This window comes from Lycium barbarum, chromosome 12 (assembly GCF_019175385.1).
Source record: "Lycium barbarum isolate Lr01 chromosome 12, ASM1917538v2, whole genome shotgun sequence".
Lineage (NCBI taxonomy): Eukaryota > Viridiplantae > Streptophyta > Magnoliopsida > Solanales > Solanaceae > Lycium > Lycium barbarum.
Genome location: NC_083348.1, coordinates 82405559 through 82474614, shown reverse-complemented (window position 1 = coordinate 82474614; position 69056 = coordinate 82405559). Strand labels below are relative to the sequence as shown.

General features: G+C 34.4%; 5 protein-coding genes across 8 annotated transcripts; 2 read left to right on the top strand and 3 right to left on the bottom strand.

Annotated features, from left to right (window-relative positions):
- Positions 1 to 16515: 16515 nt before the first annotated feature.
- On the bottom strand, positions 16516 to 17414 carry LOC132621891 (uncharacterized). The gene has a single exon (XM_060336362.1). The coding sequence runs from the start codon at positions 17297 to 17299 to the stop codon at positions 16817 to 16819; it is 483 nt and encodes a 160-aa protein (XP_060192345.1). The 5' UTR covers positions 17300 to 17414; the 3' UTR covers positions 16516 to 16816.
- A 4999-nt stretch (positions 17415 to 22413) lies between these two features.
- On the bottom strand, positions 22414 to 24303 carry LOC132623869 (zingipain-1-like). Its single transcript, XM_060338676.1, has 2 exons — positions 23797 to 24303; positions 22414 to 23197 (listed from the first exon to the last, which is right to left on the bottom strand). Exons 1-2 carry the CDS (start codon positions 24230 to 24232, stop codon positions 22611 to 22613), a joined length of 1023 nt encoding a protein of 340 aa, XP_060194659.1. The 5' UTR covers positions 24233 to 24303; the 3' UTR covers positions 22414 to 22610.
- Positions 24304 to 34570: 10267 nt separating this feature from the next.
- LOC132623292 (probable LRR receptor-like serine/threonine-protein kinase At3g47570) lies at positions 34571 to 44616 on the top strand. Of its 4 annotated transcripts, none has more exons than XR_009576188.1 (4): positions 34571 to 41687; positions 42052 to 42416; positions 42902 to 42971; positions 43946 to 44606. XR_009576188.1 is itself a non-coding variant. In XM_060338026.1 (4 exons), exons 2-3 carry the CDS (start codon positions 40475 to 40477, stop codon positions 42393 to 42395), a joined length of 1557 nt encoding a protein of 518 aa, XP_060194009.1. In that variant the 5' UTR covers positions 34571 to 36242; positions 36904 to 40474; the 3' UTR covers positions 42396 to 42416; positions 42902 to 44605. The 4 variants fall into 4 exon arrangements, 2 of the variants coding, with proteins under 2 accessions (XP_060194009.1, XP_060194010.1); XM_060338026.1 differs by having other exon boundaries at positions 34571 to 36242; positions 36904 to 41687; positions 42902 to 44605; XM_060338027.1 differs by having other exon boundaries at positions 34571 to 40880; positions 40984 to 41687; positions 42902 to 44594.
- A 314-nt stretch (positions 44617 to 44930) lies between these two features.
- On the bottom strand, positions 44931 to 47049 carry LOC132623293 (senescence-specific cysteine protease SAG12-like). Its single transcript, XM_060338028.1, has 2 exons — positions 46480 to 47049; positions 44931 to 45667 (listed from the first exon to the last, which is right to left on the bottom strand). The coding sequence occupies exons 1-2, from the start codon at positions 46916 to 46918 to the stop codon at positions 45081 to 45083; spliced, it is 1026 nt and encodes a 341-aa protein (XP_060194011.1). The 5' UTR covers positions 46919 to 47049; the 3' UTR covers positions 44931 to 45080.
- A 16012-nt stretch (positions 47050 to 63061) lies between these two features.
- LOC132624543 (uncharacterized) lies at positions 63062 to 64356 on the top strand. The gene is made up of 2 exons (XM_060339308.1): positions 63062 to 63453; positions 63759 to 64356. Exons 1-2 carry the CDS (start codon positions 63062 to 63064, stop codon positions 64354 to 64356), a joined length of 990 nt encoding a protein of 329 aa, XP_060195291.1.
- Positions 64357 to 69056: the final 4700 nt, after the last annotated feature.

Below are 69056 nucleotides of genomic sequence, written 5' to 3'. Positions count from 1 at the left end.
ACCGGTAGCTCTTCCCCTGCGCATCCTGCGAACAGCACCCTTAACCTCCTCCACCTTTATACTCCTACATACCAAAGTCGCGGCGCCTCTCAGAGTACTCCCAACACAATGTCTCTCTCACCTTCCTCGTTCAAGAGTTTATGAAAGTATGACTGCCATCTCCGTCTAATGAGAGCTTCCTCTACCAATACTCTGCCATCCTCGTCCTTGACGTACTTTACTCGATCCAAGTCCCGTGCCTTTCTCTCCCTCACCTTGGCTATCCTGAACAACTTCTTATCCCCGCCTTTTTCCTCTAGTTCTGCATATAGACGTTCGAAAGCTGCCGTTTTTGCCGTCGAAACTGCCAACTTTGCTTCCTTTCTCGCAATCTTATACGTTTCCCTATTCGTCCGCTTCTCCTCTTCATTTTTGCTATCTACCAACCTCGCGTACGCCACTTTTTTTGCTTCCACCTTTCCCTGGACTTCTCCATTCCACCACCAGTCCCCACGTCGCCTACCACGGCGACCTCTCGAGACTCCCAGGACATCTCTAGCTGTTTCCCTAATGCATCTCACCGTCCTATCCCACATACTGCTCGCGTCCCCCCTACTCTCCCAAGCCCTCATAGCCATCAACTTCTCCCCCATCTCCTGGGCACTCGACAAAGTCAGACTCCCCCACCTGATCCTTGGCAGGTCATCCGCGACCCTCTTCCTCTTCTTCCTCGTAATCCCCAAATCCATCACCAAAATCTTATGTTGGGTCGTAAGGTTCTCACCCGAAATGACCTTACAGTCTTTACAAAGACCTTTATCCTCTTTTCTAAGGAGCAAAAAGTCTATATGCGTCGCAGCCATCGAACTACGAAAGGTTACCAAGTGCTGCTCCCTCTTCGGGAAACGCGAGTTGGCTACTACCAATCCAAAGGCTTTAGCGAAATCCAGAAGTGAGACTCCTCCTCCATTCCTGACTCCGAGGCCGAAACCTCCATGCTCATCATCATAACCCCCCGAGGTTGAGCCGATGTATCTATTGAAATCTCCCCCTATGAATAACTTCTCGGTGGGCGGTATACCTCCCACCAATTCATCCAAATCCTCCCAGAAGCGCCTCTTCTCCTCCTCGTCCAAGCCCGCTTGTGGCGCGTAAGCACTAATAATGTTCAAGGTAAACCCTTCCACAACTAACTTAACCTCCATCATCCGGTCATTTACCCTCCTAACCTCTACGGTCTGGTCCCTTAGCTCACTATCTACTAAAATACCTACCCTATTCCTATACATTTACTTACCCGAGAACCATAACTTATACCCGTCCACATTCTTAGCTTTAGATCCTACCCATTTGGTCTCCTGGATGCAAGCTATATTAATCTTCCTCTCCTTAAGAATCTTAAATAGCTCTATAGGTTTCCCCATCAAAGTCTCAATGTTCCAGGACCCTACTCTCAACCTAGACGCTCCCTGACCCCACTTACCCCCTCTAACCCTAGCCCCCGTCCCCGACCGAGAACATGACCCTAGTCTTCCATCACTCACTATAGCCACTAAGGGGAATAAAAGCAAATCAAAGATCTATCTAAAACAAACAAGAATCAATACTAAAACACAGTTATGAAGAGACTATATGCAAGTCAGGTTACTATGACAAGAAAGATAGCACTATAAGCTAAAGGAATAAAGGCAAGAATTTAAAGTCAAGAGTCAAGAATGTGTAGCAGGCAAGATTTAACAAGGTTAAAAGACACATGAATTAATATGAGCCACCAGAGGTACCAACTCCAGGTGAAAACAATTTCAAAACAAAAAACCTGTTCCACGCCGGAGTATTGTTCACGCCGGAATATTGTTCACGCGGAGCACTGTTCACCGCCAGAAACCCACTGGCGGAGGTTTCCAAGTGCACAAACGAGAAGACAATAGGCAAAAAAACAAAGAAAAGAAAGGAAACGAGAAGAGAAGAGAAGAGAGAAGGAGAGAGAGAAAAAAGAAAGGGTACTGTTCACGTCGGAAAAGTATACCCGCCGGCGATGGTTCCCTGCCAGGAAGGAGGGGGTGGGGTGGGGTGGGGTGGGGTGTTGTTACCGTTGAAAGATGGAAGAAAAAATTCAACGCATCTAATCTATGGTTTGGACATGGACATCAATTTCTGAATGTGACACTATAAACAATAATAAAGACTAAGATAATATTTATAAATATAAATAGATATGCATAAAATATATAATATTTACGATAAACTGTACAACACTAATGTATATAAACTATCGTGGATGGATCCCACATGTGGTATACTTGAGACTATCCTTAGGCCTAAGGCTCATACCATCTCCACCGCCCTCGTCATCGTCTCCGTCGCTCTTTTTCCTCTTAATAACAGGGAGCTCCAAGTCATTATCATTGTGAGGACCCCTGGTGGGCCCTGTTACATGATCTGACATGTCACATACTGGGTATTTTCTATGCTTGGGTACAGCCGGTTCGCACAACTAGGTCATCTTCACGCTGCAGTGCTACGGGTATCGAACCCGGAACCTCAAGCTCCTTTACATTCCCCTGAGGGAATCGCCTCTAAATAATGAGTAACATATATATTTAAAATAAGTAATTTAAATGAATAAATAAGTATTTTAAATACTAACCGAGATTAAAAACTTATCGAAATCAAGAATCCTGGGTCCCTCTAAATTCCTCACAGGCCGCTCATCAGCTAATGAAGCGCGTAACGCCGCCCAATAGACGTTATCACGCTCCTCCATGTATGCATTCTGTCTCGGCTGTGATGAAGACCCAGGTATCTCAGCAAGTAGGAGCGCCGGCGTAAACATATGTGACTGTCCAGGTGAGTTGCCACTGGCCTGGAACGGCTGCGAATGGACTAGAACGAGAACGTCCTCTGGAATGGGAGCGGCCGCATCTGTCTCATCTACCAGATGGTGTCCTCCACCACCAGGTCCTCTAGCAGCAGCACCGCGTCCTACGTGTACCGCGTCCTCTGGCAGCACCAACTCCTTCTCCTGGCGCTGGCTGATACTCAGCCTCTGGAACAGGCTCCTCCATGCGCCTAAACTCTCCTACCTGCCGGATACCATCGTCGGATATCCGTACCATATCCGCCGCAACCCCGCAAGTCTGGGGTAAGGCATATGCTCTAACCCCAACATGTGTAATCGTTGTATGGCCACCAGCTGCATTTGTGTTCAACGGTAAAAAAAATAAAAAATTAAAACGTAACAATTAATACAATTAAATAAATCTAAATACGATAAACTTACCAATGCCTCGTACTGCCCCGCGAGTGCTGAGTATCTTACATCCCTTGCGGACGCAAAGCTAGGTTGCCGATCAATCGGCGTGTGATGTGATGATACCAACGCATGTAATCCTGAATGGGAGTCAAATGGTCGACCACCGCTAAAGTGGCCAACCTGTTCTCCCAACGGTGGAGCTAGACAACCATGAAAGCTAGAAATTCATCATCAACGGCGACCCGATCGTCCCACTTGTAGTGTCGGAGCTCATGAGGAACGTCAGGGGGTATACTCTGTGTATGCCCAAACTATCGTTAGACGCGCTCGGGCATGTGGTCCTCAACGATGTCCAGGTATATCAATTGACACCACGACCTCCAAACCCCCTGACCTGCCCTGCAAAGGGCCGGCAACCCATCTAATATAGCAGCGTACGGCGTCCACAAAAATAGCTGCATAACATATAAATACAAATTAGTGATCATCAAGTAGAAAAGACGTTTAATTAAATTAATAATGTAAAGTTGATTAGTTTTACCACATCGTCCGTCATGTGATCAAGCTGGTCCCGGAATGGAAGAATACTGTGGTGCATATCCACGTCCCGGTCAAAACCCACAATCCACCTCCTCGCATAAGGCATGTCCATATCGAGATGATGCCTAGGTACGGGCTGAAAAGGCAGCATCCTCTCCCACGCCCATAACTGTAAGCGATATTAGAAAATACGATTTTTTAGTCGTCGTTTCAAGAGGTTTGTTTACATTAAAGGAACGCACACTTAAAATATTACTTGGAGAAAAGCAAAAAATCCACACACATCGCTGACAGCACCAATAGACGCTAGGCATATGTATCTGTAAAGGTATGCCAAAACAGCACCGCCCCAGCTGTAGTCTCCCAAGCGGTCTAGATGCTCTAAGAAGACCAAATATCGTAAACTCAAAAAAGGCACCCGATAAGTTCGGGAACAAGATGCCCCCGAATATAATAAGGCACCCGATAAGTTCGGGAACAAGATGCCCCCGAATATAATAAGCAGGTACAAACGGGCATGACGATCAACAACGTCCTGCTGGGTGCCGTCCTCAACAAGATCCATATCCTCCAAATAAGTATAGAGTGCACTAATCTGAACCCGACATCTGGCCCTCGGCACCAGGCACGAAGTGGGTGAGCCTAGTCAACTCCGTCACCCATGTACTACCAGGAGGAGGCTCGTATCGAGTGTATAATGGCTCTCCATCTACCCGCAATCCAAAGAGGACCTTCACATCTTGAAGTGTAATCGTGGCCTCACCGGTGCAAAGATGGAGAGTATGTGTCTCCGACCTCCACCGCTTAACCATGGCCGTAATGAGCGCCCAATCATGTTGTACTCGACCAACGGGCATGCAACGATAGATGCCGCCCTGAAATAATATCTCTAAGACGCGGGGGGTGGGGGCGCTAGCGTAAAAGAGTCCATGCTCTCTGCAGCTTACGGGGACGGAGCCTAGTCGATTTCCCTATAGTACTAGCCATAATAACTCTGACCTATGATTGTCTTGCAAAGACATACTGATCTATCATCGGGCCCCGGGGGAACATTCGGATCCATGAAAGAGTCCGGTTTGTACAAACTAAATTAGTCATTATTCTTGAAATTAAAGAGAAATTATATTAATTAATTCATAATTTGTAGGGAATATGTGAATTATGTTGTATTATATCTTGTGAATAATTAACATGGGATAAACAATTTCACAAATAAATAAAATAACAATGGCATAAATAACACAATAGGAGATTACTATATTTTGGGGGTATGTAGTCTTTATGTACGTGTGTTGCACAAATATTTCTTGTCGATTTTTATAATATTATTTATATTCTATTGATGAGCAACTTGAAAAAATAATATCTACTTATTATCTTGAATACAATATTTATTTTGAATGTATAAAAATCAAATATTTACTTCCTCACACGATTCTGAATATTTGATTTGGTAATTTTGTTATCAATCTTTATTAGATAGTCTTTTCCAAAAATTATTTTCACTCTCCAACCAAATATTGGAAGAAAATAATTATTTTCAACCTAACTTTCGTCATATTAAATGTGCAGTAAATTCAATATGTGATAGTAAGGACACGGGAGTTTGAATTATGTGATGGCAAAGACTTTTAAGTTAACTAGTTTGGGAATCGAAATTTAACAGTAATATTTGTTTAGAACTCTATTTTGAATATGTGATATATTTTTAGTTGACCAAATAGCCAGCACAAATATGATAAAATTAGACTAAAAGAGTATATTCGTCGACCACATATTTTCCTACAAACTTTGCATTTTATCGTTAATGTATGTATTTATGAAATTCATAATAATTTTTATTTCCGTGAACATAAATATTAAAAGAAGAACTTTAACTATTCTTTTTTTAGATAATTTTTTTTTATTTAACATATATATATTCATGCTTTTAAAATAATATAGATTTAACAATTCATAATCAATTAACAAAATATCAATTCATAATCAATATTTAACAACTAATTAATTAATAATTGCATATTTTACAAATAATAGTACATTATTATATTAAACAATTCATAAACAATTAACAAATTAACAACTCATAAACATATAACAAATTAACAATTCATAAACATTTAATAAATTAACAATTCATAAACATTTAACAAACAATGAATTAGCCAAAAAAAATAAAAAATCGGAACAGTGGCAAAAGCCACTGCCCAGACCGATCAAAAAAAAAAAAATTGGAAATTAACGACGATTAAATGTTAAACATGCTTAGAATATAATTTATTTAACAAAAGTTTATAGTAGAAAACCTTAATCGAAGATTTTTGTAGGGTTGTGTTAATCGAGTTGTACGCCGCTTTTTTCCAAAATTCGAGCTTAGAATCTTGCTCCTTAACTTAAATATACCGAGAATCTAAACTTTCCAGACGAAAATTAATAGAAAACGACGTATTTTGATGTGGGAACCATCGTGAAATAGACTCCAATGACGTTTTTGATTTTTTTTTTTTTGCCACCGGAGGAACCAGTGGTGGAACCCGATCGGGTTTTATGTTGGAAGTCCTATAGCGAAGCATTTTGCTGCGCTATAGGGGAGAGAGAAATATTGTTTAGCGCAGTAAAATATTGCGCTAAAGCACTTAACGGCTCTGTCACAGTTAAGTGCTTTAGCGCAGTATTTTACTGCGCTAAAGATACTTTTGTACCAAAAAAAATTTTGGGATATTTTGGTTCACTTGAATTTTTATTGGGTCATTTTAGTTCCGGACTCGATAATAATGCACTATTGACAACCAGCAAAATCGTTGGCTACTTTTGAAAAATTAAAAAAGAAAGCAAGAGAATGAATAAAATCAAACTAAATGTCGACTTCATAATCCTTATAATTATAGAAAATTAGTTCATATATAGCTAAATCCTAGAACGACATCGAGAATCCTGAATAAACACGATTCTAGAAAGAATTAAGAGATGAGAAAATAAAACTTATGGTTAAATTTCTTTAATCCGGTTGTTAATGATCAAGATTCAAGAACAGAATACATGCAGTCAAATGCTAATGTATGAGTACGTAATACAGAAGTGAGAGGGCAGTGGATCAATTTTCTTAGCTACTTATTTATTGATTTATTTAAATATTAAAAGAAGAACATATTTTGATGTAACAAGTGCAATATAATTACTCCTAATTTAAGGTGTCCAGAAGGGAAGATAAAGCCAATATGTGAAAGAAAAGAAACTTGTGGAGACAAACCATGAGAGCACTTCCGTTAAATTCATGTCCAATACTATACTAAAAAATTGCAGTATGATTGGTGAAAGAAGCCAAGTCTACTATGTGCCGTGTACGGTAGATTTGGGGCACAGTTCACCTAGTCCTTGGGGGTGGGCCAATTACAACTGGGATTTGTTTTTATGTGATTGAATTTATGTGTCCAAAAGAGATAAAATGACAAAAATGGTCTCTTAAGCGTGGGAATAGGTTTAAAATGCTCTCTTATGTTTGTGAGTTGGCTCTTTAAATTTGCCAAAAGTTAATATTTTTGGTCTCTGTCAAAAATATTTAACAACTCTATCTGTTAGATTTGATGAAAACTGTGAATTTTTTTTTATCGAAAACACTAGGAATGTTCTATCAGATTCAAAAAATTACAACACAAAGAACTATACTAAACTCCAAAATAGCAGAAATTGCACATAGAAAACTATAGTTGATTCTTGAAAGAGAAAAAAAAAACAGAAATTGCACAAAAAAAAAGCACTTTTAAATGTGAGTTTCCGCTAATCTTTTTCTTTCTACAATTTTCTGTCAAGTCTAACAAACTTAAATATATTAAATATTTGATAGAGACCAAAATGGTTAACTTTTGACAAACTTAAAGGACCAACTCCCAAACATAAGGGACCATTTTGAACCTACTCCCAAACATAGAGGACCATTTTTGTCACTTTCTCTATCCTAAAGTTATAAAATTGTATTTTTCTGAAATCGAATTACATTTCGTGTTTCATTTGGATACATATTTTGTGTTATTACAATTATTTCAATTTTGTGAGGAAGTAATAAATTTAGTCAAGAACTTCGGAGCAAGTAAGATTGTTTTCGAATCTTTAGTTTGAAAATAAGTTTCGAATCTTTAGTTTGAAAATAAGGAAATTAGCAATTCGTGTTATAGATTTGAGATCTAATGGGAAAATATAAAATAAGAATATGTAGGAAGCACTTCAGAACCGAACATGAAGATAAAAAAAGGATAAGGTAGAAGGAACAGGTGGCATAATTATCTTATTAAGACTACTAGTTTGGAAGAATGAGACCATCAAGACTTGTAATTAATTTACTACGAATACTTCGTTCCAAGAGATTACACATGATCAACATTGATTTCTTTTTTATTGAACATCAGAAAGGGTATGTGGTAGATATATCTATAGTTTCACTAGTTTCAATTCAACACACCAGGGCATGGTTATGGTACGAAGAACATAAAAAGAAAGATTGTGTTAGAGTTATCTTTAACTTATAATTTTCTTTCAAATATTTTAGAAAAAGATTATGGAACCTAAGCCCCGTACGTGGAGGTTTACATCTCGCTAGATCTCTTTTAGAACATAGTTCAAACAAGTCAGGCAATTTTGTATTACTTTCCAACTACTTGTAATCTACTATTCGTATTCGTAGTATATACTTCACATTTCACATTGGTTTCATACAGTAGAGAGGAACTTTAGAAAGGTCAACGTGATAGTGAAAGTCAAGCACTCAAAATGGACTAAGGTGTAGGTGGGCTACATCAAGACAGTGGGCCCTAGGAGGTATAGTGAAAGTTGCTCCTTGCAATTGCAATTTGCACGCTGCCCAATTAGACCTCTAGCTTTCTCCTGTTGAACAAACATATGATTGAAAGTTTGAAACATCTAGGATTGTAAATTAAGGCAAGCAAATGCTTTATGGGACCCTATTTACAATTCATATTGACTAGAGAGGCCGAGTTATGATTTCAGCTTTATAGATTCTGAGTTTTAAAACAATAATTTGAAGTGTTAATAATTGTTTTAAATTTTATATGCATACATATTTAATGAATTTATTAACACAAATGCACTATCGAAGGAAAAGTAAATGAATTCGATCAAATCCGTATCTCAATTTCTTCATCTGCCCCTGATTGATTGTTTAATCCTTTCATCTTTGTATTTAAATCATTAGAGAAAACATATTTAAAAAACAAGCTATGCGCTCTGCTCCTTTTCGTTTTTTACCGGACCAATTACTTTACTTTTTTGTTGATGATAAAGAGATACTAAGATTTAAATTTAACGTCTTTGTATCATCTCATCTAAAAGTTTACATATTGGATAGAATACACTATTAGTTACTTTTGTAACTTGAAAAAACTGAATATGAAAAGCTAGTTGAAATTACAATTAGCCTCAAACAATTAAAAACAAACAAACTTGCTAACAATGATAATTGCTTTTGCTACGTAGGGTATAAACAAAGTGCTCACATATTTTAGACATCTACTAATAAGAAAATAAGAATAAAGATAAAACTAATTACTATAAGTGATCGTTGATTGAGAAACAATCATTTATCAATCATCTTTCTTATCGCCCAACTTGCAATCATCTTTCTTCTTGCCCAATTTGCAAGGAGAAGTTTCCACTTTGAATAATGTCAACCTGATCTGGCTTTGATGTCACGTTTATTTAATTTGACTAATCTAATGGGATAACTACCTGGGTTTCTTTTCTGCTTTGTCAATATACGTCCGAAAGTATGTGCATGGATGCGATCTGTCATTTTAAGATCGTTATTATAGCTATTATTGTCATTATCTTTATACGTTAAGTGGTTATACTTACTGGCGGCTTTTGTCTGAAATGAATAGTATTTATTTAGTATTATGAATGCTAAACAGAATAAAATTTAGTACTATATTAGTTTTTTAAAATATTAAACTATTATTAGATAAAATTTTGACAAAAAAGTTGTGAAGTAGGTCAATCTACTCAACCTTATAAAACGTAAAAATAGAGGAAACAAATATCCTCTTTAAATATACGTATTAACTATTAAGTAACTTTGAAGATATATATATATATATATATATATATATATATATATATATATATATATATATATATATATATATATATATATATTGTTCTCTTTATCTTCGTCTAGTCGAGTCCCAGTCTCCCAGAGGACATTTTTTGTTCAATTTATCTTCGTATAGTCAAGTCTAGAAGACATTATGCATTTATAGAAGAATTCAAATTAAGTTGATTGAGATTCGTTAATCCAATGTTATACTTGTTTTTATCGATCACTTGCACTATAGTTAGTCATGAAATGAGTCCGGAGCCTAAAGGTATAAAAATACACGGTATAAACCAAAAGGGGTAGCCTTTTATAGATATACCAAAACGGGTATAACTTGGACTCCTCCACGTTATACCCCAATGAAAAAAAAAATTAATGGTATAACGTGGATCAGTCCACGTTTTACAAATATATGTTGTAAAACGTGGACTGATCCACGTTATACAAAATTATTTGTATAACGTGGATCAGTCCACATTATACCTTTCATTAATTTTTTCTCCCCAACGTTTTACAAATAGTTTGTAAGACGTTGACTCTATTTAAATCATATTCGGCTGTGTTTTTAATAAAAAAAAATTATTGATTTTTTAAATTTTTAAAGCATATAGTTAATTTTAGTGATTAACTCAAATAAATATTTTAACACATGCAATAATTAAATATGTGTTATATATGCGAACAGAAATAAAAAGTAAAATATAAGTTAAATAAACGTCACACATTAACTGAGTAGTAAATGTTAAATTACATACTAACTATTAAATGGCACAAGACATGTTATATATTCTTGGAAGATTACATAAGGAAACAGCAATCGTACAACTTAAGAAAAAACATAAAAAAAAACTTACTATTAAAAAAAAATATTATTCCAATTTTAGCAGAACAAATATGCACTGGCTAGATAAAGCCAACTTCCATTCGCCTTATTTAGAAACCACTGATAGTGGACCACATTAATACCTATAAGGTATAGACAAAATAAATGTTCACCCACTTAGACTTAGGTCCCATATAATAAAGCATTATCATGAAATTTTAAGTATCTTTTTTTGGGCTACTGAGGCATCAATTAAGTTTCACTTTTCTGGCTATATAAATATCACATTAAAGGTGCAATGAAAAATAATTAGTTATTCATATCTTTTATATAACAATCCACAAAAATAACAGTAACATAACAACAAATTTCTTCAAAAGTGCTACTAAACAAATCAGACCTTTTATATAATAATGTTTCTAACAATCATATCTTAAGTTCAAATTAAAATAACACAAGTAAGACAAACATATATCTTATACGTATTAAAATAACACAAATAAAAAATAACAATTAAGATATATAAGACAAACAGATATCCTACATCTACTATAAATATACAATATTATATGAGTTAGAAACAATACCTTAATTTAGATAGCAACAAAAGATAAAGATGAAGAAGTTGCTCCAAAAATTAGACTGTAACGCAAGGTTTAAAAAGAAAATAAATGGAGGAGAAGGAAAAGGAGAAGGAGACGGAGGCGAAGATGAAATTCTGTAACTTCAAAAGGATGGAGGAAGAAGCGGAGGAGAATGGAGAAAAATTAGGGCAACAATGCACAATGAGTCGTGGACAGCACCACGTTATACAAATAATTTTGTATAACGTGGATCAGTCCACGTTATACTATTAAATATTTATTTTTTTTTGTTGTGATTCTGACATTGCAAAAAAAAAATTAAGATATAACGTGGAGGAGTCCACGTTATACCCGTTTTGGTATATATATAAAAGGCTACCCCTTTTGGTCCAAGTCGTTAAGTTGGTCATTCGTCTAATCCACTTTTGTTGAGTCTTTTGACGTTTTTCTTCAACATCAATTATAGAAGCAGTCTTTTAATAACAGTAATCTCCATTGTTCAGATACATATTCATATTCTACTTGTTCCAATAGACCTTTGTTTTTGAAAAATCAGAAGAAGAGTTAACACCCATCCAAACTTCAAATCATACACATGCAAAACGAGGTCGTGATTAGATAGCAGCTTGTGCATTTAGGGATAAATTAAACTAATATTAAAGCATGATCAACAGAAGCCATAATTGACTTTTATGCATGCATCTTGGCAGGGGCCGACCATACGGTTTGCGGGTTCGGTCGAACCCAGTAACTTTGGTTCAAACTCTGTATTTGTCTTGAAAAATTCGTTGAATATGTATAAATTGTGACTTTAGAACCCAGTACCTTAAACGAATTATAATCCCGAACCCACAAATTTCTTCAAAAGTGCTGGATTTGAACTGATGAAGTTGGGACCGCAAATTAAATCTTGCACCTAAGAGCCCGTTTGGATTGGCTTATAAGCTGTTTTCAGTTTTTTTGAGTGTTTGATTGGTCAGCTTATAAGTCATTTTGTGCTTAAAATAAGCCCAAAAAAATAATTGGGCCTGTTTGACTTAGCTTATCTAAAGCAGCTTATACGTTCAAAACAGCTTATAAGCCAAAAAAAAATAAGTTGGGCTACCCTAACCTTTTTTTTTTGTTGGCTTATAAGTTGTTTTCAGTTTATAAGCAGCTTTTTTTAAAGCCCATCCAAACAGGCTCTAAGTCTCATTTTGCATTTTTTTTTTTTGTGCGGATTTCCCTTCAAAAGCACTAGTCTTTAAGTTTTGCCCTTAAATTGGTGATCTTTAAGTTTTGCCCTTCTCTAGAAGCCCTTTGTTCCCGGGTTCGAACCCTCGCTCAGTCAAAAATTAAAAAGAATTCGCAAGGCATAAGTTGGGATTTTCAAGGCAGAGTTTTGCATGCCTCAGGGAGAATTTTGAATGCAAACTCTACATGCAAGCAGAGTTGTGCATGCAAAACTCTACGGCAGAGTTTCAGTTTGCAAAACTCTACCTGCAGGCATGCAAAACTCTACATGCAGGTAGAGTTTGAAACTCTGCCTGAGGTAGTGTTTTGACTGAGAAAAACTGACCGAGGCTTAAATTTGGCCCGAATTTGCCTAACTTGCTACAAACTCTGCCTTGCGTTTTTTTTTTTTTTTTGACTGAGCCGAGGTTCAAATCCCAAACCTCATGGTATTATGCGAAGGACAAATATTAAAGACCACCAATTTAATGGACAAAAATTAAAGACCACCCCAAAATAAGGGCATTCCCGCGAATTGCCCCTCATTTTGGCCTAATTAACGTAACCTTTTACATGGACAAATAGCTAACATACATGCTTGAAGAGGTTTAGTCTCGATCCAACTCATTTAGGACTGGCTTTTGGTTCAAATTTTTGGGGAAAAAAATGTTTGAATTTTTCCTAATCCTTGCAAAATTTATTTTTCAACCAAACATAAAATGAAGAATCCACTTTGATTACTGTTTCAGTGTTTGGTAAAAGCTTATAACTTTTCCTTCTTTTGGGAGAAAAAAAAAAGCTTTTCTTTCTTGATGTCTGGTTGAATTTCTTTTTATGAAAGGGTCATTTTTTTTTTTGCAAAAACCTATTCTTCAAAATTTCCAAGAAAACACCATTAAATCTGGAATCTTTTTTTTTTTTTTTTTTTGCGCGGATTGCCCTTCATTTGGGATGGTCTTTAATTTTTGCCCTTCAAATTGGTGGTCTTTAAATATTGCCCTTCGCCTAACACCCTGAAGTTGTGGGTTCGAACCCCAGCTCAGTTAAAAAACAAAAAAATCGCAAGCCAAAATTTCACGGAAATTCCGCCTGAGGCAGAATTTTTGCAAATCTGCCCATGCAAATTCTGCATTTGGGCCTTCAGGCAGAATTTGCATGGGCTGAAATTCTGCCTATGTCAATGCAAATTCTGTCTGAAGGGCAAATTTTAAAGACCACCATTTTTAAGGATAAAAATTAAAGACCACCTCCAGCTAAGGACAATCCTGCAAATTGCCCAACCTTTTTCCTTGGCCACCATGGGCTAGTATTTTTACAGGCCTCTGGCCTTCTCTAACATGTATTGGGCTCCACCTCATTCAACTAGCACTGCTGTTTTAAGATGTCTTCATCAGCTCAGCTGGAATGTCATATATACCAAGAAATCCAAGAAAAAAAGTTGCACAAATTTTATTTCTTTTTAGTAAATTGTGAAGCTTCTTTTGGTCAAAGGTTTTCTGTTCCTTTTACATTTGGGCTCCAATATTAGTCGTACATATTATATGCGGATTTCTATCAGTGATAGATACTTTGATTTTTTTTTTCTTTCCAAAATTTAAAGATTGGTGATAAGGCCTATATGTTTAGACCTTTGTCCAACTTTGTGATAAGATTTTTCTATGTGAGCATAAAAGTTATTTCATTGAAAACTATTTAAAAAGAACAACCAATAAAATTACCCCTTTGTCTGAAAAATAAACCTTTGGACACGTGTGGTTTCCATTTTGAAACATATTGAATACTGGAGTAATTTAACTTAATAAATCTTGACCATGGACGTGTAGAAAATTCTTAAATGAAGTAAACGATGAAAGCCCGTGCTAGCACGAGCCCAACACAAAAAATAGTATCACATTTTTTTTAGTGTGTCTAAAAAATAATAATATATTTTTATGTTTAGAAATTATTTAACTTGAAATTTCCCCTTCTACCTTTAATGAAATGATTTAAATCCACACAAATATCTATGACTTGTTTTAGACCACAAGTTTCAAAGATTTTTCCTTTCTTTTTTAAACTTCATGCCTAGTCAAACTATGTCACATAAATTAGGACAGAGAGAGTACCTTTTAGTAATATAATTATGAAATTTTTATTATAGAAAGTATTATAATTCAATTAATTGAAAATAACAATAAATTATTTTACTTAATCCGCTTCTCCCATATATGACTTTAGTTCTTCAATTTAAAGATTTGAAATACACCTTCTCCTATCGAGTTTCATGCCATCATATCTTTCTACTCAACAACACTGAAAAACGCTTTCATGTGTTAGCATCTGTTGTAGTCTTAAATTTTTAAGTATATGTGTATACGTTTTTTGACTGTTTATATTTCGTCTTCTTGATGTTATTCCTCATTATTTGTGTAAGACGTATGTGTCTAAAATTAATGCATTTTTATCCTTACCCAAAGGTATAAGTTTTAAATCTTTTGATTTTATGACTTCTTTAGCAGTTTTTGTGTTCAATTTAAATCGTTATTTCTTTTTTCTGAATTTCTCTTATTTAAATTTTCTTTAAGCATACCTTTACCATTTTCTGAATTTATTATCATTATTTAAATGTCTTTTTTTTTTTTTGCTATTGTCTCCTACTTCTTCACGAGTTCACGTGGACCCCACTTTTTTTTTTTTTTTTATATATAACTATTAACTATTATAGAAGAGTGGGTTGGCGACCAAACCCACTCTTCTATAATAGTAGAAAAATGTCAAACTTCTATCTCTTTTTTCAACTGTTCAATATCTAAAATTTACTTACCCGACTAATTTGAATTCATATCGAACAGGACTATTAAGAAATGGTAACGCTTCGTACCGAAAGATTCATCATTCTTTAGAATGTACACAAACTTTCTGGTTAAATACGATTCGACATCAGCCAAAAACATGGACCAGATGCCAAATCAGCCCAGTCAACTAGACTAATCATTCAGGCATGACTAAGATTTTGTGATCTTCTTCTTCAAGCTTAAGGGTCATTTGCAGTTTTGGCCCTATTTTGTGCTAGTCTTTAATTTTGCCCTTAAGACAAATAATTTTTTTGCAGAGTATAAGTTTATAATTTCGCATCATCATAGCTACATGGATACAATTTATGTACCACATCCTCAAACCAAGAATTTATGCCCCGGATAGACATAAATTCAGTTTAGAAGGACAAAACTTAAAGGCCAACCCATTTGAAGGGAAACCATGCAATTGGACATTTCGCACGATTGCCCCTATTTGGGCCAGTCTTTAATTTTGCCCTTCGCCTAAAAAACTGGCCGAAAATATCTCGAGGTTCTTGATTCGAACCCCAGCTCAGTCAAAAAAAAAAATTTGCAAGACAAAGGTTCGCAACAAGGCATAAGTTATGCCTTATTAGGCAGAAATTAGTTATGCCTTAGCTAAGTTTTGTCTTATAAATACTTATTACGAACTAAGAAGTAACGACATTCTACCTATAACAATATTGACATTCATAATAACGGTACACTTTTTGTAAAATTACCTCTCTACAACAGTCATACTTAAATATTGTGTAAACATATTTTGTAAGAAATATAATATTATGTATAAAAATAAAAAGCTATTGTTAGAGCCAATTGTTACTTGAGGTGAGGTAGAAGAGTCGATTGTTAAGCTCTCAGACAGTCTTCAAGGTAAAGCTATTGAATTCCCTTTTACTGAAAGTTTGGACAAAATTGTTCATCAATTCAAGCGTAATATTATCATTAAGAGACTGGAATTTACGAAATAACTTACAATTGTAAGATTGTTACGTCAAACTTGAAATATTTAAATTCTCAACTAATTTCAAATGCATATGTTCCTTAGATTTTAATTCTTTATCGGTATGGTACAACTAGTTATTGATTTATTAGTAATTTATTAGTCTTTTCATTTTTTTAATTAATGTGATATGAAAGTCAATGGGATTTTGAAATTAACAAATATATTGTTTTCGTTTATATGTAACATATAAAGTAAATAAAAATAATTGTTTGCATACTTTTATTTATAACACTAAAATGAAATCTAAACATCAAATGTCAGTATACATACATAACAACGCCTTCCTATAAGAGTCTGTCATTATAGAGAGGTTTGACTGTATAAACATTGTTACATGTAATCACTTTTTAAGTGACTTGATTGGTTTAAATTCCACACCATCAATACTTAAAACTTTTTTTTTTTTTTTTTTATTTTGGGTATAATGCTTGCAAGATAAGACTGTGTACTTTGGAACATCTTCTGGCGTTATTTTATTTCTCTCTTCAGAATTCACTTTATCTGGTAGAGATCACTCGGCTTTTATCAAGCTTCATATTCTTCAAAATCTTGTAAATCTCATCCAATTTCTCTCCTTCTTCTTTGAGGAGAACAAGTATCTGTTTCCGGTCTCTTAATGTTTGCATTAAGCCATGAACTTCAAAGAACTTCATTGAAGATTTTTCAAGATCCGCCAATTTCTTAGAATAGTACCACCTTTTACACACATTGTAACGTTTGATTTTCGCGCTTTCACGTACAATTTTCTCACCTTCTTGTAACCGCTTCTTGAATATCTCAACCTCTGATTCTCTTCCTTCCAATGCTTTGTTCAGTCTCTCTATATCCTCAAGCACAGGCTTGATTGACAGTAAAGTCGAATTTAATCGTTGAAAGTTGGAATCGTAAGAGATTTTAGTTTTGCTAACTTTTATCATTGATTCGGATAACATTCTGAATGCTTGTCCCAAAGCTGCACCACCGATGAGATTCCCTGCCATTACAACGTGTATATATATAGTCCGAAAAATGGCTAATTGAAGACGTTTTGTTTGACAGTATTATTGTAAAAGCGTGTTTGGTCGTCGAGGCGATGATGTTTCAATGTTGAAGCTGTTTCTCGGGTTGTTCGACGGTTTGTTTTGTTGAAAAACACCTGAGTTTCTGTGAAACAGAAGGGAACTCAGTTAGAAAGTTCTTTGTTTGTTGGATGGTTAACTTTCTTTTCTTAATTTTACGTGTTTGCCATTCATTAGTTACTAATATTTTTAGACATGCCTTTTATCTATTTTTTATTTAGGGGAAACAGCACAAAACACCCCTAGAACCTAAACTTATTACCTGTTTATGCTCCCACTTAACTAATTACTGCCAATACCTTTTTTGCATTAAATATTACCTGATCACCCCTTACCCGGACTGAGCCGTGAATTGCGGCGTGAAACCGGTCCTTGACTCCTTTCTCACCTCTGTTTTCTTTGTTTTGTTTTCTTTATTTTTTGTTTCTTTTTCTCTTAATTTCTTTTTGTCTTTTTTTGGTTACTTTCCTTTCTTCTTCTGCTTCTTCTTTTTTTTTTTGTCCTTTTCTTTTTATGTTTTTTAAGATAAAAATACTATACTTATTTTTAGACTAATAAAGGTGTAAAAAATTTAATAACTTAACTACAACAAGAAGTAATTAAGGAAAATACTAAAGTCACTAGCTTATTTATTAAATCTAAGTTAACAAACATATATTTTTTTTATTTTTTTTTTGCATATGCAAAGAAAATTTATAGCTAAAATATGCGTCTATTTTTCTATAATCTTTTCTCAAGTAAAATTTGTTAAAATAATATAAAAATTAAAATCAAAATGAACCAATCCTCTATGATATCTTGTGATAGATACCAGGTTGGTATCAAAAAAGGTTGAGCCTTTTTTTGAAGGAATGAACAGGTCATCTATGGTATATCAGGTTGGTATCATAGAGGGCGGAACTCGTTTTTGAAGGAATGAACAAGTCTTCTATGATACTTTGTCAGTATATGATATATACCATGTGAATATTATAGAGGATTTTTTTTCTTTTGTTTTTATTTTTTATTTTTGAGGAATGAATCAGTGTTTATGATACCCCATCAATATATCATATATACCATATAGTTATCATAGATGACTGAGCTCTTTTTTTAAAGGAATAAATCAGTCCTCTATGATTCTTGCGAGTATATGATATATCATGTGGTTCAGTCATCCATGATACCTTGTCAATATATGATATATGCCCTGTGGGTATCATAGATGATTGAGTTGTGTTTTTCTTGAAGGATTGAACAAGTCCTCTATGATACCTTGTCAGTATATAATATATGATATATACCATGTAGGTATCATAGAGGATTGATGAGTGTTTTTTTTTTTTTTTTAAATAAACTAGTTCTCTATGATACCCTATTCGTATATCATAGTGGACTAAGTAATATTGTGATGAATCTGTCATCTATGATACTCTATTAGTATATGATATATACCAGGATGATATCATAGAGGACTGAGTGTTTTCTTGAAGGAATGAATTGTCAGTTCTCTATGATACTCTGTCAGTATATGATATACCATGTGGGTATCATAGAGGACTGGGTAGTATTTTTTTGAAGGAATGAATCAATCTTCTATGATACCCTACAATATATGATATATACCATGAGGGTATCATAGAGAATTGAGTTGTTTTTTTCTTGAACAGGTGAATTAGTCATCTATGATACCATGTCAATATATGATATATATCAGATTGATATCATAAAGACTGAGAAGTGTTTTTTTGAAGAAACAAATCATTCCACCATGATGATACTCTGTCAAGATATGATATATACCATGTAGGCATCATAAATGACTAGTACTGTTGGAATGAATCTGCCATATATAATACCCTATCAGTATATGATATACATCAGGTTGGCATCATAGAGGATTGCTTTATGAACTACCAGTCCTGTATGATACCCTGTCAGTACATGATATACCATGTGGATATCATAGTGGATTGATTAGTATCTTTTGAAGGAATGAATCAATCTTCTATAATGCCCAATCAGTATATGATATACCATGTGGGTATCATAGTGGATTGAGTTGTCATTTTCTTGAAGGGAAAAATCAGTCATCTATGATACTCTGTCAGTATATGATATATACCATACTGAGAAATATTTTTTATATTTGATAAGGAATGAATTAGTCTATATGATACCCTATAAGTATATAATATATACCATACAAGTATCATAGAGGATTGAGTTGTGTTTTTCTTGAAGGAATGAATATATTACAGTGATACCCTATCAATATAAGATATATACTAGTGGGTATCATAGAGGATTGAGCTGTGTTTTTCTTGAACGAGTGAATCAATCTCTATGATACCCTATAAGTATATGATATATACCATATGAGTATCATAGATGATTAAGATCTTTTTTTTTTTTTAAGAATGAGTCGGTCCTCTATGATATCTTGTCAGTATATGACATATCATGTGAGTCATTCATCCATGATACCTTATGAGTATGTGATATATACCATGTGGGTATCATATAAGATGGAGTTGTGTTTTTCTTGAAGGAATGAATCAGTATATGATATATACCATCGGGATATCATAGTCATAGAGGACCGTGGGGTGTTTTTCTTAAAAAAGTGAACCTGTCCTCTATGATACCCTGTTAGTAGATGATATATCCCATAAGGGTATCATAAAAGACTTAGTAGTGTTTTTCTTGAAGAAATACACCATTCCTCTATGATACCCTGTTAGTATATGATATATATCATGTGGGCATCATGAAGGATTGAGTAGTGTTGAAATGAATCTGCCATCTATGATATCATATCAGTATATGATATATATTAGGTTGGTATCAAAAAGAGCTAAGTGTTTTTATTGAAGGAATGAACTGTCGGTCCTCTATGATACCTGTCAGTATATGATATACTATGTGTGTATCATAGAGCGCTGAGTAGTATTTTTTGAAGGAATGCATCAATCTTCTATGATACCGTCTTAGTATATGATATTGTGTTTTTATTGAAGGGATGTATTAGTCCTCTATGATACTATGTCACTATATGATATATATACCAAGTTGGTATCAAAGAAGACTGAGTGTTTTTCTTGAAAGAACCGTCAGTCCTGTATGATACCCTGATAGTATATGAAATATACTATATGAGTATCAAAGTATACTGCAACAATATACTTCAACTGCTACTGATTTGATATACTATATGCTAGAATAAATTATTTTTTGAGGTATGAAAAAAATAAAATACCAGTTATCCTTTTTATTGATATAATAAAGGAGCCAAAAGGTGTGTAGAGTTAGATTATGAAAAAAAGGAAATAAAGAAAAAAATAATTTTGAAAATTTGAAATTAGAAAAGGAGAAAAAAGTAGTAAATGAAAATCACCAGAAATTAAAAAAGAAGAATAAATAAAAATAGAAAAAAAGTGAATGAAATTAGATTATGGAGATAAAAAAGAAAAGAAATAAATGAAATTAAAAAGGAAAAAAAATAAAGAAATTTAAAAAATAGAAAAAAACGAAAAGAAAGAAGCTAGAATTAAATATGGAATCAGATTATGGTGAAAAAGAAAATAAAATATAGTTTGATTTGGGCAAAAAATAAATGAACAAAAAAGGAGAAAAAATAAAAGAAGAAAAGAAAATAAGAAGTAGAGAAATAAAAAATAAAAAAGAGATAATTGCCTACAAAAGCTACAATGGGTATTAAGGGTAAATCGTTTTGGGGGTATGAAAGTAAAGGGGGCATCGAAAGGTATTTATTTTGTGTGGTAGTGGATATTGGCGTTCTTTCTCCTTTCATTTATGGTTGCTGATATGAGGAAGAAAGGTTGGAAGAGTGGAAGCTGTAATAAATGTAAGGGGTCATTTGGTTTAGATATAGAAACAATTAATCTCAGCACAAAATCGCATATAAGATAAAATAATATTTTGTTGAGGTATGTAAATATGTTGTTAATTACACGAGATAATACAGTATTTGGTTGGCGCGAACTAAATAATATTCACATTAAAATATGTGATAATCTATGAATAATTTATGCGAGATAAAATGTGGAATAGAAGTACTTAATTATGTTGCTATTGTAGGGATTAGCTTATTAAAAGACAAAATACCCTTCTAGAGCAATTAATTCATATCTGAGATTCTTATGTAATGGAGTATTAATTACCGCATAAAAATGCATTCATTATTAATGACCATACCAGAATTTTTTAATTTTTAATTACCACATAAACAAACCTTATATTATTACTTTTTACACTATTATTTCCTACATAATAACTTACCTCTAAATCAAACGGTCTCTAATTGTATTGGCTATTTTATTGTTAGGGAGAAATTTATTAGTATGACTTATTGTATTCCAAGTTATGAGCCAATTTCACGTATAGTCATTGACAGTACCTTCTATATAAAAGTAAACTTACAAAATTATTATTTATCATATTAAAATAATAAAGCTATTTCCATGTGAGTTGTTCAAAAATTATAAATGACCAATAGGTCAAATTTCTGATGCGTAGTTATGACACATCATTCGGTATACATCAGCACTTTGCTTCTTTTTAAGTTCAACATTAGAAAATTACATAGAAGAAACATCATGTATATAATTCTCTCTTAACCGAACAACGTGGCCGTACCCTGATATCCCGCAGTGGTATCTTACAATACTGCTTTTGAGTCATAATAGATCGACTTTCCTAGCAGAATTTCTACCAAAATTAATCGTGTATTTCCACTACGAAGTTGCAAACTAGATTAGTTTGACAGGCTTTAAGATTGTCATGCGAACTAAGTACTAGATTTGTGTCCTCTAGGACTCCAGGTGTTCCAAGCTTGACTTTCGACCCAACTTTCATTGTAAGTCCAGCTGTATTAAGAGGATGGGAAAGAAGATACCAAAATTTTGAATATACCATTCAGAAGCTTATGTCACATTTGGAATATACTATTCAGAGGCTTATGTCATAAACATCCTCTATAACAACATTTCGCTACAACAGCTAAGAAATATTAAAACAAACGGCACTATTTAGAGTTTGACTGCATAAAATATTCATGTGTTCTTAATACTTGACAAATAACATTCTTTGATAATTAAAGAGATTACTTAAAACAACACAAGTGTCGATGGAAAACTCAATCACCACCCTTAATTAGGACTACATAAGCACGTAAAACACTTACATAAAAAACAGACTTCTCAAATCTGTTGCCTCACTATATGAGCCTTAATTAAGCAGTGGGGAAAGAAGCACGAGTAGCAAGGCCACAAACTCCACCGTCCACAATATCTCTAGCCATTCTCATATATCCTCCTTCACCCCAAGTCTCTCCCCATGAATTCTTCAACAACCAATATTTAGTACCATCCTCAGTTGTTCCGTACCCTACCACTGTCACTGCATGATGTGAACTCTCCCCACACTCCCCATGAAATATTCCAGTACCTTTGTAAAACCGAAATTCGTCACTCCCAATAGTGATACCTGCAGAGACAGGCTGATTTGCTACAGCTTGCAACAGTGCTGATTCAGTTTGATCCACTATTTTGTAGCTGGATATTGTTACTACTGTTGATTCTGCCTTTTGGCTATCGCAGGTTCCTGGAATTCCAGTGTAAGGGTAATTTGATTCTGTTGTGAGGCCCCCCTTTTCGGCTATGTATTCAAATGCTTCAGTCCTGATGCCACCACCACAACCATTGTTATTTGTTGCCTCACAATCAAGAAGTTGTTGTTCGGATAGTGAAACCAAGTTTCCAGTTTTTAGCTGGTTCAGTCCTTCAACTGCTGCTACTGCTGCAAATGCCCAACATGACCCTGCAATTTTTTCTCAAGTCAAAAGAATTATAGTAGTAAGTGGTAATTATCAATTTAGTAGTAGTAGAATGCACTATGGATTAATAAATTGGGAATTATGTTTGTTAGGAAAGTATAGGCTAGTACTAGGAACCTAGTTCATGCTCCAAAGTCCAAACCTGAACACTTAATCGTTCGCTATTAACCTGTATTTTGTTATGATGCATAACTATCTATAATATTCTTTCCTTTAGCCAATTCTATTTTTATCAATTTGAATTTCAAAGGAAAGACGAATTTGATCTGTGCCGTACAAGTAAAATCTTTGGCTATTATTGTCCTGTCTTATCTTAAGTAATACCCTATCTGTTCAGTTTACGTAACATTATTTTAGTAATTTATTCCAAAAAAAAGATGTCTTCTTTCAATATATTAAAACAATTAACCTCAAATTTCCACTTGTACCTTTAATGACAACTCTTTATAACCAACTAACTATTATGGTACGATTAATAACACTCGTCCTAAAAGTTTGTCTTTATTTCTCTCTTAAAATAGTTATTTAATCAAATGCTTGCATATAAATTGAATAAGAGGACGTACTGTGATATAAGACTTACCGCATCTACCCTGATCCTTGACAGCAGTGACAGCACCTTGCTCTCTCCAATCGCAACTATCAGGACTGGAAACTTCACTTTGGTAACTAAATGGCTGCAAATTTGATGTCTTTGGAAGGGAAGATTGATTATATCTACCAACCATAGATTGGAACTCTTCGTTTGTTAGATCTGCAAATTTATTGAGGCCAAGCTGGTAAGAATGAGTAGCATCATTGTTGAAAGACTCAATAAAGTCGACATTTTCTTTAAATATCTTAAATCGCTCCGCCTTTTCAACATCATCTTTGTATACGCGCCCATGGTGACTCATCCATTTTTCATGTCTTTCGAGCATGGAATACACTTGCAAGTCACGGGCAGTGGCTCGGAACCTGAGAATTCCGATCACTAGCAAAAGTGTAACGAGGCTTAACCTGCAAAATTTCAATGCCATTGTTAAAATCTTAAACTATGTTAATACAAAAATAAGAGATGAGGTATAGCAGAGTTCATGAAACTAACACCATATGAACAAGGTATATAAAGGAGTAAAGGTTAATTATTTTCTATAGATTTTTCCACCATATGTGATACGCGTTCCCATTATGATGTTGATCTAAAACATAAGGGTCCACCTTCCTGTTTGCAGCCTTTTTGTGGGCTATGTATGTATGGTTATACTAAAACTAGTAAGAAATAAAGAGGCTTTCACACAGTTAGTAAAGTTTTCTTCCTTGACGATAGTTTACATTAGATTAGTAGCTAGTACTAAACTTGCAAGTTATATATTAAGATTTAATCTAGCCTAAGAAAGTTATAATATATCAATGCTACATATACTAATTCTGTTTTGTTTTATCGAAGAATATTGCTGTTTCAGGCATGCCCCATTGCCTCTTAACTGTTTCCTAACTCAAACATCAAATGTTTAATGTTATCTGTTAACTTACCCAAAAGCTTAATGGCAATTTTCCCTTGAAAAGTACTCTATGTTAAGTACATGACAAATTATTAGGTTACATATTCCATTGTTTAATAGTGTTCCTTAATTAGTAGAGTTTAGTCATTAATCCAAACACTCCCATTTTATTTTCGATAAATCGTGTATTTATCTTCATCTTAAGAATATATGAGCAATGACTATTCCCAAAGGATCGGAGTTTTGAGAAAGGAAGTTACAAACTTTTAGTCTTGAGCATGCCTCTTTCTTAAATCTCTTCTTACTTCTGCTTATTGAAGTTGCCTCCGAATCGGGAAAGGATTGATCAGTATCCTTGACTTGGAAGTCATGATAATGTAGACAAGGTACTAAAGTTCTAAATTCTGACATGGACATTCACGTTGCAAAAATCAGCATTTCTTTTCTTCATAATAATGAAGGAGAAAATAATTTCCATTTTGAAAAAGGAATTAGCAGTGAGGTTTGTATTATTTCATTTGTTTTTAAAATGTGATTGCTAATTTTTTGTTAAGATCAGAAATATTTTTCTTATGTCCAAATTGTTGAAACAGTAGTACCTCTTTTTTTTTTCTTCTCATACTACTAGCTTCGCAAGTGCCTCCCTCCCTAAAAATCTGGTTGAAATATTCACTAAAATGAAACAGCTTTGTAGAAAAAGCCTGCGACAGAAACTCCACCGATAATTTCTGATGACCCTGTCTCCTCACTATTCTCAAACGGATGAATTCCAAAATTATAAGGGCTTCTTTCATTTTTCACCCGCTCCCAAATTAGTGACATGCGCTGGTTAAAAGAATTTTTTATCAAAGTAAGCCATTATTTCAGCCAATTCACCAAAATAATTTATTCTTTTGAAATTTTTACAGAAGTAGAATAAACGTATTCCACATTAACGTATTATGCATTATTTTATTCAAAAAATTCAATGGGCAAAAAAGTTAAAGGTTAACTGTGTTAAAGGGTAATTCGTTACTGTGAGTAACGTTTTATGGTTAATGCGTTACTGTGGGTAACATTTTATGGTTAATTAATGGTTTCAATGTTCCTTTGATTTGAGTTCTTTATTTATCCTAGCTGATTTGAATGCTTTATTTTATGGAGTATATATGATTCACTAATGTCTCTTAGTCTACAACTTGATGGAAATCATTCTTAGCTGCCGTTTTGCTTTATACAAATTTAGTTCCAGCGAAGTGAATTGAGAGACCAAATTTAGCTGTTATTTTGCTTCTAGAAGAGGGAGTATTTTTCGTTAAGCAGTATATATGAAAGATGGTTGCTTCTTAATTTTCATATATGAAAAGACTGTGATATATAAACATTAATTACTAGTAGTTATTGTTGTAAACCTAAGACATTGTATCTTTAATTTCTTTTGGGTCTTAACCATCTTGCACTTTAAAATGTATAAGAAAATGTTGAAAGGGAGAATTAACCAACTTCTGCTCATATAATTTGTTATACCCCATTTTAAACGGGTCAAATCGGAGTACAACATATTGGTGATTTCTATTTGTTTATTTTAAGGAGTCGCCACCTAATTAATTTTAAAGGTGAATTAGGACACCTAAATATTAACTAAGGCAAAGTTAAACTAAACCTCCGTTATTGGTCTGCTTAATTAATGTGATTCTAGGTAAGGGTTCTTGATTATCCTAAAGGGAAGGGGTTAGGCATCCTTTAGAATCCGTTAATTACGGTTACCGACCAAACTTAGGTTATTTAATTAGGATTACAAAATATACAAATATAACATTTTAAATGTTTAAGAAAATAGTTTGTAAATATTATCAGGATTTCAAAAAATGGAGAATATAAGGCTGCTATTTAGATTAAAATAAGGTAGTAATTTATAGAAGAAAGACTTTAGCCATATTATACTAAAAAAACATGTTGGATTAGCCAATACACTAATAGGCATTTGAAACAATTCAATGATTGATTATCAATTGATTTTGACTGCTTAGTTTATTAAATGACAAAATAAGATTAAAAAGGCAAATAACAAATTAGCTCCCTACTATTATGTGAAAAGTAGTTTAAAACTATAAATTCCTCTTTTATGAAATTGGGCCTTCTTTGGAAAATAAGACATAAATTAAATTTTGAAAAGAAAGGCCCATCTCCCATCACTACTAGAAACGGTCACTTGTTGCTTTTAAATAGAATTAACCATAAGACTAAAAAGGGGCTTATAAAAATAACGTTAAGTTATAGTTTGAAGTAGGTGGATAATTGGAAATCGGATTACTCAATCCATTTTAGACTTGTAAAAATAGAAATTAACAGAAATTTTGAACTGACGAAATAGGCTAGATTATTAAACTTTTAAATACGTTATTTCGAAAGCAAATTCAAACTCTAACTACCCATTATCACTAAACTATCTCCACTAATTTTACTAGAATTCATCTAAACTAAGAAACAAAGAGAAGGTAAGTGTTAGTCAAGCAATCAAATATACAAAAAAAAAAAAAAAAAAACAGAGCAACGGAAATAAAATGTTCAAATGGGCTCGGCCCATTTTAATGTTGTTGTGATCTGTTCTTGCTATTGGGCTTTGGCCCAGAATTCTTTTCTATTTTTTTTTTTTTTTTTGCTGCGGACAGGGGCTGACTCAAGAGAGAAATCATGTTGGGCTTTAGCCCAACACCGAATGCGGAAAAAGACGAGTCCCTCGGACTCGTACGCGATGGTCATGCATAAAAACGAAAGAAAAAGGATTAGTACGTAATCAATAAATAAGGCTAAACATATATAATGTAAATTCAAAACAAACAGATCAACGACTTGTATACATGCTATGTATATTTGAGTATATTCCATATATACATTCATAAGGATGTTTAAAGGGTTAATATTGGAAAGCTTTTGCCCCTGTCTTCCCGATGCTGCACAAGTTCCAAGGGATTTCATGAATCTCAAGCATGGCTAACACCGGGGAGGGTTCAAGCTTAATCCATAATGACTCACTAATCTCCCCATAAATGTATTAACTAGGGTATACTGGTCATATACACATATATACATAATCAAACATGGTATACTTGGCAATATAAGAATCACAATAATTGCATAGGCAGTAACGTGACATGCCTTACAGATCTAATCCTATGATCTTCAATTCAATGGAACTTGTACAATTTATTATCACATCCATTAGCATAAACAAACACTAAGTCTCAAAACAAAATTCGTCAAGAGTGGACTGAGCAATCTTAATTGGGCAGAGTGATGCACACAGGTTGGGAAGCATTTGTTTCAACAACAAGTAGGTCATATCACTTATTTCTTAGTTTTTCAAAAGTAGTCTCCGACATACAAGAGTTAGAGGGATAGGGCATGAGAAGGGAGATTCATGTATAGCCATATAGCAGTTCAAGCAAACTAAAAAAATGAACAAGTGCTGATAAGAGAAAACTGATCATCAAGGGAGACAGGACACGACATGTTCTTCAAATATCAACATACAGGTGTATACATATATGCATACAATACATCTATATCCAAACATTTTCTCATAGTCGAATCAACAAGATCCAACACATAGCAACTAGGATTGAAAATAGGCAAGATGAATAAAACACATTATCGACAATCGTATACAGACCGTGTTACTTATCTTGAATAGATCAATATAATAATCTCCAACTCTACAAGATGAGACAAAAGGGAGAGAGAAAATCAAACTAAGACCTACTTTGTTCAAGCTGCCTATTTAGTATTCCCTTTATGCCTTCAGAGGTCAAAGAAGATCCCATGGTATTATAGTTATATAAGAAGAAAACCTAGCATCCTGGAATGGGTAGTACTAAACTGAATGAGAAACTCAAAACATTTTGGACCCTCCTAAGCCTAGGTATGTCATATTTCATATTACCTCAAATCAAGTGACAACCACTTTGAAATCTTTTTTTTTTAAAAAACTGGTTTCAGAGCAAAGAATATTTAAGCTAGATGGTTGTACCTTATTTAACAGTTTAAGCATGAACATGAGGGACAAAGTAGACAGAATTCCTATATGAGGAATTAGCAGAGACTTTCTTTCATTTCAGTTTCATAAGCCTAGTAACCACTAACTCATACTTGAATCATTGATCAGACTAGACATACTAATGAACCAACAAATGATGAACCATATAATCATTTTAATAAACCAGATATTATATGAAGATAGATTCTTAAGCATGCTCATGGCAAGGCTAAGCAAATAGTACAACAACAACAACAACAACAACCCAGTGAAATCCCACATCGTGGGGTCTGGGGAGGGTAGAGTGTACGCAGACCTTACTCCTACCAAGGTAGGACGGCTGTTTCCGAAAGACTCTCGGCTCAAGAAAAGCATAAAAGCATAAAAAAAGTCAGATAAGGCTAAGAAATTCAAAGCAAAATGGAAAATCAATAATATAAAATAAAATAACGCAGTCGACACAGATACCACAGGATAATCAAAGCACACGAAATAACAGATAATAGCATAAATCGGAGCACAAGAAATTATATTGCGATACTGCGACTACTAGTAAGAACGGATAACGAGACTATCTACTAGCCTTCTACCCTAATTTGGGTCCTCCAAACCCTCCTATCTAAGGTCATGTCCTCGGTAAGCTGTAATTGCGCCATGTCGTGTCTAATTACCTCTCCCCAATACTTCTTCGGCCTACCCCTACCTCGTCTGAAACCATCCATGGCCAACCTCTCACACCTCCGCACTGGGGCATCTGTGTCTCTCCTCTTCACATGCCCAAACCATCTCAATCTCGCTTCTCGCATCTTGTCTTCCACCGAGGCCACCCCACCTTAACCCGAATATCCTCATTCCAAGGCTAAGCAAATAGTATCATAAGAAAACATTCCGAACACTCAAGGCTAAACATGTTAAAATGAGACCCCTATATGTTTTAGCTAAACAACAATTATGTAGTCATGATGAACTGCTACCAGTATCAAGTTAGCATAGATGAGCTAAACAACTTTGTATCTAGGAGACAAGTAATTAAGGTAACCTAAGCATGCAATTATACTAACACATACATTATTTAACAGTGAACCGAGATAAACAACATGCCTGCCTGATAATGACTAGACTAAATATTTATCTAAATTACTAACTAAGTGATGTATCAACTAGTAAACCATAGGGAACTAAACTTAGCCTACGTAGTTTACAGAAACACACTGATAACACCTAATTATGCTAAAAAAGCAAACCACACAACTATATGCTAACTAAATGAAATAATAACTAAGCTTAACAGGGGATAAAGCAAGCAAACACATAAGAAACCCAAATATTGAAACTTAAATTAAAAGGATGAGTAATTACCTTTTTCGGGTGCAGCGAAATGGGTGTGGGGTCTCCAATACACACTCGAACACTATGACTTCCGAGCTCGCATGCACTCAGATTCGAGGTAATATGAGGAGCAAAATAAAACAAAAAAAAATGATTTAGTATTTGGAATCGATATCAAGAAATATAGAGACGGATGAAAACTAGATTTTCAGGTGACTGAGGCGGTTGAAGACTTTTTTAAATGACTCAAGAAAACGATTATTTATAGGAAACATCTAGGGTTTCCTGGGGTTTTCAATTTTAGGCGGGATCTGTAGGTCAAAATGCTCCACCCCAAATCAAACGTTCGGATTTCAAATGCCCAATCCAGAAAAAGAAAGAAACGGACAAAAAATCCATTCAACTTCGTACCTGAAAACGAAAAGGGATTGATAAAGGAGATGGATTTGAACTCACAAAGGGCCAAAATCCATTAAAATCGTTTCAGATCAAAACAGACAAAGGAAGATGACGACGACTTACCCTGGCTGAAACCTGACGGGGAAAGGACGAGTCATTAATTCCTTTCCCCAAAATGGTCGTGTATGGCCTGTATGATCGAAAGGGGCTCTGTGATTTTCCGATTGCATCGAGGAGAGAGAAAGGGATGAAGAGAGAGGGAGAAGAGGGGTGCGACGATTGTTCATTAGGTTTTAGGTTGATGAAATAAGAGGATTGGGCCGGGTCGGGTGTATTTTAGACGGGTATGGGCTGTTGATGTTGGACCGGTTATTAACGGGTAGTGGGCTGATGAATTAAAATGTGGGCTGGTCGGGTTGTCTTTTAAATGGATGGTGGGCTAATTACAATGGGCTAGTCCGAAAAATGTTTATAAATTGATTGGGGCGGATGGGCTAAAATATATTTTCTTCTTGTGCTATTTTGGGCTTCTAAATTTGCATAAAGACCTCCTTCAATTAATTATATATGAACGTGTGCCAAAATATTATTTAATATAAAAATATGTATCTATTAGTGCTCAGATAAAAATAAAAGTATATGACGTCGTAATAGCCGTGCGATAATATTTTTAAAGTTCAATCAGTGAATAAACGCTATTATTTAATTGCGCGAAAATAAATGCGATGCGTGTGCATAAGATGGTAAAAAATGCTGAAATAATTATAATGCGAATTATAATAATACTGGTAATAATAATAATAATAATAATAGTAATAATAATAATAATAATAATAATAATAATAATAATAATAATAATAATAATAATAATAATATTAGTGGTAGTAGTAAAAATAAAAATAATAATAGCTAGTGACTACAATAGGATAATGAAACCTGGTATTAATAAAAGCTAATAATTGTAGTAAAGTATAAATAATTATTTCTTAAGTTGCCAAAAATATTAGAAGTGTAAATAAATATTTTGGAAGAAGGCGGGACAAAATTGGGTGTCAACATAATTTCCCATTGTTGGTGTTGTTTTGAAATTGAAAAATTGCCACTTTATTTAGCTAATCAATACTTTTTTTTTATAAGGCTAATCCATATTTTTTAAATCCTAATCAATTTTTTTTAAGGCTAATTAGTATCTTTTTGTAAGGCTAATTGATACTTTTTTTTTTAAGGGTTATCAATATTGTCGGTAAAGTTTTATAATTACATCAATCAAAAGGGTTCGTAATTTGAAGAATTCTTTGCAGGATTTAATTGCTCGTGCCTGGATTCTGTAGAAATGTTACTGTGATTTACGTTTTAGCATGAAGTTATAACTCTGAGTTACGACTTTAAGATCAATCAATGTTAGATTTTGTATTCTTTAGAGTCGTTACTCGCAGTAATAGATTAACCATAAAACGTTACTCACAGTAATGAATTACCCTTTAACACCGTTAACCTTTAACTTTTTTGCCCGTTGAATTTTTTGAATAAAATAATGTCTAATACGTTATTGTGAAGTACGTTTATTCTAGTTCTGTAAATTTTCAAAAAAATGTATTATTTTGATGAATTGGCTGAAATAATAGCTATATGTATGTGTGTGTGTGTGTGTGTGTGTGTGTGTATTGTAAGTATATTTATACTTAAGAATACAAATTCATATATTTGTTGGCTATTTTGTAAATTAGATTGTCGAAAGACATTGGACTGTAATTATGTCAAATAATAACGAGGTAACATGTAGGTACGTATCTAGAACAAAAAGAATTCTCGCGGAAGGAAAGCATGTATGAATTATAATTGCTCTAAAATTAGAATATTTAGCACAAATATATGAAAATACACCACATTAAAAAATGAATTACTGGGAGATATGCTACAATAATCGTACAAAATGCAGCAGATCTTCAAAAGACTGTGCACATAAAGATCATCTTAGTGAAGTTAAGAGATACTGTGCACATAATAAAATAAATTGTATTTTGGTAGTTACGTTGGACAGAATGTCCTGATTGGCCACAACCAATATATCTGCCTAATAATATAATATGTCCTAATTGTGAAATACAGCTTTTTCAACACTATGTTATGTAGTGAAAATTACTCCACATAGTTGCTACTAGGGGTGTACAAAGTAAACCGACAAATCGCACCAAATCGATAAACCGAATCAAACCGAGAAAAAAATCCGACTAGTGGTTTGGTTTGACTTGGGTTGGTGTTGAAAAAAAAAAAACCCGACCATAATTGGTTTGGTTTGGTTTGGTTTTAGCTAAAAAAAGTCAAACCGAACCAAACCAACCCGACATTATATGTATTCAATTTTTAAAATATTTTATATATAAAATTATTTATTTGTAATGTAATTTATAAATATTTCTTAAAAATTTTCGTAATTTTTTAAAATCTATTATCATATTATTTTATCTTGAACTTAGAATTTTGAATGTCAATAAGTTTTATATTCTATGGATGTTAGTAACTCAAATAAATTTCAAACCAAAACCAACTCAACACTAATGCTAACAAAAAAATAAAATAAAATAAAAAAAATTCAATCTACCATTAAGAATGACAATAATGTTGAATATCTATTATTTAGTTTTGCATAATTGTTTTAGAGAGTGAAAATACATAACTTAAGTTTTTTTTCTTTGTCATGTAACTAATACTTATTAGATATACTTATTTTAGCATGACTTAGTATTTTTAGTTTATGGTCATTTTCTTTATGGCTTATTAATTAACAATATTTATTTTAACCGATTTTATTATCTTTTGTTGAGTATTTTAATATAATGTTATCACTCTTCTCACATTTTGTGTTATTTTCTTAAGAAACTCCTTAATTATATAATTGTATCTTATTAGGACTAAAGAAATATTTGAAGTAAAAGTGTATTATGTTTTGTATCAAGACTATTCCGGGAAAAAAAAATCGAAAAATCCGAGAAAACCGAATAATCCGAGAAAACCCGAGGTTGAAAAATCCTAATTTTATTGGTTTGATTTGGTGTATAAATTTTAAAACCCGACGCAATTAGTTTGATTTGGTGTTTAAAAAATCCGAACCAACCTGGTCTATGTACACCCCTAGTTGTGAAACTTACTCTATATAGTTGCTCCACAAATATGTGGACTTAGGAATTTTGAAAGAAAAAAATAGAAAGACCAAAAGAAAACGAAAAAGAGCCTGTTTGGATGGACTTATGCCTGCTAAAAAAAATAAGTTGGGGTAGTCTAACTTATTTTTTTTTGGCTTATAAGCTGTTTTCAGCTTATAAGCTGCTTTAAATAAGCTAAGTCAAATGGGCCTAATTATTTTTTTGAGTTTATTTTAAGCACAAAATGACTTTAAGCTGGCCAACCAAACACTCAAAAAAGCTGAAAACAGCTTATAAGCAACTTATAAGCCAATCCAAACGGGCTCAAAGATACGAAAGAAAGAAGCTCCGCGTGGAAAGATAATAGGAGTATAGCATTTCGTATTGTAGCATATACCTGAGTCAACAGTCAAGTCAGTGGTAGGCACATTGGCCAGTTGCGGTCTTTCTCTTTTTAGGTACGTATATTACTGGAATTCTCGATGATACAAAGTCTTTTTATGTGAAATATTCTTCCTACAATAAATTCTTGTGGATTTATCTGTGGAAACAAATCCCGTAGCCACGTCAGCAATCTCAATTTTCTTTGGAAATTTTAAGTGGATAGGTTGGGTGGTCCATAAGGCCCTAATTTATGCTTCCTCTTCATTTGTGGATGAAATGTCAAGGATAAAGTGCAAAAATAATAACGAAATGAATAATAAATATACATAAATTTTGAAAAAAAAAATCTGCGCAAAAATGATAACAAAATCAATTAAAAAGGAGGAGGAAAAAGTATCTCAGACATTAAGCTTGACCCTAAGGTGTTTTTACAAGTCTCTTACCTTAACCAAAATGAAAAGAAAATGATAAAAATAGTGAATTTGAAAATTATTTTAGTTGTCCTTATCATACTAGGGAAAAAACATACCCCCTCTCCTTTAATTTTTAATAAAAGAATAAATACTTTCTTATATATTTAAAATAATTTAGTTTGGAACTTCTCATTTTGCTCTTAATGGACCTGATTTTATAGCTACAAAGATATTACTATGACACACTTAAGACCACAAATTTCAAAAGTTTTTTTGTTAAATTACGTGCTCAATTAAACATATTCACAACCATAAAATCTAACGGAGGGAATAAAATAGTTCATGTTTACTTTAATTCCCTTTATCTCACTATTGCTCTTTTCAACAATGCAAAACAGAGGGTTAATCATATCTCACCTCAAGAATAATCTCTAGATATATGCTTCACAGTCAAATAATTTTTGAAAAATATCCTGATAAGGCATAGCAATATACTAAAATCTTGTGGACCAAAGTAATATTTATTTTGTGGACCAAGATGAGTATGCTATTGGATAACATGAGAGAACTGATCAGCTTTAAGATAATGTCAAAGACGGACAGTCAAGTCACAGTGTCACACTGCATAGGAAAATAAGAAAAAGAACGTGTCACAGACTCCATGGAATCTAACGCCTCTTTTGGGGCAAACTTTCAGAAGACTTAGGCCCGTTTGGATATGATTTTAAATTATGTTTGGACATACAATTTAAATATTTTAAGTTATATTTTTTTTTATAGATATAAAAACTCCACAAATTGTGAAAACTCTCAAAACATTCTCAATTATTATATAATCTTACCAAATGAGCAAATCATAGTTTATAACAAACTTAGTACACTATTAGAAGGCCTTTTTAAAAAATGCAACATCAATTAATCAAACTTTAGTTCAATAAAAACGAAAATTTAACATGAATAGTAATGTAACTACTCTTTAATATAATCTTCCCTCATAAATTAAAGGTTGGTAGACATAAATAAAGGTTGGTGGAAGTTAATGAGATTGGTAAATGATTGATGGGGGTAATTGTTAAGAATATCTACCAACTTATGGATCTTTTTTTACAAAATATAAACTTATGAGTTAAATTTTATATTTTAAAAAGTTGAAATCATGATTTCAAACCCCAAATCATGTCTTTTTGGATGATTTGAGGTTTGAAATCATGATTCCAAATGTATGTCCAAACACTGATTTGAAACCATGAGTTGACCAAACGCCTACTTAAGAAAGTCAAGTAACTTGCCTCTGGAAAATTTAGAACCCTTATCTACGGCACTGCTTGGCCCCAATAGCCCTCTTTCCTTGATAATCGGGTATTCATTGGTTAGCAAACTTTTATCCCTATTTATAGTTTAATACTTCATTCCTTATTTAATTTACACAAATTCTATACTACTATAACAATCACATGTACACATGGAGAGAGCATACTCGTTCGTTCTTTCATTTGTAGTCTTGCAACTCTACTTCTTAGAGACATGCATTAGCAAAAACATAAGCACTGATCAATCTGCTCGTCTTGCCTTCAAAGCCAGAGTTACTCTAAACTCTTCTCATCCCTTAACCCAAAATTGGTATTCTCAAGCTTCTGTATGTGATTGGATTGGAGTCACTTGCGCCTCTCGCTACCATAGGATGACTGCACTAAATGTATCCGACATGGACATTCATGGGTCCATTCCGCCATAGTTGGGAAACCTCTCATGTCTTGTTTCTCTCGATGTTAGCAGAAATTATTTACATGAAGACCTCCCTCAAGGTTTGTCTCGTTTACGTCTATTGAAGGTGATGGATCTCGGGTACAATAATTTCAGTGGTGAGATACCAATATGGTTCGGTTTCTTTTCTGAGCTTAAAATGTTAAATCTTGATAAGAACAATTTCACGAGTATACCTCCTGCTTCTATTTCTAACCTATCCAAGTTAGAAACTCTCAGTAGTAAAAACAATCAACTTTGAGGCAGTATTCCCAAAAATATCGGTAACCTTCAGATAATGTAAATCAAACACTTATACCATCTGTAACATCGAAATTTTACTCCCTATGAGATACATATGTAACTAAGTACATTAAAATATAAGTATTAAAAGATAAATTAAAATTATAAATTAATTTTTTAAGTATTTATTTATATAAAATTTAAAAAGAAGTTAAATATTCTTGTTGAAAGAGAACGAAAGATACATATTTCAGTAAATGTCTATTTTTTTATAATCAAAGGATTAACAAAGATTTTCAATAAACACACACACACACACATATATATATATATATATATATATATATATATATATATATATATATATATATATATATATATACATATTCTCTTTTTAGAATTTTATAAAAAATAAAATACATAAAAGAAGGAGTGTATTCCAAACTGAATTCATATTACAGACCGTTTAATCTAATTAACCGTAAAATTAAAAATATCACATTAATTTGGATCTTTTTGCTCTCTATGATGTGGCAGGTATTATACCTAGAGAGATGGGGAATCTTCACAAATTGGATAACCTAATTATGCATTTTAATAAATTAAGTGGTTCCATACTGGAAGAGCTCTTCAATATCTCTACTCTAAGAAAGATAGCACTTGCTTTCAATAACCTTCGGGTAGTCTTCCATCTGCTTCGCGCTGCTGGCTAACAAATCTAGAGTATTTGAATCTCGGTGTAAACAACATTGGTGGAGTTATACCAAGCTCAATCTCCAATTCTTCAAATCTAAAGGAATTATATCTTAACAGAAACAAATTGAGTGGCCCAATTCCTAACTCATGGGAGATTTGAGACAGCTTGAAGAGCTGAAATTGTTCAATAATAAATTATCGTCTCCGCATTTGTGTATCTTAACTTTATTGGTGAACTGCATATCTTTAACAGTTATAGAATTAGGGGATAATCCTCTGATTGGTGTTCTTCCAGATTCCATTGGCAATCTCTCCACTTCTCTTGAAGGATTTTATTTATATCGGTCTGAAATTAGGGGTCAGATACCATTAGGATTTGGGAATTTAAGTAACTTAATCACTTTTTCCCTATTCGGCAATGACTTGAGTGGATCACTGCCAAGAACATTATGTAATTTACCTAATCTTCAAATTTTAGGGCTTGATGATAATAGGTTAAGTGGACCCTTGCCGGAGTGCCTTTGCAAATTGTCGGAGTTGGGCTTTGTTGATTTGTCATCTAATCAAATTTTGGGTAAGATACCGTATTGCATCCGTAACATTACCTCTTTGAGACATATTTATCTAAATTCAAATAGGCTCACTAAAATACCCATGAGTCTGTGAAGCCTCAAAGATCTTTTTGTCACGCCCCAAAACTCACCCTGGATGTAACAGACATCCGATTAGATCTGTCAATATGGGCTTGGCCCGCGAGGCCGGCCCAACCTAACCCTTTATTTAAGTAGGGTTGGGATAAGATTTATTTGACCCATATAGAAGTGAGGCTCAAAAGCCCAGCCTCTCTGGGCCCGCCGGCCTCAAGGGTTGAGCTGGGTCAGCCCTTGAGGCCAGAAAAGAATAATAAATAAATAAATATTTAAAAAATATATAAGTAAATTAATCAAAAAGATAAAAAGTAATGAGAAAAAAGAATGTACTTACTACAAAGTAGTAATTAGAAACTGGAGTAATACTTTTTTAGTCTTAAAATTTATATTATGTTTAATTTCTTTTGAACGTGATTTGAATTAGTGATTAAAAATAATAATTTATATTTATTCTCTTGATATGGATTTGGGAAAGAATGGGTGGTAGAAGATTATATTTCATATTGCAAAAGTTTCATGTTCAAATTGTACCAAAAAATCACTTGGAAAATGTTATTTCGGAAGACGAAAAAACTTAAAGGGCTGGCCCGTCCTAGCGAGCGGCCCGCTTAGGGCTGGGTTGGGTTGCCATTTTGCAGGCCCTTCAATTAAAAGGGTCAGCCCGTCAGGGCTCGGTTGGGTTGCGCTGGGCCATCCCATTTTGACAGCTCTACATCCGATGTTATGAACAACATCGAAAGAACCTAAATGACACAATAATAACACTTGAACCCGCCAGGTTCAATATTCGCCTCCAACAGTTTATAAAATAAATGTAACATCAAGTTCCTTTTTAATAATCTTTCCTTATTAAATTAAATAAAGTTATAAGTAACTGCATATATGATGATTACAATTATGAACTAAAATCAGCGGAAGTTTAATATAAGTAAATAGTCGTAAACGTGGCAAACACCCATTAAGTCGGACGAGACTTTGACAATCTACCCACAATTCTGACAACTATCTATGGAGCTTCTAAGAGACACAACAATCATTTAACTTCGGGACGCAGCCCGAAAATCTAGAATAATAAATAAAACAGGAAGTGTCCCACGAACAAGGATGCGGGCTCACCAAATCAACAGCAACAGAAAGTTCTCCTAAGCGTCGAGAGTATCACGAACTTGCTTTTCTCCGTTACCTAACATACCATAAAAAACAACAATGGTATGCCTGAGTACTTTCATACTCAGTGAGTGCCTCGAGGACAACAAGTAATATAAAAATAAAATATAATAATACTTAAAGAAATCAGTTCTGAAAAGATAGTATAAAAACAGTCATTCCCCTTTATGATTCTTAATATCATTTGTTAAACAGTTTACAAAGCCATTAATCAATATAAAAAAAACAGTTATATAGCCTGTGTATCCCAATAAGAATTATCAAAACCGATTATAAGGCCTCTTGTCAAGACACAACTTCAAGTATGCCTTTCAATTGATCATAATTAACAACAACAATTCCATGAGAAAATAAGAATATCACACAAGCCAATACAGGCCCAAGAATCAAGCACATCAAAGGGGTAACCGTAGAGGTTCCCTTGTCACAGCGCACCACACCGGAATATGAAATTCAGCGGTGGCTATCCTTCCTCCCGAATAGCTAGGCATAATCACACCCCAGGTGGCGAACCCGGAAGTGGCCACTCTTCCTCCCGAATGGCTAGGCATTATCACACTAGGATCCATAGTGGCTATCCTTCCTCCCGAGTAGCTAGGCCAAACACAACAACAAAGTTCATAGCATAGAAGCCGATTCACAATTTATCTCAAAGTAGTCACACCATCAAATAACATTAAAGTTCATTATGCCATTACGAAAATTCATAATTTCATAGATAATCTTGAAAACTTTTCCATTTCTTTAAACAAGATTCCTTTGTCATAGTTCCTTTGTAAAATCATCAATACCCACAATTAACCATCATCATTGATCATCTCTTATAGAAGAAAACGATTATGATTTCATATACGTATATAGAGGATAATACAATCAAGGTTTAATGTGGGCTTGTCCCCTCACGCACATTAACCATTAATCAAAACATGTAATAGATTTCAAGAGTGTAAAACCAATTCTTTATATCATTCAAAACATGCTTTTATAGATAATCAATCTTTCAAGAGAGTTTGCAAAAGAGACATATAAATTACCTTTATATTCAAAAAAGATTTTATTTTTAAAGAGACATACCTTAATACGTTAAACAAAGTTTAACAATTCACTTTCCTAATGAAGAACACCCAAACCCTAGCTTGAATCACTTTGGGAAGAATTATGCTGCAAACCCTAAGTTTTGGTCACAAGAATCATGAGTTTGATGTTAGAATGGATTAGTAATGTTAAGGGTGTCCTTACCTTTGATTTGAAGACTTAGAGGAATGATTTTCGTCCTTAGGGTTTGGGAGAATGAAAAAAATGGGAACAAAATAAGACCATACCCATTTTAAACAAAATTTTCTGCCAGAAACGGAAGAAGTACGACCTAAAAGGACGTCCCATACTTTCTGGGCGTACTTTGGGCGAAATTTCCAGCAGATATTTCAAAGATCTACAACTTTCATCAAGGAAGTTTTTCCACATTCACAACACATTTTCATGAAAATTGCCCAGAAGATAGATCTACCAAAACTTAGGCGAATTTAAGAGCCCTTAAGAACTTCAATTGTTGGTTTGACTTCAAAACGACCATTTTCCACCTGAATTTATCAAGAATGGATTCATATAGATATAATATCATCTTAACACTAGTTTTTTACACATTCACACCTAGTTCAAGTTTACGGGGTGTTACACTTTTGGTGCTTGACTTATCAAATAATTCTTTGGTTGGTTCTATACCTCCCGATTTCGGTAACTTGAATCACATAACATCCATAGATCTGTCAAGGAATCACCTTTCAGGAATTATTCCCTCCACAGTTGGAGACTTGCAGAATTTACTTTATCTTTCTTTGTCTTATAATGAGTTACAAGGATCTATTCCGGAGTCACTCGGCAAAATGATAAGTTTGGAATCAGCGAATCTATCCAATAACATTCTTTCAGGTACGATTCCAAAATCATTAGAGGCACTTCCATATATGAAGGATTTCGATGTATCATTCAATAGATTAGAAGGTGAAATCCCAAGTAAAGGACCTTTTCTTAATTTCACCTCTCAATCTTTTATGGAAAATGAAGTGTTATGTGGTGATTTGTTTTTCCGGCCTTGTATGACTAGGTCTTTTCATCAGTCAAGGAGAAGCAAATTGCTACAAATTATACTTGTCCCATTGGTTGCTTCACTGATGGCACTTGCCTCAATCTTTGTGTTTATGTTAAGGAGACGTGGGAATAGAAACGTTCCAACTCAAGCCGAATCCTATCCTGCAACAACACTGGCCAGGATTTCATACATTGAAGTTGAAAGGGCAACTCAAGGGTTCAACCAATGCCACTTGATAGGCTATGGAGGTTATGGCTCTGTTTACGAGGGCATCTTTGCAAATGGGATGGTTAGGGCAATCAAAGTGTTTAATTTACAGATTGAAGGTGCATTCAAGAGTTTTAATTCTGAATGCGAAGTTTTACACAACCTTCGCCAAATGAATCTTACCAAAGTTATCACCAGTTGTACTAACTTAGATTTTAAATCTTTACTTTTGGAGTACATGCCCAATGGAAGCCCGGGGTTACATTCTGATGGTTACTTCTTGAATATGATCCAAATATTAGACATAATGATTGATGTTGCATCTGCTTTGGAATATCTTCATCATGGTTATGTAACAGTTGTTGTACATAGTGACTTGAAGCCTAGAAATGTCTTGCTAGATGAAAGGCTGGTTGGACATGTAAGTGACTTTGGCCTGGCGAAGTTATTAGGAGAAGGGGAATCTATTGCTCACACTAAAACATTTGCAATGATGGGCTACATCGCACCGGGTAACTTTCTTTTTGGTCTCTCATTATTGAATATAAACTGTTATTGTACATTAACTAGTACTTATGCGAGTTTTGATGTAATATATCACAGATTTTGCATGAAAAATATGGTATTGAAAACATCAAAATATAACTGTCAAACTCTATATTCATGCATAAGACCATAAAGAAAAAGAAACTTGCAGTAATATCGCTTCAGTTAATTTCCTTACTCTTGTTTCATTCATGTTGTACCTTCATTTATTTTATTTTTATCTATTTAAGGTAGATTCAACTGTTTTTATATCTTCCAAATATATACCTATTAATTTCGTTTATTTATTTGGCACATTAAGAAACTAATTACTCTAGAACATTGGATCAGAGTACGGAATAGTAGGATTAGTTTCTGTAAGATGTGATGTGTATAGCTATGGGATAATGGTCATGGAGACTTTCACAAGAAAAAGGCCATATGATGAAATGTTTAAAGAAAATTCGAGCATGAGGAGTTGGGTCTATAATTCACTACATGCAGCACCAGAGGAGATTATTGATGTCACATTAATGGAACCGGAAGATATTGATTTCCAGAAAAAGTTGCATTGTGTGTCCTATATTTTGGAGTTGGCATTGCATTGTACAACTGAAACTCCCAATGAAAGATTGAACATAAAAGAAGTCCTCGCAAATATCAAGAAGATCAAACTGGAATTCCTTCGCAAATGATCTAGCAAGGTTCATGTGAAGGTAAATATCCAATTTTCTCAAATATTCGGGGAATTTTTTCCTTATTCAGGAATAGAAAGGATTATTGTCTTGTCTGTACCATATATAAACGTTGAACTGGCTAATTGTTTTCATACAAATATATATCCCTGTAGTAAAAAGAGAAAAACGAAGAAGAACAGAATTGGATTGGAGGACAACTTCTTTAAGAGTCTAGTTTAAGAAGGAGAATAAAAGGAAAACAAAGACCAGTGACATTAAAAAAGAAACTTCAAGTTAAGTTACCCGTTTCAAAAAAAAAAAAAAAAAAACTTCAAGTTCAATAAATTCAAGCGTTCAAAAGAACAAGGGAAAAATAAGAAAAGAAATTGAGGTCTAACGCAAATGGTGTTGGGAAAATAGGTATCTTGATATATTATACTGGTAGACTCAGATCTTTTCCTATTTCTCAATTGGTCTTCTGCTCAAGGCCAACTCAAGTTTGATCCCAATTAATATTATTACAGGTAGTGCCACCTCTTCCACCTGGTGTTAGCAAATTTGGATGATCCCAATTGAGATGCCAACCACCATTTGGTCAGAGATTTGAACTTTTCTTGTTTCTTGTGCTCCCCTCTTGTGTACGATTTCAAGTTTTAGTATATGTGTGTGTCAAATAACTTTTATATAAAGATGTCTACTAATAAAGTTGGTATGGCAGGATGTCTAGTATAATATTATTAATGATCATTATTCGTAGATATCAAGTTCAGGAGTCCATGAAGAGCAGTGTAAAATGTTGAACTACAACTTCGTGTATTGTGCATCATATTGTTTTATCATTTTCCTTTAGCAGCATTTACAATGCAGCAACTGGATTGTCCCAAGAGGATTATAAAAACCTTCACCAAGTAGCAGTTAATAACAAGCAAAAGAGCTTAGAACAACTTTGGCTTCATTTCTACATCATTAATTTTGCTTAGGTCTCAATTGTCAATAGTTCCTGTCTGTTGCAGCACAAATTTGTTTTCTCACTGACAAAGATAGCATGACAACTCCTATAGTTCACATTTAGCAAATAAAATACTGCTTTAATTTATGAGAGAAGACTGCACCTCTTTTTTCTTGAAATCTTGCGTCAACTAATAGTAGAAGAAGAATTGGTACTTATCTCTAGTGAATGTTTCAACTGTGTATGTGTCAAATGAATTCAACTCATAAGAAGCATAATAAAGTTTTAATTAATTAAGGAATGCCTGATATAACATTAATGATGCAATCATGTAGTCATATGTTGGAAAATATGGAAATCCTGGACTGCTTGCAGGCATGGTGATAGAAGTGACTTTTCTCATTATCATATGGTTAAGCAGTGTGTTTGGAACATCAAAGCTATCATCAATAACACTTTTCCTACCATTGAGATGGATGGTAATTGGTCAAACACCTGTGATAACATTGAAAGACTGTGTCCTGTTCTTAAGTGTACCACAGTATATTGGAAATTACCAACTAGAGGAATGATCAAAATAATACTGATAGCTGTTACATGAGCAACACTGGCAATGCAGGAATAGGAGGCATAGTGAGGAATGACCAAGGGGATTTTATAATGGGATTCTCTATTCCTATTAACTGTCCTAGTAACAATCATGCTGAGATGGAGGATGCAAGCTTTGGAATCAATTGGTGCATTTAAAATGGTTTCTCTAACCTCCACATAGAAATGGACTCCTTATTGATAACTGATATGCTGATCAAGAGGGACACCAACAATTTGAAGCTCAAACACTTGGTGAGAGCTACATCAAACATTCTAAGAGGAGCTAATGTCGTCATCACTCATTTTTATAGGGAAACAAATCAGATCGCAGATCTTTTGGCTAAGAAGGCTATTACAAGTGGTAACAGGATCTTATATCTTTCTTATCAGGATCTTCCTAGAGAAGTAAAGGGCCTGCTGCAACTTGATAAGTGGCAACTTCCTACTTTCAGAAGGAGATTTGAAAAATGTAATTTTTATGTAAGCTAATTTGTACTCTTAATTACTGGGAGGAACATTGTATAGGCTAGTTCCTCTCGATGGATTGCTTTGTCAATTCATCTTTTGTAGACTAGAGGCAAGGTTTTCCATGACCCCCTCTAGTCAATGTAAGTTCTCTTACTAATATAACATGGTAGGGGTCAAGCCAAAACCCCCACACCTTAGGCTCACAACCTAATGGAGATGGCTTATATAAAATAAAAATAAAAATCTGCGGATACATATGGTATAAGTAACAACTAACAAGCACTATTTGACGGTATAATTAAAAAAAAAAAAAAAAAAACTTGGACTAATGAATTTAGAGCCTGTTTGGATGGGCTTATGTCTATAAGCTGTTTGCAGCTTATAAGCTAAAAAAAATAAGTTGGGGTAGTCAATTTTTTTTTTTTTTTTTGGCTTATAAGCTGTTTTCAACTTATAAGCTGCTTTAGATAAGCTAAGTCAAATGGGGCCAATTATTTTTTTGAGCTTATTTTAAGCACAAAATGACTTTAAGCTGGCTAGCCAAACACTCAAAAAAAGCTGAAAACAGCTTATAAACAACTTATAAGCCAATCCAAACGGGCTCTTATTCTGGTTTCACGAATTACTAGCTATAGTCTTCGTAATTTCTTCAACATAATATTACTAATAACAATGCCTGCCTTTTGTAAAACAATTCAAACAGTTGGGAAAGAAGCCGCACTGGCAATGCCACAATGGCCACCATCAACTCCAACATCTCTAGCAATTCTCATATATCCTTCCTCACCCCAACTAGTCCCCCATGAATTCTTCACTAGCCAATATTTTGTACCATTTACACCTGCCCCATATCCTATCAACGTGACTGCATGGTTCAACTCCGGGTCGCAACTTCCATCATATATACCACTTCCATACATAAGAAATTCGTGGCTAGCAGCAATACAAACAGATATTGGTTGATTAGCTACAGCTTTCAATAATGATGACTCGCTTGGCGGTACTAGTTCGTAACCACTGATTGTCACTGCTGCAGTTGAGGATATTTTCTGAGTGCTGCAAATACTTTGAGATTGTTGGTAAGGATAATTAGTCTCCGTGGTGATGCCACCGCCGTTTTGAAGTAAGAAATCGTAGGCTAGAGTCATTAGTCCACCCTTACAACCCTTATTCTCTGTGCTGCAATCCAGCAGTTGTTGCTCCGAAAGTGAAATAAGTTTATTGTTTGCAATTTGATATGCTCCTTCTATAGCTGCCACCGCAGAAAATGCCCAACAACATTCTGTGATGGTATTCAAGCCACTCGTGTTAGTCTTTTTAAAAATGACACCCTTTGAACTTGAACTTTTCATTTCACCCGCTATTATATATATAACTAATAACTACACACATGTTCTGGCATTTAAAAGACCACAAGATTCTGGAGTCTTATTACTACACAAATGCAAGACATACAAATTTTAAAAAATTATTTTAAAATCCTTACAATCATGTCCAGTTTAACAATGTCATATTGTTTGAAATGGAGAGAGTTCAAAATAATTATCAGTTTGATAAACAAAATAAAGCGTTAAAAGTAATATAGTCTAGACCCAATAAATTCTTACAAGCCGAATTGTGAAAATGAGTTGATAGAGCTAGTGTAAAATGAGGTGATAGAGCTAGTGTAAAATCACGCTTACGCCACTATTAGAAGGGAACTTTTTTTTTTCATTTGTTATTTTATGGAAGTATTGGGCTAGAGAAAATCAAGGCTTAAATTAGGCCCTGTTTCGCCATAAATATCTTCTTGTTTTTTTCGAAAAAAAGTTTTTAAACAACGTTTCGTTATGTCATTGGATTGATATTTTGAGAAAGAAAAATTTGAAGCTGAATTTCTAAGTTTGAAAAAAGTGGGTTGGAACAGTTTTTTAAATGAATTTGTCTTTCACTCACAAAATTTTATGAATTTGTCTTTCACTCACAAAATTTTACTTTTTTCTAGTTAAATGCATATTTAAATACAATTTCAACTTCCAAATACCCTTATTAATCTTATCTTTTTCCAATATCACATTTTTCATGTCAAATTGCTAAGAATGGAACAGGTCTTACCACATTGACCTTGATCCTTGATTCCAGTGACACTGCCGTTTCGCCAGTCCATACTAAGTGGAACTTCAGTCAGGCTTTCATATTTAAAGGATGATGTTGTAGCAGTTGATTTTTGTTGGGATAATGACGTGTCAAGCCCTGTAAATAATGCCATAAATTCCTCATTGGTGAGATCAGTATATTTATTGATGGCTAGCTTATAACGCTGTGTTCCATTCTGGTTGAATGATTCAATGAACTCAACGTTTTCCTTAAACGTTTTGAAGCGCTGTTCCTTTTCTATCTCATCTTTGTATACACGACCATGACGAGCCATCCATTTTTCATGCCTTTCAAGCATGGATAATTTTTTCAGGTCACGTGAGGTTACTGTAGAGACATATAGATTAATAATGAAAAAAAGAACAAGACTAATTTTGAAGCAAAAATTGAAAGCCATCGTAATGATATAGGAATTATATGTGTTAAAACATACAAGAGATATGGTTGAGTGAATAAGCACACATCTTAACAGAGTTTATATAAGCACAATATTGAGAATTTTCGCGCACAAAAATTTCCAATTCTTGTTCCCTCTTCGACATTGGACTAAATGTCTATCAATTCGTTTTCCAAAAATCGACCTATTATAACTTTTTAGGAGACTCACTTCAAGTCCTTAAGATAAAACAATACAAAACATTGAGTATTCTTTCTTTCCTTTTTTTTTTTTTTTGGTCTTCAAGTAAAGCCGGCAAAGAAGGGTGTTGGAAATAATAACTCAAAATTGAAGGAAACCAAAATTGATTAGGATTTGTTATTTTAATTCATGTCTAATTAGGATTTATAGTCAAATTAGTATAGAAATAGATTTTCCAGTTTTGAGTTAAATTAGGTTTTATATTATTATAAATAGGCTGCTGCTATTTATTTTATATTGTGGAGATTGTAAAGAGTGTTTAGAGATTCATAGAGTTTATCAACAAAATATTATCGTTCAAATTGGTATCAGAGCTTCTACGACCTTGGTAGAAAATCCAAGAGCTTTCGCTGCTGGCGGGAGGCTATGACTCATATATGCCGCCCGTCTGGCCAATGATGATGATGTTAGCAAACGTCGGGCAAATGATATGCATGAAAAACAGTCATGTTGAGAAGGACTAACAAACTATTGCAAGTTTAAAGAGGTGCAAGAAGATATACACAAGAGGAACAAACTGTCTTCTCTAGAAGTCGGAGAAGTAGGTTAAAAAAAATAAAAAATTGGGTGTTGATGAGAAAGTGCATCAATAAATTGGAATGTTGGAGAGAAAGTGCTCCAACGATTAGAGGTTGAAGAGAAAGTGCATCAACAAATTAGAATGTTGGAGAGAAAGTGTTCCAACGATTGTGAAGGTTGAAGAGAAAGTGCTTCAACAATTGAAGGTTAGTGAGAAAGTTCATCAACAAAATTGGAATGTTGGAGAGAAAGTGCTCCAACGATTGTGAAGGTTGAAGAGAAAGTGCTTCAACAATTGAAGGTTGGTGAGAAAGTGCATCAACAAATTGACATGTTAGAGAGAAAGACTCTAATGATTGTGAAGGTTGAAGAGAAAGTACTTCAACAATTGAAGGTTAAAGAAAGTGCTTCAACAAATTGGAAGATGGTGAGTGGCGGTTGAAGATAAAGTGCTTCAACAATTGATGGATTGGAAACAAGTGTCTCAGCAATTTGAAGATGGTGACAAGTGCATGAAGAATCATATATACAATTTTGAATTACGGGAGAATGTTGGAAATAATAATTCAAAATTGTAGGAAACCAAAATTGATCAGGATTTGTTATTTCAATTCATGTCTAATTAGGATTTATAGTCAAATTAGTATAGGAATATGTTTTCCAGTTTTGAGTTAAATTAGGTTTTATATTATTATAAATAAAGCCGCTGCTATATATTTTATATTGTGGAGATTGTAAAGAGCGTTTAGAGATTCATAGAGTTTATCAATAGAATATTTTCTTTCAAAGGGTTCAAACTAAGAATCTTAAAAAGTTGAACCTACCTGAAAGGTCATAACTATATGGATAAAAGACTTGGAAGAAGTATTAATGGACCAAATATAATCATCCAAAATAGTAATTATAGCATTATTGATTATTCCAAAAATCTGAGTCTACTTCGAGTAGGAATCTATGCTTCTCTTGAAGTTTCTTCTGCGATGTTTTTGCCAGCTAATTGATATGGAAAGTGGACCAAGACTTGTTGTGGGAAGTCATCTTCGTAGAGTATGGATTTGCCCAATGAGTTCATAGGAAAATAATATCTTCTTGTCTTTTCTCCGGAACTTCAGAGTTTGCGTGAATTTAATGGGAAGATTGCAATTTTAGTCTCTGTTATTGTATAATTCCTATTTTGGTCTTTGTGTTGGTAGACTTAGCATATTTAACCTTGAATTAAAATAAGTGAGTTATTTTGGTCCAATTTCTAACGGGACTTGACAAAATAAACGGGTTTTTTAACTGCTGGAAGGCTAATCTGGATATTTCTCATACTTCAACCCAAGGCATTCAAGGAAAAATCTGTTTGTCTTTTCATCCATATTTCAACTGTTGCAAAAATAAAATTCTTCCCTTCTCTTATTGGTACCAGGAATTCAAAAAACAATTTTAACTTTCTGAATCCTAAAATCCCCCAGTTATTTAGATCTACAGTTAAAATCATAAATTACACTAAAAGTAAATCTTCAAAACCATTATTATTCTTATCAAATATAAAGCTCATTGTGGGATGTATACTCTTTGATTCTTACTTTGGAATTGTTTATTAAAATAGTAATACAATTTTTTCTGCCACTTAGTATCAACATGTAATACTAATTCTGTACAAGAAAGAATATTGTTTGGTGTAGTAAAAACTGGAGAAGTAAATTCCTATAGACACACACAACACCTGAAAGTTTTTTTTATGTATGATAGTAAGGCCCGTTTGGACCTTTGAATGTCATTATTAACTCTTAGTAAGGTGGTAATATTGTCTTAAAATTGGATATGGCTAAAACTTATGATAGATTATCATGGTTTTTTTTGAAAAAAGTTTTCAACAGATTTGATTTTAGTGATGAATAGACTGACCATATTTGGAGAAGTATCTCTAATGTATGGTATTCTGTTATCATCAATGGAACTAGACATGGTTTTTTCAATTCTTCTCAAGGTCTTAAACAAGGTGATCCTGTATCACCTTCCCTTTTCATTATTGCTGCTGAAGTGCTTTCACTACTAAAAAATTGCCAAAAATCAACGGATCACGTCGGTTTTTTCAATGAAACCGACGGGTAACCAGCCTTTTACGATCCGTCGGTTTACATAGCGTCGCTTTTTGTAAACCGACAGACCGTGTCGATTTTTTGCGACGGACTGCGTCACTTACGTGGTTCGTCAATTTTTTATCCAATAATTTAAAAAAAAAAAAAATCGACGGACTGCCGCGGGTTTTAAAATTTCTATTTTTTTTTATCTTAAATAAAAACAATATAAATTGTATGAAAAACCGACACACTGTGTCGGGTTTTTATTTAATTTAAATAAAAAACCGACACAGTGTATCGGTTTTCTTGAGAATTTTAAGAATAAATTCCCAGAAATCCGACGGATTGCGTTGGTTTTCTAGAAAATTTCCTGCATGCAATTGTTACATTTTCGGCAGCCACACCTGCACAAAAACCAGTACCAAAAGCTACTCAAAACAAGCATTAAAATGCTCCAAATCAATTCTAAAAGAGCTACAACACATAAAATCACCCAAAGTAATAATAAACACACATCAAACACTATCTAAACACATCAAATATGATCTAACTAGACCTTCAAAGTTCAAAAATATTTAAATGTCCAACCAAAAGTACCATTAACTAGTTTTAACATAAGTCCCTTTTTAAATCCAAACTACTACAACTGATCATCCGGTGTCTGGGCTACGTAATCACCATCATCATCATCTTTTGGGTCGGGGGGGGGGGGGGGGGGGGAGGGGGCACACCAAATAGTCCACATGCAATGTGGCTTTTAACTTGTGCCTTGAGCGATTCAAGGTTCGCTTTCATGAAGTTAGTTTCCTCAACTTATTTTGCCTCAGTCTCAACTAATTTCCTATCAAGTTAAGCGATTTGCTGCACCATAGCTGCGACCTGAACACCATCAGCTCCCTCGGCTTGTCAAGAAGATCCTTCACCTCGCAATCCTGACCGAAGGCGACTTAGGTTGTTCCTTGGGCCTAGACCGTACGCTCTACCCTTTTGTACTCCCCCAACTGCTCTACACCAAAAATCTATCTCTAATTTCGGTGGAGGACGACTCGGGTAAATAATGCATCGGCTTAATTGGAACCATCTTCCCACTAGGTGTCCGCTTATAACGTGCATGTCCACATAATTTACATTCCTTTAAATTAGCATCTTTCTTATAAAACAACATACAACCGTTTGGACAACAGTGAATTCTATCATACGACAATCCTAATTTGGAAACCAATCTCTTTGCTTCATCGTAACTCTTAGGTATGTCGAATTCCGAACTAACTAGTTCCCCCACAAGCTTAATCATTGAGTCCATAGCAGCTTCAGCAACAGTCCAATCTGATTTATATTAATCATTCTAACCGCAACAGACAACTTTGAATGCTGACTCCTTACCCAAAGTGGACGACTAGCCTCTTCTAATTCTTGATAGAAGCGCATTGCTTCTTCATTAGGAGGTTTCAATTTGCTCAGGTTCAAACCCAGACTGTACGCCAAAAACATCATTAACCATATCATTAACTCTATCATATTGGACATTACTATATTCCTGCGACACACTACTTTCACCAACAACCACATTATAAAATATACCATTGACCCCATCAGTCTCTCCATGATCAGTCCAAACATAATATTTCTGCTTAAACCCACGACTATATAAATGAACCCTAACCGCTTCCGGCTTCAAATACTTCATACACCGACAACGAGAATACGGACACTCAATTGCCCCTTCATTTTGAAAAGGGTGAAGTGACATTACATGTGTGATAAACCCATCAACACCTTCAACAAATTCATCATGTACACCGCATAATTACTATTATTCATATTATACATCCACATACGATCCATTTACGAAAATATACCCGCAAATTATTGAGGTTATAGAAATATATTATAACTTAAGAATTCTAACTTAAAATATAACTTAAGAAAATACAATTCTAACCGATTCTAACTTTGAATTCTCAATAACAATTTTAACTTTAATAACTTATGGATTCTAACTTTAATATAACTTTTAAAAGCACAATCCCAATTAATTCTAACTTTAATAACTTATGGATTCTAACTTTAATTCTAAAAATTGAAAAGTAAATCTAATCAAATAAAGTCTACATTTTAGTTTAAAGGTTATAGAAATATTATAACTTAACAATTCTAACCTTGAAAAGCACAATCCCAACCACTTCTAAATTTGAATTCTCAATAACAATTCTAACTTTAATAATTTATGGATTCTAACTTTAACATAACTTGGAAAAGCACAATCCCAATCAATTCTAACTAAGCTAACACAAATACATTGACAATGAACATAAAAAATAGCACAATCGCAAGCAAATATATATATATATGAAAAGTAAACTAGTCAAATAAAGTTTACATTTTTTCACAAATTGAACATCAATAATTTAAGAAAGCACAATACCTACCAATTCAAACTTTAATAACTTATGGATTCTAACTTGAATTCTAAAAATTGAAAAGTAAATCTAGTCAAATAAAGTCTACATTTTAGTTTTGAGGTTATAGAAATATTATAACTTAATAATTCTAACCTTGAAAAGCACGATCCCAACCAATTCTAAAAACTGAAAAGTAAATCTAGTGAAATAAAGTCTATATTTTAGTTTTGAGGTTATAGAAATACTATAACTTATCAATTCTAACTTTGAAAAACACTATCTCAACCAATCCTAATTTTAAATGATCAATAACAATTTTAATAACTTATGGATTCTAACAAAAGAACAATCCAACAACAACTACAAAAAAAAAACTAGTCAAATAATTAAAGTATTGTAACAGCCCAGACCACCACATATAGAAATTGTCCGCTTTGGAGCCTTTGCCCCTCACGATTTTAAAACGCGTCTACAGGGGAAAGGTATCCAAGCATTTATAAAGCACCCTTCGTTCTCCTCCCCAACCGATGTGAGATTCGCCTAAACCGATGTGAGATTGACCTAAAACGATGTGGGATTCGCCTAAGGCAAGCCTTACACTCACCCCCCCCCCCCCTTGGGACTCAGCGTCCTCGCTGAGGTTTGCCTCACCACCGGGTTTGCCCTACCACCGGCCCGATACTGGCTCTGATACCAACTGTAGCAGCCCAGGCCACCGCATGTAGAAATTATCCACTTTGGAACCTTTGCCCTTCACGGTTTTAAAACGTGTCTACAAGGAAGAGGTATCCAAGCACTTATAAAACACCTTTCGTTCTCCTCCCCAGTCGATGTGGGATTTGCCTAAACAAATATGGGATTTGCCTAAGGCAAGCCTTACACTCACCCCCCTGGGACTCAGCGTCCTCGCTGAGGTTTGCCTCACTACTGGGTTTTCCCCACCATCGGCCCGGTATCGGCTCTGATACCAACTGTAATAGCCCAGGCCACCGCATGTACAAATTGTCCGCTTTGGAGCCTTTGCCCCTCACGGTTTTAAAACACGTCTAAAAGGGAGAGGTATCCAAGCACTTATAAAACACCATTTGTTCTCCTCCCCAACCGATATGGGATTCGCCTAAGCAAGCTTTACACTTTTTAAACTTGGTATCAGAGCACTAGGTTTCAATTTCCTTGGAGTCATGGAACTATGTCTAGTAGAGCCTTGCGGATCGGTATAAAGACGTCTGTACTTATCTTTAATGGGTTGAATGGACATTTGAGTAAATTTTCCCTTCTTTCATTCATCCCTTATGCTATAAAGCTTAAAGTATGAAAATGGTACATTTCATGTTCTTTCCCATGTGAGGCGGGAACACACTCAACTATTTAGGCGCTAGCGACTAAGAATATTTCTGCAAGAGTTACAAAGAAGTTTGGAATGTTTAGAGGTAAGCCTAAAAGATATGCTAAGATATAGAAGACGACTTGGGTTGAGTATTAGCCAACAAGGCTAGGAGAAGTATCAAGAGTTACTATACAGAACTGGAAGACTCTAAGATTTGAGTTTGGTTCTAAAAATAATAACTCTATATGTTTCTCAAAGTGGGTGCAGGGGTTCAGTCAGTTGAGCGATAATTTGGCCTACTCAATCAATAGCACATATAGCAAGGCTACGAGCAAAGTTTTAACTATTGTGCATACAAGTTATATTTGAGATAATATGGGCATAATTAAGTGAATTGCCTTAAGTGTAAACGGTAATACAAAATAGAATTCCAGCACAACACTAAGTACGACCACATTCTTATGTCACAATCATGAAAGTGGACTACTATAACTCAATGAGAAAAATCAGTTCAGTTCAGCGTATCAACGCATTCAGTTGGCTATTAAGGTTATCGAGTATAATATATATAGATAATCTACATTGACATTTCAATCTTCATGACTTGCACATTGGCTAAATCAGATTAACCTACTACTACAACTACAACATATTTGCGTTTAGGTTTTAGAGAGTTCCAGACTACTTAGCAGTAATGACTATGAACCTTCAAGGATTTTGCATATCGAAAGGTTGTGTTAAAGAGGAGTTTCATCTTGTTAAGTTTGTGTGTTGAATATACCACAGTTAGGTGATATCATATCTAATTAGGTTCTTTGAGTTTAATTTATTTTCTAAGCATGGGCATACATTCCCTTATAGTCACCAGTGCGTTGAGCGCTAAGCTCATTATAACAGGGCATTTTTGTCATCAAAGATGGATTTGCATTGAGCGCCAGGCTCAGCATTGTAGGGCACTTTTGCAACCGCAGTTAGAATATTGTTGGGGGTCAAGCTCAGTATAGTGAGGCGTACATACCACTACAGTTAGCTATCTTTTAGGATCGGTAGAGTATAGAGTGCAAGACTCGTTATAGCCGAAAGCACCTTCAATTATAAAGTAAGACGTGAGAATACTCATCATTCTAGGGCATGACTGTCGATTCAGTTTGAGGAAGATGTGGGGTATAGGTAATTTTTACACATCAACAAGGTAAAAGTCGAGTTATAAAGAATGTTCCGCATTTTGAGGTAGTAAAGTGATCGATATTGGGCATGAATTGTGTTTCCACAGTTGACTAATATGTGTTATGCTTCGCATAGCCTGAGGTTAAGAGTGATTCAAAATGTTAATGCTTTGTGTTGTATTTGAGGAAGAAAAAAATAAATTGAGTAGTAAGATGAGTATTTATAGCTCTAGACTAATTAGAGGATTGTCTTATGATAGACTAAGCTTATAGGAAAGAGGATGGTTACAACTCTAGCTGGAGAAAGACCAGCAAACCTCTTAAGATTGGTTGAGATGATCAAAAGGTCAAGTTGAACATGGATTTATTGTTTTCATTAGATTAGAATCTTAGCCTCATATCGAAGTGAATGGACAGTTGCATTCAGGCAAGGTTATCCCTTTTATCAAAAGTCCAGTAAAGGTTGAGAGGTATGTGTTCAATATGTATAGTGGTGCCTTGGATGATAGAATGACATTTTTACTCTTGAGACAGTCCCGCAATTTGCAAGTTCCAAAAGAATATGTAAGATGTATATGATGTATTACCTATGAAGGTAATAGAATTCTAACTTGATATACCGAAGCAGTTTTCTAGACTTATGGATGTAGATGACTTATGGTCAGTTTTTATGGGCTTAAGGAGCCAAAAAGTTCAAATCAGCATTAGTGCTATTGCTATAGAGTGGAACATATCATAATGATTTCTACAGATACTGAGAGTACTATATGGGTCGAGTACTAAGAGAACATAATTCTACTAGAATACCATATCAAGTTGGTATGAGTCGAGCTAAATATGACATCTAAAAGGATTCTGAAGCGGTTGAGAAAGGTGAAGCAGTGGAAGTATATCGTTTTATGTATTTAACAAGAACATGACAACTGTCATGTAGAAGACTTGACTATCACAACACTTTTTACTTGCTCAACTTATAAAATAATTCAGTTTTTATAGGAGATAAGTTGGGACTTTAGATGTTTAAAACGATAATCAGAATAGTCTTAGTGTATGGTTTTTCTTTGGATACAAAAAAGTGAAAGAGTAACATAACTTCTAAATAGATAAAGAGGCATGAAGAGAACTACAACACCAAGATTTGATAATTGACCATGACAATTTGATATATAGAGTTATGATATACCCACCTATACTAAGAAGATGTAGGTTTTATATTGATCCCTAGAGTTAGGAAAAAGAGGGGCTATCTTAGATATAACAACAAAAATCTAGGTTGATAAACAATGTTCTTACACTATCCTTATGTATTTTCAACAAAATTACAATATATGTGTCACGCCCCAAACCTGGGCTTGGACGTAACACGACACCCGGTGCCTGAATGCATGTGACCGAGCGAACCAACTGGCCGGCTGAATCAACATGTGATACCAAAATATAACTAATTTATAAAATAAAACTAACACATGCTGATTAACTAACCTTCTGACTGGAATATCATAATGTGGAAATACTTAGACAATCTGAACATATCTGACAGTAGCCAACATGGCTAAACCAAAACAACTGAACGACTGAGTATAACTGTTTACAAGGCTAACACAACAAATATCTGATTGTCTGAACTGTGTCTATGAAGCCTCTAATGAATGCAAATAGGTAATTGTCTAGAAAGTTGTGAGAACTACATGACTGATATCGCCCCGAAAGAAACTGCGGCTCACCATAGTAGCTAGTACGAAAACTCTTAAGTAGCTGGATCGTCAACCTATATGTCGTTACCTGCATCGTGAGATGCAGGCCCCCAAGCAATAAAAAAGGACATCAGCGCATTTGAATTTTACTGGTATGTAAAGCAACTGAAGCAATAAAATACTGGAACTGAAACTAAAATTGATAAATGTAACTGTAATAGCAAGGAAGTAGAGATATGAATACCCCCTGCTCTGTATCTGAATCATCTGTGTTATCTGTGTTTGTATATGTGGGGCCTCGACCCAGTAATAAATGCACGCTATGGCCTCGGCCCAATAAACTGAAATTGTGCTGTGCTCTCAGGAAAAATCACATATGTATAATTATGGTTAATTAATAAGGACTGAAACCATAATAACAATGAACAATGCTGAACTGAAATAGACATGCTGGACTGAATTGAAAACACTGACTGTTTCTGAGCATAATGAATTTCTAGACTGAGACTCATGTGGTAACAATACATAACTCTATAAAGATTACATGTTGAGTTCATGATATTCAAATTAATAACCATGAACAAATTCTGCAACTGCAACCCTAGAAGATAAAAATTCTACAACATATCATAAAACTAGGCTAAACTGTATTCTGAGTCAAATTACTGACAAGTATGAAGAATGAGGCATAGGGATAATCATGAACATTCCCTAACGTAGATAGTTAGCCTCACATACCTTAATTCCAGCCTTTGAGCGTAATATAATGTTCATCAACCCTTTTAACTTTGATCTATATCAATACAAGTTAAAGTGATTCCATATTAGCAATAATATTCATGCTTTGGTTATCTAAGTATTTTATCAAACACTTAGGGGGCATAAAGCTCCACAATCTCCATTAATGGTATTTCTTCACCCAATTCCCATTTTATTACTTTTAGGTGATTCTACAATCTCAATTAGATGTAATTAACATCATTCTCCATCACCCATATCATTATAACAATCTCAAGTCAACAATCCAAAACCCTACTATAGTTCGTGTCATTCTCTTTACTAAACCCATTTACTATTCTCCCAAGAACTCATCAATTCACTATTATGAATGATTAGAGTGTAGAAGCATTACCTTTTTTACGTTCAATCCTCATGAATACGAGGTCTAGGATTTCCACGCCCAACAATAATGTTCCTCTCACAACTCTATTGATTAGAAGGGTTACTCAAGTTAGAAAGAGATTAGGGACTTGAATTCAATCTAGAATAATGATAAAACTTACCTTGGAGGGTTCTTGAGGCTTGGAACTTGTTCCCTCTAACTTTAGGGTGATTTTTCCTGACTAGGGTGTTAGGGAAATAAACCCCAAGCTTAAATATAACTTGAAATGTGAAATCCTGACTTTTAACTCGAAACCCGACCTGTTACGCGATGGGTCCGTGATGAATGTGCATCGCGCGACATTCTGCAGGTTGATACTCAGAGTTGTGCGATCAGACCTCGATGCGGGGCCATCGCAAGGGCCCTCACGCGCCCCGTGTGTCGGTTCTGTGCAGGGTTCGGTAAAATGGTCATACCTTCTTGTACAGAGCTTTGTTTGGGCTCCACAATATACCGTTGGAAAGCTATTTCAAAGATCTACAACTTTCATGTTTTAAGTTTTCTCAAATTCCCAACAAATGTTCACGAAATTTGACCGTAAGGCAAACATATCGAAAACTTAGCCGATTCTATCGAATTTTAAGTGCCTTACTATTAGCCATATTGAGATGATCATATCTCCTTGCTCCGATCTCTGGTTGGCTTAGTCCTTATATCGTTAGAAAGGTATTTCTACACTTTGTACGTACTACAACTTTCATTAAGGGCACTTTTCCAAATTCCCAAATACTCAAGGATTTATAGTTTCCCCAAGTAGGCCTATCAACTTTTTTCGAAAAACGTTCAAACCTTCAGTTTTTTCACCAGAGCTCTAATGATACAGGGTGTTACAATATGGTATTTATGTTCAGAAGTCGATGACTTACTATGCTCATTGGCAACATTTTGTTATTATCCAAATAGGACATGTTACAGATGCACCACGCAAGGTGGGTCAGGCAAGGTGCCAATGCACAGCAAATGGCGTAAGTCATGTGGAACAGATATCCTATGTCCCATAAGCAGTTATTAATCAGTAGTATATTATATTTAGCAGTGTTTTCGGGTAAGCCGAGCAGTTCGTGGACCACAACAGGTAGGTAGCCATGAGACTAACGCTCCGAAGATGGGGCAAGACGTGTGAATCAAATATCCCATGTCCCGCAAGCCTCTCTTATGATTGGGGATAGTTTCAGAATTAGCAGTGCCATTTCAGTATTAGCAGCTTTTCAGCAATAATAGAGGTTTGCTTTCAGCATGTAATAGTTGGGGCAGCAGCGAGTCAATCAATTCGTATAAAGTGTATGATAAGACGCCTTATGTCACATATGATAGAGTATGGTGGCTCTAAAAATTTCAGATAAAGGCTAATCGGAATTTGACCTAATATCTTAACCGCCTAGAAGAGGTATTTCAAGAGGTCCTATTTAGTCTCTATCGGTTGAGAGTTTTAAGCAAGATAGTGGAATGATTTCTTTTAGTTCAAGCTGAATGAAGTTTCAATGTTGGCTTTATGGTATGGTTACTGGGTAACTTAGAGGAAATTGAGTCAGTTGGGTAAATTTTGATAGGCTCACTGAATCTGTGTACTTTATATCGGATCAGATTTCTTATGCAACACTTAGTCGCACAGATGCAGTGTCGAAAAGGTGGTATAGTCTCACCAGTTACTTTTGAGAAACGGATTGGAGTGGTAGCTTTCAGACTGTGTCTTATTAGTTGCACAATAAGTTCTTCACATGCATGTGTCTTACATATATCAAGCTTACCTATCCAAAAAAAAAAAGTCTCCAAATTTATCTACTAGCAAAGTGAGCACCTCTTTCTCCCCATTAGTTGATGCAACCGATTATGCTACTTTCATGTATTTGTGCTTAATTTAATTTGCTTGAAAGAAGTCATCCAATTGGAATCAACTCTACCACAAGCCAATCCCTTTACGCATAATAAAGTTGTTACTATGTTTTGTTTGTTAAGTAATGGTCATGATGATCTATGTTTGGCCCTATCCAGTCACTTTTGTTATTCTAGACTTTTGGCAATTTGTTGGATCCTATCTGTGAAAAAAAAAACAATAAAATTGTGCTAAGCTTAAGATCATTCTTGGACAAATTCTAAACTTTAATTATGGTATACTTTGAAAGGCATACCTTGAGATCCATCATTTCGTTTAAACAATAAGTTACATTCGAGTTGTCTCATTCATATTTGTATATTGTCTCACTCGAGTTACATTCTTGTTTACAATCTTTTTATGTAATTTTGGCATGACGATACGGGGTCACCCGGTGCCCCATTTGCAAGTGATTGATGGTATGGAGTCGCCCGGAACTCCCTAGTATATGTTAGTTTATAAATTATGACTGTTGGTTGTAGTTGTTAGCTATTTTAAGACAAGTATATAGATAGCATTAGTCCAAATTACAGGGGAAATTCTGCCAAAATTTTTGTAGACTTAAGAGACTTGTTAAGATAGTTTAAGGTTTGTCAATGTGTCGATTTTTGACCAAGGGTAGAACTTTTTTTACGTTCACGGACGAACGTTATTTTAAGGGAGAAAGAATGTAACAACCCGAAAATTTTCAAGTGCTTAGAATTACTTCCTTATTTGTAGAGTATTTAATTTTAACGAGTTTCATATCGGAGCGTGTACTAATTATACTCATATAACATGTATGTATAAATTAGTTGTTGAATATTATTTACATGATATAATATTAGTTGGTGAATTGATTAAGAGTAAATTAGTGGGCCAGGCCCACTACTTCAGCTATTGGTCAGTTTTTAGATGAAAGTGGAGGGACAGAAAAATCATTATTCTATTCCTAGACTAAAAAGAACAAAAAAAAAAGAAAAGAAAAGGAAAGGAGAACCGCAGAGGGTAGTTGGTGCTACTGCGTTCAAGAACCATTACAGAGAAAGATTTCTCTCGGTTAAGAAAGACAAAAAAATTCCAGGTACATAGTATGTTATTATTTTAGTATTTAAAAAGAAAAGCATGTTGTAGAGTGATTTTGGATATTAACAAAAATGGTAGGATTTGTAGAGGGGATTGGTTTCAAATTGCAAAAGTTGCCATTGTTTTGCTGCAATTCACGTGCAACTATATACTACCCTTATTGTTTCTTTTGCCCATTTTTGTTTCTTTCCCTCCCTTCTTCTTTTCTTTGTACACTCTATAATATTAGAATTTATTTTGGGATGTTTATTTTCCTTCTTTCACCCTTTCTCTGTACACTATAAATATTAGTATTCATTTTGGGATGTTGGGGTTATACAAAAATATTGTAGAATTGTTTAGTAAGGGTATATATAGAGATACAAGTTCTACTTTTTAAAAGAATTATGGATCAAGATATAGAAGGTTGAGATTTAGTTCTAAACCTAAAATTATAGGTTATTTTTCCTAGACTAATTTAGACCATTTATATATGTTATTGGATAGATTGAGGATATTGGAGATTGTTGAAGAGAATTTGGCATTTCAAGAGAGGTTGTGTTCCGGTTTTAAGGCAAGTGAGACTTAAAATCTTAGTTTACTTGCTTTCATAAAAAGCATATGAATTGTATTGTACGTATGCATTTAAACCCTTTAGTTCGTGTGAGTGGGCAAGCATGATCTAAATTAGATAATTTTCAAGAGTCTAAAGCAACGACCATACGAGTCCTTTAGCGTAAATTCTCTTAAATAGATATTTGCTATACATATATACTCTTGACTTGGTATTGATTGGATGTTTATTTCGATGTATCATATCCTCAGAGAAGCATACTCCGGCAAGCCCTATTGGGTTTAATCGGAGGTAGATGCCAGATTTATAAGTGACCCGGGTATGATATGGGTAAATAATCCCTACTCCGAAAGACAGGGTAAGACATGGACAAATACATACCGTGTACCGTGATAATAGATTCAGATTAAGTGTATTTCATGTATTTCTCGTCCAGGTAAGATAGGGGCAAACAATGCCCTCTCCGGAAGACGGGGTAAGACATAGACAAATATGTACTATGTCTCGTGAGCATAGATTCAGATTCAGTGTATTGCATCTATTGCCTGTCCGAGTAAGATGGGGGTAAATAATTCCCTCTCCGAAAAACGGGATAAAACATAGATAAATACGTACTATGTCCCGTGAGCATAGATTTAGATTTAGAGTATTTCATGTTTTGCTTGTTTGTGCTTCATGATTTCAGCTTTAGCTTCAGTGTTTGTATATATTTAATATACTTGTACTATGTAATTGCTTTTATGCATTATCAGGGATTTCAAAGACTTGCCCCAGGGGTAAGCTGAGAGTGTCGATGATCTTGCTAGGTCTTTTAGACTCACGCTTGTTGATGTTGTATGTGTGTAGGTGTGGTTAACGGTGACCAGGTAACGGATACTTGATTCATTCCATCTTCGTTCAGTCCAGTTCAGTCGAGGTGAGCCACCATTAGATCATGGCAGTCTCTTCTTCTTTAGTTGACTTAGTAGTATTCCGAGCTACGTCTCATACTTTTATATTCAGACTAGTAGTTCCATGACTTAGACATATTATGGGGTTTATGGGCAAGACTCAGTATTTGTATTTCGCTTCCGCACTTTTCTTTATATTATGAGACTTTGTGCATTATTCATTTTGTTCGTTAATTTTTGTATGATTAGCTTAGAGGGTTCGCCTTATGGGTAGAAGCTCGACAAGTGCCCGGTCACGACCTGAGTGTCAAATTTGGGTCGTGACAAGTATACATTTTTGCACATATTCAACATCAATAATATTACAAACAATGATAACTAATCTAACACAAATACATTGACAATGAACATAAAATATAGCACAATCTCAAGCAAAAAAAAATGAAAAGTAAAATAGTCAAATAAAGTTTATATTTTTTCACAAATTTAACATTAATAACATTGCAAATGATGTTTAACAAATCTAAATAGACTAACATTACGCCTAAAATCTACAAATAAAACTAAAATTGAAAGAATTTTAAAAGTCCTAATTTAAAAGAAACTAACCTCAATTTATTAAGTTAAAAATGAGTCTGGGGTAGGTGGGGGTGGGCTGCGCTGCGCGGAAATGGGCGGCGGGGGAGGGGGGGGGGTTAGGGTTTTAGGGAATGGAGAGTTTTGTTTGGGAAGAGGTGGAGAAATGAGAAAAGAACCTGTCTGGCCATTTAATTAAAAAAAAAATCGACGGATAAAACTGACCCTGTCCGTCGGTTCTTTAAAAATGTTGACCAGTATTTGACCAAAAAAAATTAAAAAAAAAAAAAAACTGACCCTGTCCGTCGATTTCTTCAAAAAAAATTGTTTATTAATTTTTTAAAAAACAAAATGAATTGAAAATTATTTAAAATATTTTTAAAAATAAAATCGAAGTTGTCCGCCGATTTTATATTAATTTTTTTAGTAAAACCGACGTCTTTGGGGGAAATATATTTTCAAAATTCCTTCAAGAAAACCGACGTCGTCCGTCGATTTTCTAATTAAAAAAAATTAGAAATGCAAAAAACCGACGCAGTGAGTCGGTTTTTTGTCTGTCAATTTTTGACAGGTTTTTAGTAGTGTTTCTAGATCACTTAATAACCTGATGCATGATCTAAACTTTATCCATTTCTCTATGCATAAGAATGGTCCTCAGATCACACATCTTGCTTATGCTGATGATATTATTATCTTCAGCAGTGGCAATTCAAAGTCCATTAAGCTGGTTATGAAACAAATTAGAAATTATGAAATTTCTTCTGGTAAGATAGTGAACAAGGACAAAGGTTTTTTCCTAGTTGGTCCTAAATCTTGTGCATATAGGATTAACAGAATTAGGAATAAAACTGGTTTCTTGGATAAAAGTTTTCCTTTTACTTACCTTGGGTGCCCTATCTACATTTATAGAAAGAGATTGTCTTATTTTGATAACATGACTGCTAAGATTATTGAAAGGTTGAGTGGTTGGCAAGGCAATATGCTCCCTTGTGGGGGCAAGTAGGTTTTAATCAAAAGTATCATCCAATTATTACCCATCTACATCTTATCTGCTATTAACCTCCCTAAAAGTACTATTGAGCTTATTGAAAAGCATATTGTTAATTTCTTTTGGGGTGTTTCTAATGGCAAAAATAAATATCATTGGGCTTCTTGAGAAAATCTGTATTTTCCAAACAATGAATCTTGTATCGGGATCAGAGGTATGGAAGATTTTGCAATACCATTACTTTGAAAAGGTGGTGGCAATTCAGAACCAAAAAGTCTATATAGGATGATTTCTTAACTGCTAAATATTGTCGTAGAATGTACCCTGTTAGTAAGAAGTGGTGCACTAGTAATTCTCAAGCTTGGAAGTATCTGTTGTGGGCTAGGGACAAGTGCAAAAATCAGATAATTTGGAAGATCAATGATGGTCAGTGCTATTTTTGGTGGGATAACTGGACTGAGATGGGACCTCTTGCTCAACTTTGTCCAAATTTCATCACAAGAAGCACTAATAAGAAGAAGGTCAAAGATTTTATTAGTAACAACATTTGGGATGTTCAGAGATTATACAACACTTTGCCCAGTCCAGTCGCTCTACATATCAGTTCCATTAAATTAGGACAGTGCAACAAAAGTGATTATGCTATTTGGAAAGCAACTGAGGATGGACACTTCTCCAATGGTTCAGCTTGGCATACTATTAGAAAGCACAAAGTAACTAATGCGGCCATTGGCACTATATGGCATAAATCTATTCCTTTTAAACAGTTTTTCATGTGTTGGAGAATTTACTATGGTAGAGTTCCTCTTTATAAAGGATTAAACATAAGTGATTCTCAGAATAATGCAGATTGTTTGTGTTGTTTTGTTCCTAAAAATGAAACTATTCAACATGTTTTTGCGGAAAGTAACTGATAATATATATAGAGCTATTGGTAATCCATTGGGAATTACTCATCAACATTTGCTTATCCGAGGCCTATTAAATGATTGGTGGAGGGAAAAAAAAGCAAGAAATAAGGTTCACAAATTGGTGCTGCAGGCTGCTCCAATTAATATCTGTTGGGAAATCTGGAAAGCATGGGCTGCTTGTAAATATTGAGACAACAACAAGTTCTGTCTATTTAGGATGGTCACACAATGTGTTTGGAATGTCAAAGCTATTCTTCAAGATTCAGTTCCTAGCATTGACAATGGAGTAAGTTGGATTAATATTTACAGCATGATGAGTCGTGAAATTACGGGATATTCGATGTTAATTCCTTAAGCTTTTGTGACTCTTTAAGCACTTTTGTTGTTACTTTTTGTGTATTTATGTTGTTTTGTAGGATAAGATGCCCGGAGAGCAAAACGGAGCAAAATGAAGCAAAAATCCAGCTGAACTGAACCAGGGCATCACCTGCGAGTCGCAGGTGGTGCAGCATCTGTTGACAGAGATGGCCAAAGAAGACACCACATGCGACACCAAATGCGAGTCGCAGGTGGAAAATGCGAATCGCATCTAGTGTCACAGATGCTGCTCAACAGATAATTGAAGATGCGACACCTGCGATGATGTGGTGCAACCTGTGACTCGCAGGTTGCACATGCGACACTATGTGCGATTCGCACCAGATGCACGAGGGTATTTTTGCCTAGATTTTGTTCGCGTTTTTGGAATGATATAAATACTCTTTTAGGGTTTGTAAAACATATCTTTGGCAGTTTTTTACAAGTTTTGGAGACTAGGTTTCTATACCACACTTTAGGGTTGACGATTTGACGATTTGGTTGAGTATTTCTTAAACCTTTAATTCATTTCTTCAATTCCTTGCTTTGTATTGTATATCTAAGTGTGTAGTATTTATTTTCTTTACTTGAATCTTGTTTATGTAAATATTCTATGATTAAAGTGTTGAATGAAACTCTTGTTTTGCTTATGTATTGAATGATTTTTATTCCTAATGAAGTGGGTTATTGTTTCTTTAATTAATCTCGTTCTTGAATGTTTCCAAAGGGATTAGCTAACCCTAGGACTCACCCATTTACTTAGATTGAGCTCGGAAGAGGAAATCTAGGTTGGGAAAGATTAATTAACAAGGATTTGGGTCATTAAACCCATCTAATAACTTGAGCTCGGAAGAGGATAGTTACTTGAGGTTAAATTGATTGTGCCTAATATCACACTCTAAGGCTTGGATAAGCTTAGAGTGAAATTCATTGATCTGGTTGGAAGACTTTCAATGAGATTTTAGAAATCATTATCTATTAACATAAACCCGTTCTTAGTTGTGAAATCGTGAAATACATTGGATCGTTACTTGAGTGTAATTTCCTTTGTATCCACACTTGTGGCCATTGATCATTTACTTGCTTTCTAGGTTAGTTTACATTTCCGCATTAGTTATAATATTCTCAAAAAACCAAAATATTATCCATCGTTTGGCTTTAGATTAGTTGGTGAAAGTTCCTTACTTTCTTAATCGCCTAGCATATTATTCCCTGTGGGATCGACCCCGACTCATAGTAGGGTAAAATATATTGCATACGACCGTGTACACTTTCTCTTTGAAGAGTGGATTTGGACGTTATCACATCATAATTGAAATACTTAACCCAGTTATCAGGTGCATTCCTGTCTGCTGGACTATATCTCAAAATGGATGCAACAAACTAAATGTTGATGGCAGTTTCATCAAAGCATCTGGCAAAGCCGGAATTGGTGGTGTGGTTAGGAAGGACAATGGTGATTTCATCTTTGGTTTCTCTATTCCAATACGAGTTGAAAGTAGTAATCACACTAAGGCTAAAGTTGCTAAGTATGGTGTGGAGTGGTGTATTCAGCATGGTCACACAAACCTTCCTATTGAACTTCATTCAATGATAATTGTTAATAAGCTAATTCAATATGACACCGGGAACTTGAAACTCAAATAAATCATCTACAGTACGTCAAGTATGCTCAACAATGCTAATCTAAGTTACTTGGACTAGGGTGCGGGTGTCCGACACGGGTACGGATCCAAAGATTGGATCCTTCATGATCTAAATTTAAGGATTCGGGGATACAGAGCTAGGTACGGGTACGGGTACGGGTGCGGGGGTACAGCAAACTAATAAATTAAAAATCTAAAAATATGCATAATTATGAGATATTATGTAGAAAACTTACATGTAACTTGTGCCATGCAGAATGTAGTAACTGAATCTTTTATTTATGAGGACCGAGGAGTCTGTGCCTTTCTCTCCAAAATGGCACGATTCATCAATTTTCCTACAACTCACACAACAAAATATTAATATAAGATATTATAAACCTATTGAAATAAAACAAATAAAACTTGAAAAATAGATATAGAGATATAAAGCAAATGAAATTATGAAACATACGTTTAGAAGTTAGAACTAAACAAACTAACAGAGAGTCAGGAGAGTCACAAGTCAAAAGTTTTAAATAATTATCTATTCAAATTATGAAATTAAGTTAGTCAAATGACCACCAAAGGTGTTACACAAGTTGCAAGTTCACAAACCAAAAATAAGTGCATAATATGCACATTTAAACTAATCTAGACTTGTCACTTGAGGCACTCTACATGAGTACATTCTATCCAAAGGTCATCTTCCTCAATCTCATCAATGGCAAATTCTTGCAAATCTTCAACTTCCTCTTCAAAGAAGATTCCTTCTAGTTGAGGTTCGTCTATTGACAATTCAACTAGATCATCGATACTTTCATCAATATTAAAATGATCTCCACCTAAAATAACACCTAAATGAATCTAGAAGATTGTGAAAGAAATTTATCATGCTAAAGGAATTACTCAAGAAATATCAAATGATAGATATGTAGTTATACCTATATCCCAATATTTGCTTGGACCATTAGTATATTTTTCCTTTCTTCGAGAGAGAAAGCGAAGATTATAATGCACAAACACTAAATCTTCAGCTCTATCAGTAGCTAACTTATTTCTCTTGATACTATGGATCAATGAAAAAGTGCTTCAATTCCTTTCGCAACGGGATGAAGAAGCTGGATGGGAAAGCAATTTGTAAGCCAAACTTTGCAAAAGTGGAGCATTTACACCATGGTTAGCCCACCAAGATAGAGGATCCTCATACCCTATAACATCAAGCACATGAGGTTGACCAAAGTAACCATTCCCACAACAAAATATCCCTTACTCCAAAAAAGCTTGCTTTAAACTTTTGGATCCTTAAAAAGTCTTTCAAAGCATTTGACCCTATTTTGTGAAATCTTTGCATCTTCATTAGGAGCTTGTCTTCTTATCCCATTGCCTTCACCTCTAAGCCACGATTCGTGATAATATTTCAAAACCAATTAATGCGGTATATAATGCAACAGAGTAATGCTTTTTTTCCACCTAGCCAATCTTTGCATCTTCATTTGATTGGCCGGTAATAAGATCTTTCCTCTCATGCTCAAATACAATCACCTTCGCCTTTTCAATCATTGTATCACATATATCATAAATAGGGTGCAATTCTGGACAATCAAGGTTGTCACTTCTAAGCATGGACACAATTGACTCCGTACACTTCAAAAATTAAGCAATAATATCCCACCATCCGTCATCCATCACAAAAGATTCTATGTCACGTGCTTTAGCTTCAATTATTTTATCTCCCTTATAATTCTTCCATTCGTCATCCATCACCATTTTTTCCAATGACTGTTTTACTATTTTAATACGAGAAATCATAATAATATTGGAAGCAAATCTTGTTTCCGCAACTTTCAACAAAGACAACTCCGAATATTTTTGGAAAATGGCATGCGCCATGTCATGATTCACGACAAAATTCTTTAAGCGAATAGCTTGACCAATCAACTGTACTATCCATTTGCAATTATCCAAGTAAGTTGATTTGTCCGAACGTTGGCACAAACGTTTCAAAGAAATATTTAAACAATGAACGACACATGGTGTCCAAAATATGTTCGGAAACATTTTCTCAACAATAGAACTAGCAAGCTTCATATTACTTGCATTATCGGTGATAACTTGGACAACATTTTTTACATCGACATCTTCTATGGCTTTAATAAACAACTTAGCAACATAGTTACCATCCTTGACAATCCCAATAGAATTGATCGATTTCAAGAATATTGGTCCACCACTTGATGCTCCCATTATATTAATCAATGGTCGCCTTTTAATATCCGATCATCCATCCAAACAAATCGAAAATCCTTTTCTTTTACATGTATCTCTAATAGGTTGTAATTTTCTATTTATATTAGCCTTTTCTGAGGCCAAAAGAGTAGTTCTTAACCTATTAAAAGTTGGTGGAACATAACCAGGTATAGGGTTCGATGCCAAAAACTCTGAATACTCTTTAAAGTAAGGAGAAATTGCAAGATTAAATGATAAACCTGATGCATAGAAGATGCGAGTCGCCAACTTGTCGGCTTTGTTTCTATTACATATGTTAAAAGATTTCTCCAATGGTCCACCAGTTGAACTTTTTTTTTTTTTTGGCTGTGATAAATCTGAGCCTTCCGGTAGAGACACATAATCTACTATTTTTCTTGCATTCTGCTGTGCCTCTGTTTTTTTCCTATCAGCTTCTTTATTCTCCATCTTCAATGTTGCACATACGTCTTG

Excerpts from the sequence above, each read along its gene's own strand:
- LOC132623292 (XM_060338026.1), top strand. The coding sequence starts at position 40,475 with ATGGATTCATATAGATATAATATCATCTTAACACTAGTTTTTTACACA. Across the intron at positions 41,688-42,051 it reads GATGGGCTACATCGCACCGG|AGTACGGAATAGTAGGATTA; the intron begins GTAACTTTCTTT and ends ACATTGGATCAG.
- LOC132624543 (XM_060339308.1), top strand. The coding sequence starts at position 63,062 with ATGCATGATCTAAACTTTATCCATTTCTCTATGCATAAGAATGGTCCT. Across the intron at positions 63,454-63,758 it reads ATGCTCCCTTGTGGGGGCAA|AATGTACCCTGTTAGTAAGA; the intron begins GTAGGTTTTAAT and ends ATATTGTCGTAG.
- LOC132623869 (XM_060338676.1), bottom strand. The coding sequence starts at position 24,232 with ATGGCATTGAAATTTTGCAGGTTAAGCCTCGTTACACTTTTGCTAGTG. Across the intron at positions 23,198-23,796 it reads CAAGGATCAGGGTAGATGCG|GGTCATGTTGGGCATTTGCA; the intron begins GTAAGTCTTATA and ends AAAAAATTGCAG.
- LOC132621891 (XM_060336362.1), bottom strand. The coding sequence starts at position 17,299 with ATGGCAGGGAATCTCATCGGTGGTGCAGCTTTGGGACAAGCATTCAGA.
- LOC132623293 (XM_060338028.1), bottom strand. The coding sequence starts at position 46,918 with ATGGCTTTCAATTTTTGCTTCAAAATTAGTCTTGTTCTTTTTTTCATT. Across the intron at positions 45,668-46,479 it reads CAAGGATCAAGGTCAATGTG|AATGTTGTTGGGCATTTTCT; the intron begins GTAAGACCTGTT and ends ATACCATCACAG.